Source organism: Theropithecus gelada, chromosome 7b (assembly GCF_003255815.1).
Source record: "Theropithecus gelada isolate Dixy chromosome 7b, Tgel_1.0, whole genome shotgun sequence".
Lineage (NCBI taxonomy): Eukaryota > Metazoa > Chordata > Mammalia > Primates > Cercopithecidae > Theropithecus > Theropithecus gelada.
In genome coordinates this window covers 52558766-52630854 of record NC_037675.1, presented here as the reverse complement: position 1 = coordinate 52630854, position 72089 = coordinate 52558766, and the positions used below count along the sequence as shown (strand labels likewise).

At 38.7% G+C, this 72089-nt stretch overlaps 1 protein-coding gene and 1 non-coding gene across 2 annotated transcripts; both read right to left on the bottom strand.

Annotated features, from left to right (window-relative positions):
- Positions 1-33432: 33432 nt before the first annotated feature.
- On the bottom strand, positions 33433-51511 carry TMX1 (thioredoxin related transmembrane protein 1). The gene is made up of 8 exons (XM_025392401.1): positions 51218-51511; positions 47691-47806; positions 46312-46357; positions 44111-44239; positions 41978-42023; positions 41781-41882; positions 41585-41657; positions 33433-36665 (listed from the first exon to the last, which is right to left on the bottom strand). Exons 1-8 carry the CDS (start codon positions 51367-51369, stop codon positions 36487-36489), a joined length of 843 nt encoding a protein of 280 aa, XP_025248186.1. The 5' UTR covers positions 51370-51511; the 3' UTR covers positions 33433-36486.
- LOC112629539 lies at positions 47438-47572 on the bottom strand. The gene has a single exon (XR_003120641.1). It is a non-coding gene; the product is annotated as a small nucleolar RNA SNORA70 (small nucleolar RNA).
- Positions 51512-72089: the final 20578 nt, after the last annotated feature.

The following is a 72089-nucleotide window of genomic DNA, read 5'->3' as shown; positions in this document are numbered from 1 at the left end:
AGGGTTTTCTGCAGTGACAGCAACCCAAACAAGATTATGGAGTAGACTGGACATAAGCAACACACTTTGGGTGTCACTATCTCCCATCATTCCCAGATGGGACCATCTAGTGGCAGGAAAACAAGCTCAGAGCTCCCACTGATTCTACATTATGGTGAGGCGTATAATTACCTGATCATATATTACAACGTAATAATAATAGAAATAAAGTACACAATAAATGTAATGCACTTGAATCATCCCAAAACCATCCCCAACACTGGTTCATGGAAAGACTGTCTTCTATAAAACTGGTCCCTAGTACCAAAAAGGTTGGGGATTGCTGCTTTAAAGTACCACCATCACAATCTCTATCATAATCACTGCCATCATCACCATCTTCATCATCACTATCATCATCATTACCTCCATCATCATCATCATAAAGATCACCATCAGCACCATGATCATCATCATTATCCTCATCACTAACATTATCTTTTCTCCAGGTCCTAAATTTCCTTGCCCTCATGGCCTTCAAAATTTTATGGAGCAACAAACCCTCTTGGAGGGAAATGAGAGATGGGATTTGGAGTCAGAAGAGTTGTGCTGGAATGCTGGTTTGCCATTGACTAACTGTAGGATCCTTCTGAGTTTTCCAGTTTTCTCATCTGTTAAACAGAAATACCTACCTACCTCTGCTGATTATTTTCCCTTTGCCCCTCCAAATCCATTCTCTGCCCTCCCTTTGCTACCTTATTTTGTATCTTGTAAGGATGACCTTTACAGACCAAATCACCTAGGCTCCCTTGTATGTGTATGTTTGTAGGAATACTGATAGAGGGTTGGAAATATACATACCAAGCTTAAGTTATCTGATTTAAGAAAGCAGTAGTGGTGGCTGGGCACAGTGGCTCATGCCTGTAATACCAGCACTTTGGGAGGCCAAGGCGGGCGGATTACCTGAGGTCAGGAGTTCAAGACTAGCCTGGCCAAAGTGGCAAAACCCCATCTCTACTAAAAATACAAAAAATCAGCTGGGAATGCTGGCATGTGCCTATAATCCAAGCTACTCAGGAGGCTGAGGCAGGAGAATTGCTTGAACCTGGGGAGCGGAGGGTGCAGTGAGCTGAGATCATGTCACTGTACTCCAGCCTAGGTGACAGAGCAAGACTCTGTCTCTAAAAAAAAAAAAAAAGCAGCTGCGATAATAGTAGAAAGATTAGGTATGGAAAAAAGAGATGAGCTAAATGAAAATTATTTATATCTGAAAGTATGCTGAGCAAAAAAATTGAGATACAAAATCATAACTATGTCTGATGTCATTTGTGTGACATACTAGAAAATGCAAACTTATCTGTAGTGACAGAAAGCAGATCAGTGGTTGCCTGGGGCCAAAAATTGAAGGAGAGATTAACCATAGTAGGGTATGAGGGAACTTTCTGAGGTAATAAAAGTATTTGGTATCTTGATTTTGGTTAGTAGTTACAAGATGAATGCATTTGTAAAAACTCAACCACCTGTACAATCATTTGCACTAGTTTATTAATATTATATTTAAATTATACTCAATAAAGTTGATCTGAAAAATACTTGGGCTAGGAGCAGTGGCTCACATCTGTAACCCTAGCACTTTGGGAGGCTGAAGTAAGACGACTGCTTGAGCCCAGCAGTTTAATACCAGCCTGGGCAACACAGTGAGACCCTGTTTCTATAAAAAATTTTAAAAATTAGCTGGGCGTGGTGGTGCACACCTGTACTTCTAGCTTACTTGGGGGCTGGGGTGGGAGGATTGCTTGAGCCTGGGAGGGTCAAGGCTACAGTGAGCCATCATCATCCCACTGCATTCCAGTCTGGGCAACAAAGTAAGACCCTGTCTTCAAAAAAAAACTCATGGCATAATATAAATGGAAGAGATATATAATAGAATTCTAGCAGTAATATTACTGTAAATCTGTACAACCTAAATGTGCATACAAGGACTAAAAATTACATGGACCAATGAATACATCAGCTTGGTGCACAGATGCCTGCTATTTTATGAGCAACAAACAAAAAAGAAATGAGCTGAAGAAGGCTCCTGAAGACAGCAATGGCTACCCGGCAATGCCAAACTCACTGATAAGGTTACCGTTTACAGAAATACAGTATGGGGGTACTGAAAGCAACAAGAGGAAACGAAACTGTCTATAGGATCCTGATGGTGGGGTCTCATTTTACAACAAAAAGAGCTTTATGCAATGGACTCTTGAGTTATAATGAGGCTTAAAGGGAGAAAGACAGTGGTCTTAATGCCACTGTGGCCAAATAAGATTGCTAAATTGCTTTCCAAATCTCCATTTCTTATTTTATAAACAAAAAACAACACTAGCCTTCAAATGCCAACTTTTCAAGACCCCAACTGCTACTGAGAAATACTCCCAAAGACATGGGAAGAAACATCTATTGATTCAAACATAAAAGGTGTTTGGCTCATCAGCCCTGTGCTAATGGTTCAATAAATTTAAAACAACATAATTAGCTCCCTGAATTTATGGAACTAAGCAGAACCCATCCTCTTTATGTCAGACCAGTGGCCCTCATCCCGGCCCCAGAGGCATCGCTAAAACTTTTAAAAGTACAGATTCCTGAAAACAACCCTTGGAGGAGTTTATGACTTAGGGCTAATGTTGAGAACCACTCTGCTAGGCACTCACCTTGGTATTTGTATGCAGTCCAAGCATTCCAACATAGCCCTCGGAGCACCTGCCATTTTCTGGCAAAATAGTTCTGTGGTATTCTTTCTGCACTATCGCCAACTCTAGGGCCTGAAGATTTTAAAGATATGCAAAGCATCTTCCATTCCCAGCTGAGACTGGACACACCTGAAATAGGTAAAAGTGACAGACAGACTGGATGGTATGGAACACTCTTCCATGTTTCCAGAAAAAGGGCTCAATCTGAAACACAATTATTTTATTTCTTCCTTTCTACTTCCTAAGCATTGGTGGTTCAGTTAACAAACAGTACCTGAGAAGCAGTGTTGGCACCTTGAGGCAATGAAAGTACAAGGAAGTGAGACGACCTCCCGACCTGCTTTTGACACCCCCTCATATGCCTGCCTCGAGATCTTGGCTTCTCAAGGGCATGAAAAATCAGCTCCCCATTCATTTCTTTTAAAAAAAAGTTTATTTCCTGCTTCCTATGTACAAGCCCTGTTCTAGGCACTGAGGACACAGCAGTGAGTGAAACACACAAGTTTCCTTCCATTGTTGGCTTACAGTCCAGATAAAAGAGACAAGTAAAAAACAATGGCAAAAAAAGTGTCAAATTATCATGATTTCAACGCAAGAAATTAAAAATATGTTGTTAAAAAGAGTGAAGGGGCCGGGCGCAGTGGCTCATGCCTGTAATCCCAACACTTTGGGAGGCCAAGGCGGGCGGATCATAAGGTCAGGATTTTGAGACCAGCCTGGCCAATATGGTGAAACCTCATCTCTACTAAAAATACAAAAAATATTAGCCAGGCACGGTGGCATGCGCCTGTAGTCCCAGCTACTCAGGAGGCTGAGGAGGGAGAATCACTTGAACCTGGGAGGCGGACGTTGCAGTGAGCCGAGATCACATCACTGCATTCCAGCCTGGGAGACAGAGCAAGACTCCATCTCGAAAAAACAAAAAGAAAAAGAAAAAGAAAAAAAAGGGTGAAGGCCAGAGTCACAGTACAAACATTGCATAATTCCACTATTTATATAAAGTATCCAGAATAGTCAAACACATAGAAGCAGAGAGTAGAATGGTGGTTCCCAGGGGCTGTGGGGAGGGAAGGATGGGATAGGGAGCTGCTATTCAACAGGTATAAAGTTTCAGTCACATGAGATAAGAAAGTTCTGGAGATCTGTGGTACAGTATTGTGCCTATCATAAACAATACTGTGTTGCACAGTTAAAAACTTGTTAAGAGGGTAGGTTTCACATTAAGTATTCCTACCACAATGAAAAGCGTGAAGCCGGACATGGGAGTGGGCAGGGAGATGAGGAGGAGTCGGGGGGGCCCTTTCTTCCCTCCCTTTACTCCTGCCTCAGAAGGTAACATCTGAGCTGAGCTCAAGGAAGAGAAAGAACCAGGATGCAGAGAGCCTACAGAAGGAGCAATGTGACAGCTGAGGCCTAATACGAAGCAGGAGACACTCAAAAGGGACTATGTGCAAATACGCAGGCAGAGCTTAATGAAACTAGCTACCGAGGGCTACCAAACCCAGGGCTACCAAAAGTGGGGGGAACCATGAGCACCCCTGGCCTGCAGGGACAAAGGGAGGAATGGCTACCAAAAGATGGAGAGGACCCCTGATAGGAGCTGTGGCCTTTGGTAAAGGGATGCAATCGTCCTCAGGTGACTAGCCAGCAAGGAAGGAGCAGGCGTGCGGTGGTAAATACCCTGAATAAATATCTCCTCCTCACTGTCTCTCTAATCTCCTGGTAGTGCTTCCCACTGGCCAATTCCAACAGGAAGTCAGGAAGCAAGAGTGTTCATCGATGCAATTCACACCATCAGCCTACTGGCACACAGAACAAGATGAGAAAGACTGAAGACTCGGTATAGAAAGGCAAATGGAAGGCATCAGCATAATCACCAAGTGCAAAAGCTTGCAATGGGAAATAGCATAGCCTGTTCAAGGAGTAGAGGGGCCACTGTGCTGGAGCTTCTTAGACAAGCTATAAGGTGTGACAGACAGAAGATAGGACCCAGATCATGTGGGGCCTACCATGCCATAGTGAGGTGCTGCTATTTAATTCTGTGCCCAACAGGAAGTGTTTTAGAAGGTTGGGATAGGAGACAGAACCAGATCTCACTTTTAAAGACCACTTTGCCTGCTGTGTGAGTGTGTACTATAGCAGTGGTAAGGCTGGAGGCAGGAAGGAACCAGTGCAGCAGGGGTGTGATTAAGCCACCCCAGAACTCACATGTGCAGAGAAATTACACTTCTGCTTTCCCTAGATCTAATCTATTCTTGCTCACTAGCTCCTATGCACTATAGAAAAACAAAAAAGCAGGGGATAACCTTTAGATCAATACAATAGTTTAAATCTTTCTTTTGGTAAAACTCGGCCTCTTTCACTAAACATACTTAGTCTCTAGATTTCAGCAGCATCCCTGGCCCCCAGGATAGTGCTGGGGAGAAAGAAGTGTACATGACCTTGAAGATTTTCGGGGAAAAGTCCTTAAAACCATGCAGGGTCTTTTGGCTCCCCAGCAATGTGCCTTGTTCTCCTTGTGATTAGCCCTCAATGGTGTCATTAGGGGCTATGGCTGAGGCTGCAGCTGGGAGGCACCTTGGTCTATGCTCCCTCTCAGCTCAGTTGGACCCAATGACTCCTTGTATGACAGCCTCATTCATTTCAGCTCTCACGGGCATTACAAACCCCTGAGTCTCTGTAAGTCCCCTATCTCAACAGGCCTTTGTAGGCCTTGTCAGCTCTTAGGTCTGCATTCATGTCTTGGGAGAACAGAGGAAGTATTGGGGATGCAAATTAGACCATCACTCTCCCTGACCACATCTCTGAATTTATTTCATGTGGTCACCCTCCAGGTTTGCCAAGAAGGTCCCTCAAGGAGCTTCCAGGTGATCTCTTCCCAGTGTCCCAGACTGGAAGCAAGGAAGGAACCTCTCTGCCCTGTTTCCCTTTATGAATTTAACAGAATTCCCACTCTACAGGGTTGAGACCAGAAGGAAGATAAGAGTGTTGAACTCACCATGTACCTCTTCTGACCCCCTTCTCTCTGTCTTCCTCCTCCAAAAATCTATTCAGGCTGGAGTGCACGCTTCATTATCACAGCCCTCATCTTCTGAACTGCTGCCTCATTACTGAGCATTAATGGTGAATAAACATTCTATTAATATGTGTTATTGCAGAAATTCACAGTCTAATTTTCCAGGCCTACTCCTTGCTATGAAAATAAAAAAATAAAAACATTTATAAAATCTTTTCTCTCCCTATAAGGACTAGTTTTTAAGCCTACTGTCTTTCTGCAGAACCCCATTTTTGATTGTCAGAAGCCAAATCTTAACTCTTACTTTCAGTTTGCACTCATTTATCTCATCTCAGAGGCAGATATATTCAGGAAAAATAGAAAAGCACATGAAATTGTTCCAAACCATGGCCATCATTATACCTCCTAAGCTATCCTAATGTTCTGGGTGAGAAGTAACCATAGCTTGATACCTGTTGGAAGTGGAGTAGAGAGTAGGAGAGATAAGTAAAAGAAGGCAGGATGAGGAAATATTTTGGAGGTAGAACTAACAAAATTAGCTGATGGATTAGATGGTAGGGGTGAAGAAAGCTGAGGAACCAAAAATGACTCGTAAGTCAGTAATAGCTGGTTGTCCATTTTTACAGAAATGGGGAGTCCTGGGGAAGAAACTGGTGTGCAGTGGGAAAAGTCAGGGATTCTGTTTTGAACCCATTAAATTTGAAATTCCAATGAGATATCCCAGTAATATGAAATAGACCACTCAGATGAGAGGTCAGAGATGAGGATAAAAATTTGGGAATCGGCAGCATACAGATGGTATGTCAAGCCCACTGTACAGTATGAAGGAAGGTTCCGTCTGTGCATGGAAGGCACCGGGGCTGAAAGCCTCCATAGGCCAGCCCACGTCAGGTCAAAGAAGAAAAAACCCAACCACTCCCAAACCTAGCCCAAGCCAAGCTCTCAGATTCAGCATAGCATTTAAGATCCAGAATCAGGCACCACAAACCCATCTTGAATTTAGCAATAACCACAAGAGAGAGAAAATGTACATGTTGAAATTAGGTCATCATTATTGTACAGGCTTTTGTTTCAGAGAAAGTTATAATTATTTATTTGGGACCAGTCATCATGGAGAAAGCTTCCTGTGAAGCAGGAGACCAATGAGAAACAGCATTTTCTAATAGCTTGGACTTTTCTATCAACGAAGGATCTTGTGATATACCAACTTTTCAGCCCAGAAGCCACCTGGAGGCTTGGTTCTCTTTAGTTTTTGGCCATGTTCTCTTAACATTTTTGTTGCTGGTAGGAATTGGGAGAAAAGAACTCACAGGCCTCTCTACCTTAATGGGGGAAAAGGACCAGAGTGGGGAGCTTGAGGAGTGAAATAAATAATACTATTTCCAAGGAAATAGCCCCACCTGCTGAAACAAATTTCCATCTGGGTTGGGGAGGTAAGGGAGGTAAGATTTGAGTTTCTTCAGGAATTATGACTACTTAACAACTATAACCTTCTTGCTCCCTCTACAGGGCGAAGGTATGAATAACATGACTACAAAGAAAAAAATCATAATAGAAGCCATGGCTTCATTTTTATCTGCACCTTTCTTACATCACTTTGAGATAAGTATTTTAAGAGAGAGACAAAATAAAGGCAATGAATTAAAATTCCTCTGGCACTTTCCACATACTCTGACGTTTGAAGCCCAAGAAATGGGGGTGCTTTGCAAGCAAAGCCAGCTCTATGACACTAATCAAATACTTAAGACTGGCCTTATAAGATAGAAAAAGGGTACAATATTGCATTGCTTTTATTAATCTATTTCTCTAAATAACTAATTATTTCTTCTGAAAACAGGAGGATTCTGTAACATGGCGTTCCTTCACATGTAAATTCATTCTAGAAGAATAATGGCTGGACTTTGTTTGAGGTTTTCTGAATTTTAATGAGGACATCATTGTTGCCAGGCAACTTTGTACTCCAGATACAGGTGCACATGAAAGTTAAATTACCTTATTATTCTAATGAATCTACTCTGACAAAAGTCTGGTATAACAATTTGTCTACCTAGATCCAGCAGCTGAATGAAGGAAACAAGTCCAGGAGTCAAAGACAATAAACATGAATAAAGCCAGTTCTCATAAGACGATTCTCCAAGGTTTCAGTACAATGGTTCCAAAGTAGCACTGAGACTAATTTTAAAAAGCTTCATTTGAGCCTAATGATTTTACAATAGAACAGACACTGATAACATTTAGACAGAAGGAATAATATCTCAGAGCTGTGGGTTCAATTTGGGTAACAACGTTTTATAAACGCATAGCCAGACGGTAAATTGCTTTAGCTTTCAAGATTATTGCTGCAATAATTAACTATTCTTTCAGAAGAACAAACATTTGTCGCCACAGGCAATGAATAGATAGCAAAAGACAAATCACACCATGACAAAGTAAAAATATCAAAAAGGGGACTTTACAGGTGATTCTGTCCAATTTAGCATGTGACGAAAGTGGCATCTCAAGCCACTGGGGCAAAGATGTACTTTTTAATAAATGGTGCCAGGACAACTGGGTAGACAGTTGGAAAAAAATAAAATAAAATTAGATCCGCATTTCATGTCATACAAAAGAATAAATTCCAAATGTATCAGAGACCTAAGTACAAAAAATAAAATTATACAATTACTAGAAGAAACCATGAGTAAATTACTCTCTGTTCTCAGTGTAGAGACTAAGACTTAAAATAGAGGCAATAAAAGATAATTTGACCACACAAAAATGAAATATAACACATGGTAAAACAGCAACACCATCATCACCATAAACAAAGTCAAAAGACAACTAGGAGAAAATATTTGCAACAGACATATCCCTAATATGTAAAGAGATTTTGAATAGGGAGAAAGGACCAGAAACCCAATATCAACAGACAACTGAACCAAAAATATATAAAATGAAATATACAAAATGGCCCTTAAATATATGAAAAAAATCTTATAGTTATAAAAATGCATCCAGGCATAGTAGCTAACACTTGTAATCACAGTCTTTTGGAAGGTTGAGGGAAGAGGATTGCATGAGCCCAGGAGTTTGAGACCAGCCTGGGCAACATAGCAAGACCCTATGTTTACAGAAAAAAAATTAAATTAGCAGAGTGTGGTGGTGCACACCTGTAGTCCCAACTATTTGGGAGGCTGAGGTAGGGGATCACGTGAGTCTAGGAGTTCAAAGCTGCATCATGCCACTGCACTCCAGCCTGGGCAACAGAATAAGACTCTGTCACAAAAATTAAAAAAAAAAAAAAGAAAAATGGACATTAAAACAACACTGAGATACCATTTCTTATTTATCAGATTGGCAAAATTAAAAAGTATGACAATACATTCTGTTGTCAAGGCTGTGAGAGAATATTCTTGAACATTGCTGGTGAGAATGAAGATTGGTACAGCCCTCCTGGAAGGAAATTTAACAACTCTTAGTAAAATCATGGATGCATTTAGCTTTTGTCCCGGCAATTCTACTTCTCGGAATCTACTCTGAAGTTCAACCTCCAACAATACAAAATTAATATGCACAAGGTTATCCGTTACAGCACTGTAATTACAAAATGTTGGAAGCGACCTAGATGCTCAATGTTCATACATAGAAGAGTGTTTGAATAAACGATAATGCATCCAACACAGTGGAATACTATACAGCTATAAAGAAGAATGAAGATCTCTATGAACTTATATTGAGTGATTTCCAGGACACATTAAATTTAAAATGTAAAATATGAAATAGTATCTACAGTATGCTACCTTTCATGCAAAACAGAAAGGAATCTAAATATATACGTATTTTTTCTTTCATAGGTATATTCATTTGTACAAAAGAATCAACTGGCCAGGTGCGGTGGCTCACGCCTGTAATCCCAGCACTTTGGGAGGCCGAGGCAGGCAGATCACAAGGTCAGGCATTCGAGACAAGCCTGGTCAACACAGTGAAACCCCATCTCTACCAAAAAGGTTTTGTGTTTTAAAAATACAAAAAATTAGCTGGGCCTGGTGGTAGGTGCCTGTAATTCCATCTACTCAGGAGGCTAAGGCAGGAGAATCACTTGAACCTGGGAGGCAGAGGTTTCAGTGAGCCAAGATCATGCCATTCCACTTCAGCCTTTGCAACAACAGTGAGATTCCACCTCAAAAAAAAAAAAAAAAAAAGGATAAATCATAAATTAATGAGACTGGTTAAGAGTAAGTGGGAACAGGGCAGAGGGAATAGGAAAAAGAAACAGGGCAATAGTCATAAAGGGGGAGTAAAACCCTTCTAAGTGTATCTTTTAAAATAATTCTGACTCCTAAAATCATGTTTTATATACCCCCAAAATAAATAAACGATTAAAATAAACCAGGATGTGAGGGGGACAACCCAAAATGGAATAAACAGCAACCAGTGAACTTAATTGTACTGCAGATGAATAATAAGACAAATGAAGAGGGTGAGATGGAAAGAGCGACTGTAAGTATTTTGACTATCTATTATAAAAAGGAAAACCAAAAGAACTATGTATGTGTGCATACATGGGTTAATACACATACATACATTTCCAAGCTCTGTCTTCCGAGAAGCAGTGAGCACACCTAGCTCTAGGATCTTGGTTTCTAAATACCAGTCTCTAATATAAGGAACCAAAGCTCCTTGGAGAAACAGTTGATTTCAGCTTTAGAACAGCAAATATAGATGAGCCTGGGACAGCTTCTGATGCCAGAAAGGAGGGCTCAAAAAATGACAGGGGTAGCTAAAAAAGGATATAGGAGCTAACTAGAGGGAGCTCCTAATGGCTAAGGTGGAAACACTTTGAGCAATAATATACATAATGATACTAATAGATTATGCTCATAAGTCCAAATTGTTAAAAAATAAATTAGCATTTCAAATTAATAAATGTGGAAGGAATGATGGAAATAATCACTACTAAGCAAATATCATCGCTAATAACTGTTGCAGGGAACCATCAGTGGATGCTAAAATTAACGGTATTAGAAACGGGGTATTTCCATAGTGTCGAAGTATCTCCCTAAAAGGTACTTATTAATTACAAAGGGAAAAATAGTCACTTTATAGTGCAGAAACCTGACAAACACTATCTCAATAAAGTGATCAAAGTAAACATCACCTAGGCCGGGCACAGTGGCTCACGCCTGTAATCCCAGCACTTTGGGAGCCTGAGGTGGGCAGATCACTTGAGATCTGGAGTTCGAGACCAGCCTGACCAACACAGTGAAACCCCGCCTCTACTAAAAATTTTTAAAAATTAGCTGGGTATGTTGGCACACATCTGTAATTCTGGTGGCTGAGGCAAGAGAAATGCTTGAACCCAGGAGGTAGAGGTTGCAGTGAGCCAAGATCCTGCCACTGCACTCCAGCCTGGGTAACAGAGTGAGACTTTGTCTCAAAAAAAAGTAAACATCACCAGTAACAAGACATTTGAAACCATGTACCCCCTGACATCATGCCCTGAGAAGGGCATACCATCATTTCTGTGGCATTATTGCAAAAAATGCATAATCTCACTCTAATCATGATGAAACAACAAACCCCAACAGAGGGATGATCTACAAAATAAGTGGTCATGAAGGACAAAGACTGATTACAGAGACTACAGAGACATGACAACTAAATGTATTGTGGAATTCTGGTTAGATCCCAGACCAGAAGAAGTACATTAGTAGGGAAATTGCTGGAATTTGAATTATTTGCAGATTAGTTTATGATGTCAATGTTAATTTCCTAATTTTTGAAGTATTTTCTATAAGTCTATATATATTTCAAAATAAAAGGTTTTTAAAGCTAAGGAAAAAAAGTGGTTCCAGCTGGGCGCTGTGGCTCACACCTGTAATCCCAGCACTTCGGGAGGGTGAGGCAGGCAGATCACGAAATCAGGAGTTCGAAACCAGCCTGACCAACATGGTGAAACCCTGTCTCTACTAAAAATACAAAAATTAGCCGGGCGTGGTGGTGCACACCTGTAATCCCAGCTACTCAGGAGGCTGAGGCAGGAGAATCACTTGAATCTGGGAGGCAGAGGTTGCAGTGAGCCGAGATCGCGCCACTGCACTCCAGCCTAGGCAACAGAGTGAGACTCCATCTCAAAAGAAAAAAAAAAAACAAAAAACAAGCAAACAAAAAAACTGGTTCCATAAGGTGAAAACATTGCCATGTGGTACATTTCTGAAGGGAGTGGCCATATGGAAGAGCTTACTGTTACTGGATTTAAGTTCTACAGATATTACTGTATAAATTATGTAGGAAGAATGTTGGACGCTAGAAAAGAAATCAGAACAATATTTTGCTTAAAACATCATAAAATATAACCTATTTGTTTAGCAGATTTGGGAAAAATAGAAATAATAATGTGCTACTTGTGCTTTTTCTATTTTCAGAGCCATAACCTTCAAGCCAGTAAAGTAGTCACTGAATGCACACTATGTACTCAGATTTGAGCTTGGTCCTAATAAGTCCACAGAATTTTATTGGACATATCTTTAGTACCACAAATGAGAGGTGCAAATCCTTTTGGTCTCACCCCTTGGAGTTAATGCTTGCCTGGCCAGACTTAAGCAATAGGAGACAGATGTCAATAGATACATGTTTCTTCCTTTTGTTCCACAGGCAAACAGTTCTGAGACACATTTAAAAGAAGATTCCATGAAGATTGAGTACCAGTCATCCAATTTAAGAACTCAATAATACATCACAGTATTCCCCACCCACCACCACCGCCATTCCCTGTTCAATTCTCCTGATCCCTCACTTTAGCACAATGGGATCACTACTAAGTAAACTTCTTGCTCATCAGCCTTTGTTCTAGACCAGGGGATGTCCAATATTTTGGCTTCCCTGGGCCACTTGGAAGAAGAATTGTCTTGGGCCACACATAAAATACACTAACACTACTGATAGTTGATAAGCCAAAAAATAAAAAAATTTTTTTTTAAATCTCATAATGTTTTAAAAAAGTTTACGAATTTGTGTTGGGGCACATTCAAAGTTGCCCTGGGTCTCATGGGGCTGGCAGGCCACAAGTTGTGCAAGCTTGTTCTGCTTTGGAGGATGGTAGGGGGTTGTAGGAAGTGGGAAGAGGGTGATAGAGACTCAAGCCAAGAAAAAGATACAAGCTTGCCCTTAAGAACATGTTTCAGGACAACCTTGTCAAGGACAAATATGGAACAGATACCAATCAGTGGCAGTACATTATTAAGTTCACAAAATACTCATAAAAATGTCTGCAAATGACAATTCTATCCAGTGAACCATCTATACCAGATATAGGCCAATCATTACAGACAGAACAAGCAAAGATGGCATTCTTTGCCCATGAAGATTGCTCAGGAACCAAATCAGGTTGGGTTTACTTCATGCTACATGGAAAAAAAGGCTATCAAAAGACTTCATAAGCACTGCTCAAAAACTTCTTATACATATAAGCTCCTAAGGAAGTCCATCATTAGTCAACAACAAAGATGAAAAATGAAATCATTTTGACCTGGAACAGAAAAAGATGTATTTCAGATTTTTTTATATGAAAGACAAGTCCTACAATTTATTTTTTTAAGTGAGAGATTTCTCTTGTGGAATATCAGAGAGAAAATATTTGGTTCATTTATGTGAGGAACAAAAAAGCAGAAAAACCTAAAAAAAAACACAATCAAAGCAAAAGTCTAATTTGTTAACAAAAATAAACTCAGCCCTATTGTTAACTTTTGACAAAACAGCTGCCTAACAACTTAAACCAACTGCAATCACATTATTTTATAATCTGCACACAAAACTTTTTGTTGCTTTTTTTTCTCCCCAGGTTTCCTTTATGACGTTTGTTCTTTTTTTAAAAAAAAATCTATTAGCCACTTAAGACCAAAAAAAAGGAATTATGAAGTAAGACTACAGATAACCAGTGTCCAAGTTCCTTGCTACTCTGAAAAATCAGCTGGAAACAGTCAACCACTAAGCATAGTGTGTCTCAAATCTGCTTCAAGGAATCAGGCAAGGTTTTGAGGATAATTGTGAGGCAGGAGAATAGGGCCTGGAGGCAGGGAACCTAAGGACTTCCTAGAACTAAATCAAATGGAAACACTTCAGCTATGACAGGAAATATCCTCTTCATTTACACAGGGCATACACAGAGTAAATAACTTTGTAACTTCACTTTAGCCTATTCATTTACATAGGGCATACATCAAGTAACCAATGGAAGCATCTAGAGGGTATTTAAATCCCAGAAAATTCTGTAACTGGGCCCTTGAGCCCTTGCTCAGGCTTGCTCCCAACCTGTGGAGTGTGGTATCATTTTCAGTAAATCTCTGCCTTTGTTTCTTCATTCTTTCCTTGCTTTGTGTATTTTGTCCAATTCTTTGTTCAAAACACCAAGAACCGAGACACCCTCAACCAGTAATAATTGGGCAAAAGGGCTTCTTCTCCTGGGATGAACGGCCCCTCCCAAGTATGGTAAACACACACACAAAGGATTTTAGTGTAAATGAAAAGGATAAAAACACTGTTTGACTCAGATGAGTTCACTTTCTTCACTTCCATATTTAATGCAACTGATAAGGATGACTTGAGTTTCTAAATCCCAAACCCATAAGGCATGTTTCCTCAATATGTCAAATCATGTTGTTTCCATTTATCTTTTACAGAGTTTCTCAAACTATGAGATGCAAGCTTAACATTTTCTAAAATGTTTTCTCAAATAGTAAACCCCACTTCAGTAAGGCCAGGAGCACCATATAATTCAAACAATGCACAAGTGTACCCAGCCAAAGAGGGAGTGAGGGCCAAGGAGGTTGGTCCCAGGAAAAATGCATGAATATAAATGTATTTGCAAACCTTCACAAAATTTCAGGGATCTTAGGTCCTATGAAGCCCAGATCACAGGTTCAGAACTCCCGACTCTATTGTTCAACCCAAATAAATAAGGTTTGTACTTTACTATACTGACTGAGAATTTGTTGCTGAGTCAGTCCTAACTTAGGCATAAAACTTGTTACAAACGTGCCCTTTTCAAGGTAAAAGAAATTTTATTTTTACCAGCTTAATAAACTGTATTGTCCTCTGCTGCATAACTTACATTTTTATCTAAATAAGATCTTCAGAGGATAGCTTCCAAGCATTTTCTCTGCAATTTGTCTTCTGCCCCATGAAAAGGTCACTCTCTTGCCTTTTATGACTAACATTACGGAAAGCATATCCAGAAGTCCCAACATTTATAATTTTGCAATATTTATTTTATAGCATTTTAAATTTTTACTAAAGTGAGTAGAATTTATCAATTGAAGCTATTGGTTATAATAGTTTAAATGAGTGAAATGACATAAGAACACACCCTAACACACACAGACTCAGCTGCCAAACCCAAGTAACTTAATAATCGATAGTAAAAGGGAGGGAAAAAGCATCACACTTCATTTAAGGATGCAGTTATAACCTTAAACTCAATTGTGTTTGTGACATCATCATCTCTGTACGTTAGTATAAAGAGGGCCCCAATATTTGAATGACCTTCAATAATAAAAGCTTTTTGTTAATCTTTAATTTTCTAAAACACCGCTAAAGTCATAGTAAAAGGTTTTTTTAAGTATAAACCAACAATACAAAAAGAACAGAGGAGTAGGCCCGGCATGGTGGCTCATGCTTGTAATCCCAGCACATTGGGAGGCGGAGGCAGGTGGATCACTTGAGCTTGGAGGTTTGAGACTAGCCTGGGAAACATAGTGAGACACCATATCTACTAAAAATACAAAAAAAAATAGCCAGGTGTGATGGTGCGTGCCTGTGATCCCAGCTACTCATATGAGATGGGAGGATTGCTTAAACCCGGGGGACGGAGGTTGCAGTGAGCCAAGACTGCACCGCTGCAGCCTGGGTGACAGAGTGAGAAGCTGTCTCAAAACAAAAACAAAAACAAAAAAAACCAGAGGTGTACTTCTGTTTCAGGCAATTTAGTGGAGTGAATAATTTGAGAAAAACTCCTATGACAGATGCCTAAAAGTTCTAGATAAAAAATTTTTAAATCTCCTTAAATTCACAGCTGGGCATTTGAGAATCTCCTCAAAGCTAAAAATGAAGCAAAAACTTGAATCCAGTGAGGTAGCCAAGTCCAAGAGCTAACAGCTACCACTGGAGCTTCTGCTGTCACTGATGGACTGGGTCTTTAGTTCATTGGTCTTTATGCAAACAGAGGCACTGGAGAAAAAGCCTAGCTCGAGAGAGGTCAGATGACACCCACCAGCAACTCCCTCAGTGGAACCAGGAACTAGCCCCCAGAGACGGAGATAGTAAAAAAAAAAAAAAGTGCCTATTTCACCTTGGCTCTGGAAAAGAAAGAGAAAAAAAATTTCCTCCATGAGTTTCTATCCAGAAACTGGCCCTGTACACCAAGGCAAAATTTGTACAACCTTTAGGTGTGAAAAATCCCAAGGTGAGAATTTAAAACACCTCCAAGTGACTGGTAGAAATAAGTACAAATCCTAGAGGAACATACCTTGAAGCCTGGTCTCCAAAAATTTATACAGATGACATATCAAGTTAAGCTCAAAAACCTGTACACACAAGAGGAGACAAATTAACATGACTGACACTCAGCAGAACACCAACAACCATATCAGACTCACCGTGACTATATATACAGAAAGAGAGAACATAATTTCATTGAATATATTTAAATATAAAAAGATAGTACTTTGAGTATGGAGAGGCAGATTTCATCTATAGAGCATCTAGAAATTTAAAATATATCATTGAATTTAGAAACTCAATAGAGAGATGAAAGCTTAGGTATGGCTGAAGAAATAATAAACTTGAAGTTAGTTCTAAAGAAATTGTTTAAGATAAAGAATAATAAAGAGATGAAAAATATAAAAGAAAAATTAATCAATATTGGGGACAGAGGGAGAACGTTTAACATATCTCTAATAGGAAATTAGTAGAGAATACAGGAATGAGGCAATATTCAAAGACATAATAGTGGAAAAATTTCCAAAACTGTTGAAAGTCAAAAATCTTCAGATTCAAGAATCCTGATGAATCCTAAAAAGACTGAATAAAAAAATTATACCTAGACACTACAGAACAACAAAAGACAGACTGCATATAAAATAGTTTAGGCCAGGCACGGTGGCCCACACCTGTAATCCCAGCACTATGGGAGGCCGAGATAGGCGGATCACAAGGTCAGGAGATCGAGACCATCCTGGCTAACACGGTGAAACCCCACCTCTACTAAAAATACAAAAAAAATTAGCTGGGCGTGGTGATGGGTGCCTGTAGTCCCAGCTACTCGGGAGGCTGAGACAGGAGAATGGCGTGAACCCGGGAGGCAGAGCTTGCAGTGAGCCGAGATCGTGCCACTGCACTCCAGCCTGGGTGACAGAGCGAGACTCTATCTCAAAAAAAAAAAAAAAAAGTTAGTTTAATGACTGGCTTCAAAACTTCAGAGGGTCTGCTCCAGAAAGCAGCAAAATGAGCCCAAAAGGAAGGTCCATGATTGAAGAACCAATGATGAGCATAATAAATGCAAAACATGTAGGAAAATCTAGACTAATATTGACTGCATAAGGCAACAACAATAGTAATACCTAAATTGTGGGGTTAAAATTTAGAGAATTAGGCTCAGCTGTGGTGGCTCACGCCTGTAATCACAGCACTTTGGGAGACTGAAGTCAGGAGGATCACTTGACGTCAGGAGTTTGAGAACCAGCCTGAGCAACATGGTGATACCCTGTCTCTACTAAAAATATATGCCTGTAATCCCTGCACTTTGGGAGGCCGAGACGGCAGGATCACCTGAGGTCAGGAGTTTGATACCAGTCTGGCCAACATGGTGAATCCCCGTCTCTACTAAAAGTACAAAATTTAGCGGGGTGTGATGGCGGGCACCTGCAATTCCAGCTACTCAGGAGGCTGAGGTGGGAGAATCGCTTGAACCCAGGAGGTGGAGTTTGCAGTGAGCCGAGATAGCACCACTGCACTCCAGCCTGGGCAACGAGAGTGAAACTCTGTCTCAAAAAAATATATATATATATACTCAAAAATTAGCCAGGCGTGGTGTTGGGCACCTATAATTCCAGCTACTCGGGAGGCTGAGGCAGGAAGATCACTTGAACCCAGGAGGCAGAGGTTGCAGTGAGCTGAGATCACACCACTGCACCCCACCCTGAGTGACAGAGCAAGACTCAGTCTCAAAACAAAACCGAAACAAATATACATATAATATATAAATTATAATATATAATTTAAAATTCTATATTTTTAAACAAATACATATTTTATATAGAGAATTAAAATAAACAATAGCATGTAAATTAGGAGGTAGGCAAAAATAGTAATTAATATGCTTGTTAGAACTTTAGGAGAACCACAAAAAAATTAAAATGGCATCATTTTCAATAGGAGGGAAAATGGAATTCTAAAAAAAATTTTAATTAAAAAATTGGAAAAAAATTACCCATCAATTCAAAAGAGAAAAAATATGTATATAAAAAATAGGACAATTACAAAGCACAATGTAAGATGGTAGAAATGACTGCAAATGTATCAGTAACAAAATATTAAAGGACTAAATTCTTCAGTAAGAGAAAATTCATTTCATTGTAAGGCCCATGTCTAGCCACCTGTTTTGTAAATAAAGTGTTACTGTAATAAAGCAACACTCATTCATTTACACACTGACATGGTTATTTCTGTGATAAAACAGCCAAGTTGTGCTCTTCACCAACATCGTATTCTGGGTTTTCTCATCATAAATCATTGTGCCTATTTGTACAAGGAAGATCTGAACAAGCTTTTAATGTTCTGACTCAAGCCCATATGAATTGCTAGACACCAACGGCTTACTACAGTCTTTCTCTTTACTACTGGTAAAACCTTCTGCCCGTAGAAAGCCTGCAGGTTGTATAGTATGAGGCATCATCAAGTTTAGCAGTGTCCCTCAAACTAAGTCTATAGTTCTGATGGTAGTCTTGAAGGTGTCCCATGCTATATACAACCTTTGTTGCTTGCTGGAAATACACATTTCTCACAAGTGGGCTTACCTCCTATGAAATCCTTTTGCTTAGCTTGTTGGTTATTTAGCAATAAAGGAGCTTAACTTATAGAGGATATGCTTTTACAGGTAGTCCATGATTTTAGAATGCTTTGGCTACAATACAGGCTTTTGACCTCAGCAGGAAATCCAATTAAGACTGGCAGATTAAAAGAACTTTTAAGTGCTCTAATACTTCCTAAGGTGGTAGTTATTATCAAGGTTGAAACTCATCCCAAAAAGGGATAACACAAATGCTAAACAAGGTGTTCTGGCTGGTCACTATGGAAGACAGGCATCTTTTGCTAAGACCCTAGCACTCATGAAACCCCAAAACCACAAAGGGCCTCTTTGTGTACCTCCAAATGGATTCATATAAGTACATCCTGCAATGAGTTTTTAATATGTCCTGTCCATTGTTTGTTTATTCTCAGGATAGACTGAAGCCTTTCCTTGCTAGGGAGCTATGGCTCTACAGTAGAAAAAATATCTGATGTCATATTGCCAACCTGTGGAATTCAAACATCTCTCTAGTGGCAGGGGCCTCAATTTTTCTAGGACTGTTATTAAAGAGCTTTGCAAAGCCCCTCCACTTAATCAGAAAGTTCCCTATCTATATTGCCCCAATATCCAAGAAAAGTAAAGAATAAATAAAACTCTGAATCTCAATTTTGCAAAGTTCCCAGAGACTCTCAAAGTTATATGGTCTAAGATATTCCCATAAGCTTCAATGAGTCCACTGGGGTCTATCAACTCTTGCTTTATAAGTTAATACAGGCCTGCCCAGGCATCTAGGAAAATTACATCTGATTCTAAACTCCACACACTACTGGCAAGCAGACAGGACCAAATGTTGCAAGGAACTCATGCTAAACATCCAGTCTTATCAATAGATAGGAGCAGCCTTTCCCCCAAATCTTCCCAAACAAGTTTCATACCACCTGAAACCCAAAGACTTAGTCTTCTGAAAGAAATAACTTACTCATGAACTGGCTAAATAAAGCATACAATTAAACTGAGAGTTGGGATTATACACATTTTCCTTTTGGAGGAGCCACCCAGCTTCCATTGGTTCCATTTCCTTGTAATGAGATCAAATGATTTTCTGGGTAAAATACAAGGATAAATAGCCTATCAAAAAAAAAAAAAAAAAAAAAAAAAAAAAGCTCCTGTCTCCACCAAAACTATGCTTGGGATCTTTGAGACCTTTTGTGGGAGCTAGCTTTTGTATACAAACTTTCACAGAAAGCTTGAAAGAGAACTAGGGAACAGATTATGCATATTTGGAGACTATCTCACATCACTCAATTTGACAAGTAAAACACACTACTTCTCTTTCACTTTACAACAACCTAATGAATAGTCTTGACACCATAAATTTCATTGCCTGGAGCCAGACCACTCTTCATAAATGGCCCCAAATCATAGCAAAAGGATTTGACAATACCCATAGGAGTATTTTGACAAAAACCAGACGACTAAGTGGCCACCAGTGAGTGGATTTGTAACACAAAAACCTACTGGCTACTACCTGCAAATTGGACAGAGGCTTGTTATTTTGGTAAACTCCTAACTGACCTCAGGATAGTCCCTGTTATCACCCAAGATCTGTTTTGATTCATCAATTTACCCTCTTGGAAAAAGAGATAGCTTCATGAAAGGAGAGAAAATGGGTCTTGGTTTAAGAATAGAAACCCTAATCACTCAAATTTTGGATTGCTTTCTACTGTCTTCAAGCCTCTTCACTTTATAAGAGGCCTAGAGGTAGAGAAGCTCCTGCATGCTATGGTTCAGAATGAGAAAAGCAGGAAAGCTATAATAAATAATGCAACCACAACTATAGAACTCTTTGCCCAAGAAGTTCAGAAAATGGAACTCAAAAGAAGCCCATTAGTTATATTGGTGTCTTGAGAGAAAATGTGCTCTTTTAGGGGGAAATGGTGTGCTTAAAGCCCTGCATATGTCTCTGCCATCTTTAACAATACTAAAGAGATCTGGTAAGCTAACCAAAAAATCATAAAATTAATTAACTTTATGATTTGACTAATAATCCCATACCTGGTACTGCATCTCATTATATAGGAGATAAAATCTGTTCTTCTAGCTTAATTTGGACACTCTTGACTCACGGCTTACAGGAAGACAACAAACTGATCATAATCCTTCTCTTGGTATATTTTAGTTACAGGGGCTCAGATGGTGTGTTCTCAAGTTTTAAATGCTGCCGTCCAACTGTTGTCTTACCACATGATTAAACAAATGATCATCCAACAAAAAGAACAGAAAAACCTAACACTTGAATGTTGAAACAACCATCTGGGAAATGATACATGATCATGAGACTATAAATAGCAGTGAATATCTAGACTGATCACATCCCCAGTAGTGAATCCATCAGCTCAGGCCAAAGAATGGCAATAAGGGGGTGAAAAAGAAAAACTGTTTCCTCTATATTCACATCACTTCTGACACCAAATGTATGGGAGCTTTCCACACCAAGCAATTCTCCATTTCTCTGTGGATACCAGCAGGGTGTCCTACAATTTAATTCTGACACTGACTATACAGAGACAGTGCAGACCCCACAGGTTAAGGGCTCATTCCCACAAGACTGCCCCTCTTTCCCCACTTCAAATGCCAATCAAAAGCCCAAGCCTCCCATATTTCTGACATCTATAAATCAGGGGTTCCTATGAACCCCTCCTAAGGTTCAGTAACTTACTAGAATGGTTCACTGAACCCAGGAAATGCTTATTACTTCTGGCTTATTATAAAGGATACAACTCAGGAACAGCCAGAAAAGAGATGCATAGGGTAGCAAAGAATGTGGGAAGGGATATAAGTTTCCATGTGCTAAGCATACCACCCTCCCTGTACCTTCACGTGTTCACCAACCCAGAAACTCCTAGAACCCCTTTATTAAGGGTTTTTATGGAGGTTCCATTACATAGGTATGATTAACTCAATCATTGGTCAGGGGGTAAGGTTTAAAGTTTCAGTCTTCTCATCACAAGGTTGATTCCCCTGGTAACCAGTCCCTATCCTGAAGCTATAATATTTAGGGGCTTTCAGCACCACTCTTTTCATTAAAATATAAAAAGACACTCACTATTCACTCTGGAGATCTCAAGTTTCTGAGAAGCTCTTGTGTCGAGAACAAGGAGTAAGATTTAAAAAGATACTCCTATCACTCCATCACTAATGAAATTGCAAGAGTTTTAGGAACTCTGTGTCAGGAACTGGGGGGCTAAGACCAAATATATATTTCATATTATGTTATATGGGGATACACTAAGAACTGAAACCATCTGCACCCACACAGCTTACTGTCAATATCAACAACTGCCTTCATTCACATAGCATTAATATTCTAGGAAATTTACCCGGAAGGTAAATTTGCAAATAATTTTATTTGTTCATTTCAAGACATAGTCATAATCATTTATCTGAATACCAAACTACTGAACATATCATAATCATTTATCTGAACACTAAACTACTGATCTCACCTTCATCAAAGTATATACTCCTTTCTCAGAATATAGCATTGAATGTCTACTTCTCAAGATTCACTTCATTTTATTTTATTTTACTTTTGAGACCGAGTTTCACTCTTGTTGCCCAGGCTGGAGTGCAGTGGTGCGATTTCAGCTCACTGTATAACTTCCACCTTCTGGGTTCAAGGGATTCTCCAGCCTCAGCCTCCCAAGTAGGTAGGACTATAGGCGTATGCCACCACGTCTGGCTAATTTTTGTATTTTTAGTAGAGACCGGGTTTCACCATGTTGGCCAGGCTGGTCTTGAACTCCTGACCTCAGGTGATGTGCCCACCTTGGCTTCCCAAAGTATTGGGATTACAGGTGTGAGCTACTGTGCCCAGCCAAGATTCACTTTAAAATCCTATCCACAAATTTGTCCAATCATAAGCTCCCAAATGAAAAGACCCAACATAAGCCAGACCCTCAAGGAACCGAAAATATCCTGTCTTTGCTCTCCCTCTAAGATATTATCAAGATGCTGTCAATGTAGTGATCAATAGGATTATGTTGGTGTATTTCAGGAAGAGAGGATTTTACAATAGAGTAGGAAGTTTAAATTACAAGGTGCCATACAGAAAAGTCCCATGTAAGATTAGTGCAGCATAGCATAGAAGTTACTACACTAACGTTCTCCCAAAGTGTACTTTAAGAAATACTGATCTCTTAGGATATTTAAAGTTGTTGCTTTCAAAAGGGATTCTACATTCAAACAAACTTGATTAATACCAGGTTGAACAAAGGTAAACTGGTCTTATTGGTAACAGGTACTGTAAACATCCAACCGGAACATACTGTATTGACATATATGTGAAACTCATTTGACCATGAGCATCGTCCTCATAAATATCTTGTGGGATTAGTGTTCTACAGAAAATAATTTGAGAAACATTGAACTCTACTAAAGGCAATGATCCTAGGTTCAAGTCTTCATTCCAACACTTACTTGTGGTGTAACCTCACCCAAGTGTTTTAGTCTCTCAGTTTCCTTATCTGTAAAATAATAAAAATATTCATAATAAAAAATATGTGCTCTTCCCACCCACTAATTAAAGGTTGTTGTTAGAGTCACATGAGATAAAGAACAGGAAAACTCTTTGTAAACTCTAAAGCAACAAACACATGAATAAAACGGCTTTATTTGTTTTGTTTTGTTTTAGAGATGGAGTCTCGCTCTGTTGCCGAGGCTGGAGTACAGTGGTCTGGTCTTGGCTCACTTTAACCTCCACCTCCTGGCTTCAAGCGATTCTCCTGCCTCAACTTCCTCAGTAGCTGGGACCACAGGTACACACCACCATGCCCGGCTCATTTTTGTATTTTTAATAGAGATGGGGTTTCATCATGTTGCCTGGCTGGTCTGAAACTCCTGACCTCAAGTGATCCACCTGCCTCATCCTCCCAAAGTGCTGGGATTACAGGTGTATGCACTGAACAAAAGGTTTTTACAATATCTCACATTAGAGATAAGGGAAATCCATGGGTATCATGAGACAGTATTATTAGTGAAATAAAATAGAAAATATTCTATTAAAAGTTATTTTTTGCGGCCAGGCGCGGTGGCTCATGCCTGTAATCCCAGTGCTTTGGGAGGCCAAGGTGGGCAGATCACGAGGTCAGGAGATCGAGACCATTCTGGCTAACATGGTGAAATCCCATCTCTACTAAAAATATAAAAACTTAGCCGGGCATGGTGGCCGGAGCCTGTAGTCCCAGCTACTCAGGAGGCTGAGGCAGGAGAATGGCGTGAACCCAGGAGGCGGAGCTTGCAGTGAGCTGAGATCTTGCCACTGCACTCCAGCCTGGGTGACAGAGTGAGACTGTCTCAAAAAAAAAAAAAGTTGTTTTTTGCAAAGTTGGATAACTAGCATAATTGGGGCCTTCTTTGGTGGCTTAACTCAAGATCAGTGGTAAACAACAGAATGAAAAAATACATTCAGCGAAAAAGAATTTATTAAGATGACAGTGCCAAGACACTAGTATGATTCCTTTTGAATTTGGACACTTCTCCTTGCCATGATAAATGTTATATTGATGCTTCTGAAACAAAACAAAACAAAAACCCTCAGTAACCCAACTGACCTTCTTATTCCTTAGTGAGTGTCAAGCATCAGATTAAATCTGATCTCCCCATATGTACAGAAAGAAGTGTCACTGATGTAACCAAAATGCCAAGATAATCATCCACCTTGTGAGTCTATCTTTTCTTAACACAAAGAGTAATGAAATTACTACAGGCATGGGTGTCACAATAATACAAACTGTCACCTGATAGATCTCTTAAGTCAATAGCCCTTTTTGATCAAAAATGAGTTCTATTTAACAATGTGACTACAGCATTTAACTTTACAGTTATATCATATAACATGGCTTCCAGTAACTCCACTCAAACAAAACTTTGTGGAGGAAGAAGAAATCTATTGATTGAGAGGAGACTCTAATACTTGCTTTCTATCTATCTGCCTTTACATGAGCTGTCTAATGAAGAAACTTCAGTTTACTCACCTCCCACTAGACGTAATGTTCTCAGACTTCAAAAGGTTATTAGATACAAGAAACTGTCAACTTCTAACTTTACTAAGGTCATTTTTAAAAATTACTATCATTTTTCATTTTAGAAACACTAAGTAGTAGAAAGATGTAATCTCAGAATAAAGGGCTGCTCTAAAGATTAATACAAATATACCACAATGTCCTATTTTTGTGGACTATAATTTCTTTGGAAACTCATATCCAAGATGAGAATAAGTAACAGATCATTTTATGCAGTTTGTATGTACTCAGCTAAAAATCAGCCTGAAAACTGGGATCATTTAACAACCGGAATTTACATATTAACACTGAATGTAACTAAAACTGTTTATATGCAATATATTACTAAAAGTTACCAAGCAATTTGGCTTCTCCAGCAATAAGGTGTCAAAGCATGCACTGACAAGAAGCTTGAAAATCACACCAAATAAATAAATAAATAAATAAATAAATAAATAAATGGAATCACATTCTTGACAGGTTTGCAAAATAATACTTTAAAAAATGGTTCCAGTTATAGTGCAAGTTACAGACTATTAAGCAGTAGGGTTATTCAACCGGAATCCACCTTTATGAACATTAGACTAAGAAACATTTGCAACAACATAAACATATCTCATCCTTTCCTTCCTCCTCCTCAAAGGAAACAAAATGGCAAAATAATTCCTCTTTACCACCTTCAAACTTAAATTGTCCCCATTCTCAGTAGACAACTAAAGTAACTGTCTAAAACGATTTATAAGAATTTGCTCACTAAACATAAAATCCAAATATAAAAGTTACATTAAACAAGCCAAACAAGGCTCTTTTAGACTCAGCCTGCTTTCACATGAAACAGCTATATTTGAACCCAATACATACTATTTTTAAGTTCCAGGATTTCAACTCTGATGCTTACAGAGCATAACATTGGTGTAATGAATTATGAGCTATAATAAAAAATAGATCCCTGAAAGGAAAACTATACTCATTTCACCTTTCATTACCCAGTGTGTTTGTTGTGTCTGATTTGGCCCAGGAATTACTTTCGGCCACATACATGTACTCTTTGTTCCCTCTGACCTTGGAATGTCACAGTGAGAGAAGTAAACCATAGGCTTGAAATGAGCATTCTCAGATAATGAAATACACATGGAATGAGCTGGGTGAAGTTAAATCAAGACACCATTGTTCACAAAGTCCAGAGAGGTAACAGCCACACTCATAATTTCAACGAAAAGTCTTACTCAAAATGGTTAGACAGTAAGAAAAATTATCTCAAGTAAGACGTCCAGAGGTAAGGGGTGTTACAGGAGGACTTTCCCTTTGCTTTTCTGAGAGTCTCTTGGCTATGCCATCCTGTTTATTGGCTTCATCCTCAGGCTTTGAGATGACCTCAAAATTCTGTACATCACTTTAAGATAATGTCAAACTCCAGAAGAGAGAGAACTATCTATTTTCTGAGTCTCATTTTTAAGAGGCCTTGCCAGAAGACCACAACATCTCAATGGCTCCTTTTGGAGCACATGTCCATTGACCATGTTAATTGCTGGATCGGACGAGCATGTGTGTCCATAATCTAAACTCAATCCTAGCAGGCAAGGATGGAGTCAACTGCCCCTGAAGCATATGAATCCAGGGGAGACACGGATGGATGACTTAAAATCTGGCTTTTGCAGTGAAGGCTGGGATGATGCTAGTACAGTGACACAACACAACAGTGTTGACTATGAGAGTAAAGGGCAGGGCAGCCTTTTTCTTTTCTGGCTCCCCCATCTCAGCACTCAGGGTATGAATTATTTCCTAGTGACCTGTTTCGTTTTACAAATGTGAACATCAGTGCTCTGGAGTGTCCCACTACATCACTACAGTTTGTTTCAAACTAACAAGTTTCAGGCCGCAAGGAGCTGACAATCAGGTTTTGGAGACAAGTATGAATCTAATAATTGTCTTCTTAAAGGTGGAGAAGAAATTTCAGTAATCATTTTACACATAAATTGAGGACAAGAGATGGATGGTCTTTGCTCAATGTCACTTAGCTAACTGGTATAATAAATGCAAGAGAAGAAACATTACAAGACAAACTGTGACTTAACTGCCAGAGGATGACAAAACCTCCATTTGTGGGCCAGAAAGGACTTTAAACAGATTTGAGCTGACTTATGAACCAAGAGACAATGTGAGGAACATTCACTGAACAACTGATTTGTTAAAAGTGGTCTCAAGAATATTAATTGAGGTAGATGGTTGGCAGATAGTTAACAACATTTAAAATTTCCAACCAAGAAATGTATATTTGAATCTGTGGAAGATGGGAGATATCTAAAGTTTAGAGAATGTTTCTTAAGAATGCCCTGCTATCTCAAAAAAAAAAAAAATTAGCCAGGTGTGGTGATGCATGCCTGTAGTCCCAGCTACACAGGAGGCGGAGGCAGGAGAATCACTTGAACCCAAGAAGCAGAGGTTGCGGTGAGGTGAGATTGCACCACTGCACTCCAGCCTGGACTACAGAGTAAGACTGTCTCAATAAATAAATAAATAAATAAAAGCCCAGGTAGCAATATGCCGAATCACCCTAAGGACCTGAACTGATATACTCTAATCCACTAGGTAACCTTATTTCTGACATGCTTTATTAAAAACACTGAAAATAGGAAGGCTTGAAAAAAATACATTGCTTAAGTTACTCTTAAAAATTAAGTATGTTTCCACTGAATTTAAAACGGTGACTCTCTTAATTATATTTACATTTAAAAGAAGTTTCAGATAAGTCAAACCTCTATTTGGTCAATTTACTTCCAGTGTTTTCATTTCTCATGTTTTCATGTTTTAGACACAACCAGTCTGAGTTATAATATCACTAGGAAAATAGGCTTAAAAGTAATGTCACACACACCCAAGTGGGTAGAAGATACAAGCTGATTTCATTACCAGGCAAAATACTGATATTATCACCATTTGTAATTAACGAATCCAAACAAACAATTACTTTAAAAGACAGGGATAGGAATGATGTCAGCAACAGGGCAGAATAGAACCCTCCTGACTGTCCTTCCTCCCACAGACACACTGAGTAAAAACACCTACACATAGATCAGCTCTCTCAAGAGAAAGCCAGAATCCAGCTGAAAAACACCTACACACCATATGACTGAGAAAATATCCACATCAAAACAGGTAGGAAAAGTGGAGATACACCAGCACACTAACCCTACCTTGAGCATGGCACCTTAAAAATGGAAAGGAAACTCCAACTCCTAGCTTCTTCCTGATGGGTGAGGGACTTATACCACATGTGCTCAACATTTACAGTCCCTGCCTTAGAGTTTGACACTTAAAATTACTTTGCTTGGGAAAGAGGAGGGCACAGCATCGGATTTCCCTCAAGCACAAAGAATAAAGGGGGCTTTTGAACCAACCATACACTCCCAGTCGCTGCAGTCCCCAGGATCAGCTCAGCTCCCAACTTGTTCCTGAAAGGGTTTGAACACACACTTTTCCAGCAGCTCCCTGAGATTCTGGCTTCTGACAAACCTGTACCTGGTAACCTACATAGCAAAATAAAGAATAAACCTCACTTCGGGAGGCTGAGGCAGGAGGCTGAAACCAGGAGTTCAAGACCAGCCTGGGCAACATAGCAAGATGCAGTTTCTACTTAAAATTCAAAAATTAGCTGGGCGTGGTGGTGTGTGCCTGTAATCTTAGCTACTTGGGAGGCTGAGGCAGAAGGATCACTCGAGCCCAGGAGTTTGAGGTTGTGGTAAGTTATGATGCTGCCACTGCATTAAAGCCTGGGTGACAGAGCAGGACCCTGTCTCTTAAAAAAAAAAAAAAAAATATATATATATATATATATATATATATATATATATGGCTAGGTGTGGTGGCTCACACTTATAATCTCAGTACTTTGGGAGGCCAAGGCAGTAGGATTGCTTGAGCCAAGGAGTTCAAGACCAGCCTAGGCAACATAGTTCAGACCTTATCTCTAAAAAAAGAAAAACCCAAAATTTAGCTGGGCATGGTGGCGTGCACCTGTAGTCCCAGCTACTCGGGAGGCTGAGGTGGAGGATCACCTGAGCCCGAGGATGTTGAGGCTGAAGTGAGCCATGATCATGTCACTACACTTCAGCCTGGGCAATAGTAAGGCCCTATCTCAAAAAATATATACATACATAAATAAATACACCTCTTCAAGTCTAAATAGGAAGCATGGCACTCCCTGTGTCACCTTCCTTAACTTGCTATAGCTCTCCAGGGAAAGAGGTGGGAGACCTCTACCAGCAAGAATGGGAGCAATAGCATCCCCTGCACCTTCTTGACCAGCAAGGGGTACCTCTCTATGTCTAAAAGGGAAAGCAGACACTCCCTGCCTTCATCCTTGGCTTACTTCAATGACAACTCCAGAAGAGTCTCCCCCCGCTAGGAGGTTGTGAAACTTCTGTTTGCTCTAACAGGAGAGTGAGCACTCCCACATCATCTTCTCTGGCTTGTTCCATCAACAAATCCAACCTGCAAACTCTGTGGAAAGTTTCCACATGCATCTAGCACCCCAACTTGTAAAGCCTTCACTCAAGCCTTTACTGGCACCTACATTACCTAGTTCTGGAAACTGACAGAGCTCTGTACTCCTGAGTCTTCTGGACCATAGAGAACAAACAGATGACTTCTAAACTTGTACATGTTCAGCAGGTAGCTCCCCAGGTTCAAAGTGTGCAGCCTGAACAAGACTTTAAGGATCTGCTACTGACCTGTCCTTGATGTAAGACGGAAAGAGTCAGAGAGAAACTGTGGCTCTCAGCTTCTCTGCAAGGAAATAAGTGAATCATATCTCACACTCCAACCTCTGCAGTTGCATTCCAAAGGACTGCCTTCTATCCTGCCTCTTACAAGGCAATAGTATGACTTGATGCTCTCTAATTTGTTGTGGCCCACTAAGAATAAAGATTCTTTGGACAAGCACAAAGAGTTTAGAGGCACTTAGAATCTCTGGTGGGGCTGAATGAGGAAGAACAGCTACATGTGACCAGTCTACCAAGACTTGGAGGGGGATTCTTTTATCTAATGAGCAGAAACTAACACAAAAAGTCAAGGACAATGAAGAAAAAGGGAAATGTACTCCAAGTAAAAAAAAAAAAAAACAAAAAAAAAAAACAAGATAAATCTCTAGAAGCCAACCCTAATGAAATGGAGATATGTCATTTGCGTGACAGAAAATTCAAAAGGACAGTCATAAAGATGCTCACTGAGGTAAGGAGAGCCATTTATAAAGAGAGAAATTCAATAAAAAGATAGAAAATATTAACAAGTACCAAACAGAAATCATCAAGCTGAAAAATACAATAACTAAACTAAAAAACTCAACAGAATGGTTCAACAACAAATTAGATCAAGCAGAAGGATTAGCAAATTTGAAGACAGGTCATTGAAATCATTCCATCTGAAGAGAGGAAAAAAAAAGGATAAGAAAGCATGAAGACAGCCTAAGGGACATACAGGGCATCATCAAGCAGAATTTATGCATTATCAGTGTACCAGGAAAAGAGAGAGAAAAAGGGACAAAATATTCAAACAAATAATGCCAGAAAATTTCCGAAGTCTGGAGAAGGAAATAGAAAGCCAGGTCCAGGAAGTTCAACGATGTAGCAGGATGAATCCAGAGACCAACATCAAAACATATTATAATCAAACTGTCAGAAGTTAAAGACAAAGAGAAGATACTGAAAGCTGCAAGGAAAAAGTGACTTGCTGCATTCAAAGGGGCTGCCCCATAAGACTACCACTGGGTTTTTCAACAGAAACCCTGCCAACCAGAAGGAAATAGGATGATGTATTTAAAAAGCTGAAAGGAAAAAACCTTACCAACCAAGATACTATCTCTACCCAGCAATCCTGTCTTTCAAAAACTTTACCTGAAAAACAAAAGCTAATGATTTATCACCGCTAGACCTGCCTTACAAGAAATGCCAAAAGGACTCTTCAAAAAATACCACTAAGTAGCAACATGAAAATACATCAAGAGAGAAAACTCACTGGTAAAAGCATACAGTCAAATTTAGGACACTCATACTCTGATGGTGGTATAAAAAACAATTATATATCTAGTACAAAGGCTAAAAGACAAAACTATTAAAAACAACTGTAGCTATAATAATTTGTTAAGGAACACAAAGTATAAAATATACAAAACCGGCCAGCAAAAACACTAGTAGGGAGTAAAAATGTAATTTGTGCAAGTAATCAAAATTAAGGTGTTATCAGCTTAAAATACTCTGTTATTAGTATAAGATGTTTTATGCACAAAGCAAAGATCCTTAGTAGATATACAAAAAATCAGAAGTAAATATTAAAGCATACCACTATAAAAAGTCAAGGAACCACAAAGGAAGACAGCAACAGAGGAAGAGAGGAACAACTGATCCACAATATTGACCAGAAAACAATTAACAAAATGGCAATATTAAGTTCTTACCTATCAAAAGTTACTTTAAATATAAATGGATTAAACACTCCAATCAAAAACCAGAGCAGATGAATGGATTTAAAAAAAAAAAAAAAAAGACCCAACTTCATACTGCCTAAAAGAGACTCACTTCACTTCTAAGGACATATATAGACTGAAAGTGAAGGTATGAAAAAAGATATTCCATGAAAATGGAAAGCAAAAAGTCAAAACAGTATGGTAATGGCATAAAAACAGTCACATCAACCAATGGAACAGGATAGATGGCACAGAAATAAACCCAAGTATTTATACTCAATTGATTTCCAAAGAGGATGCCAAGAACACACAATGGGAAAGAGTTTCTTCAACAAATGGTGTTTGGAATAACTTTTTACCAACATGCAGAGGAATGAAATGGAATTCTTATCTCACACCATAATCAAAATGGATGAAAGACTTAAACCTAAGACCTATAACTATAAAGTTACTGGAAGCTCTACAACATTCATCTGGGCAATGATTTTTTTAACAGAACTCCAGAAGCACAGGCAACAAAAGCAAAACCAGACAAATGGGGTTGCATCAAACTGAAGAGCTCCTGCACAGGAAAAGACATAATCCATATATTGGGAGAAAATTATTTGCAAACCATATAACTGGTAAAGAGCCAATATCTAAAACATATAAGGAACTCAACTCTATTTAGAAATAGTTTCATATTAATTTCTAATAATTTCTAAAGATTTAGTAATAAATCAATTCTATTTATTAAGAAAAATAACTTTTTTAAATGGGCAAAAGATAAACAGATATTTCTCAAAACACACAAATGGCTAACAAATACAAGAAATGCTCAACATCTCTAATTATCAAGGAAACACATATTAAAATCCAAGGATCACCTGTTAACAATGGTTATAAGATCAAAAAGACAAATAAGTATTAGTGAGAATTTTGAGAAAAGGGAACCCTTGTACACTCTTGGTGGGAATGTAAATTAGTATAGCCATTTTGGAAAATAGTATGAAGTTTCCTCAAAAAACTAAAAAAAACAGAATTACCCTGTATCGCAGCAATCCCAATTCTGGATATGTATCCAAGGAATTGAAATCAGTAGGTTGCAGAGATATTTGCACTCCCATGTTCATTTCAGCATTATTCACAGTAGCCAAGATGGGCAAGTAACCTAAGTTTCTGTCAATGAATGAATGCGTAAAGAAAATGTAGTATACATGCTGGAATACCACACAGCCTTAAAAAAAGGAAAGAAATTCTGTCACTTGCAGTAACATAGACAGAACTGAAGGACATTATGCTAAGTGAAATAAGCCAGGAAGAGAAAGAAATACTGTATGTAGAACCTAAAAAAGTTAATCTCATAGAAACAATAGAAAGATGGTTACAAGAGGCTGGGAAGTAAGGGAGGAATGGGGAAAGGGAAGATGTTGATCAAACAGTACTGAGTTTCAGTTAGACCACAGGAATACGTTTTAGCGATCTATTGCATGGCATGGTGACCACAGTTAATAATAATGTATATTTCAAAATAGCTAACTCAGATTTTTAACATTTTCTCCATAAAAAAATGATAAACTGGTGAAGTGATGGATATATTAGCTTTGTCGAATCTTTCTACATATACACAGATGAAAATATCACATTGTATCCCATAAATATACACAATTATTTCCTGTCAATTAAAAATAAATAAGAAAGGCTGGGACGGTGGCTCACGCCTGTAATCCCAGCACTTTGGGAGGCTGAGGTGGGCGGATCACGAGGTCAGGAGATCGAGACCATCCTGGCTAACACGGTGAAACTCCGTCTCCATTAAAAATACAAAAAATTAGCCGGGCATGGTGGCAGGCGCCTGTAGTCCCAGCTACTCGGGAGGCTGAGGCAGGAGAATGGCACGAAGCCGGGAAGCGGAGATTGCAGTGAGCCCAGATCATGCCACTGTACTCCAGCCTGGGCGACAGAGTGAGACTCCGTCTCAAAAAAATAAATAAATAGAGAAAAAAGGGGATATGTTATACCTGTTCAAGTATATAATCTAACCTTGCTACTTACATATTACCAAAATTCCAACTTAAATTTATTGTTACTCTAGCTTTAATGGTTTCACAAATACGAAAGTTGCTAGATAAGCAGTACCAACCTATCTAAATCTCCAATGATATTCAATTAAAATTTTATTTATAGCATCATGCAATCACTCAGTAAAACCACTCATTTAAAGTCCAACCGAAATAAATTGTTATTAACAAAATACCTATATTGAAAGTAATATATTGTAAGAACTCTACCTTAAACTGACCATGGGGATGAACTACAATGTCATAAAATATGAGCCAAAATGTTCACTCAATAATTTTAATTACATCACAATTAAGTCCAGAACTATGCCTTTTTTTGTGTGTAAGGCTGAATAAGGACACAACTGACGAGAGAAAATTGCTTCCTAACGCATCATTTACTGCAATAGCTTACTTTATGCAATAACCAATATCACGAGACTGCAAATACTGAATAATTATGGTTATTTATGAATAGCACTTATTCACTCCTATACTCTGATAGGAGTGAAATTTTAAGACCAAAATAATAGCCGGGCACGGTGGCACATGCCTGTAATCCCAGCTATTTGGGAGGCTGAGGCAGGAGAATCGCTTGAACCCAGGAGGCGGAGGTTGCAGTGAGCCAAGATCATGCCATTGCACTCCAGCCTGGGCAAGAGTGAAACTCTGTCAAAAAAAAAAAAAAAAAAAAAAAAAAAGACCAAAATAAGAGATTGTTGAATTTCATGTACCCATACTGAAGAAAAACCAAACAAAACAAAAACAAAAGCAAACAGAAAAAGATTTGGAGCAAGAATTAGATTAAAATTTTACCTATTTGTACCACACCTCTGAGCTGACTCACCTGAAAGATGTGCAATGCTTACCTGTCTTGCAGTCGTCATTAGGACTAAATGAATAAATACAGGAAAACAACAAAGCTGCAGTAGGTACTCGGTAAATGGCAGCTGTTAGATGTAGCCAGAATTCTTCATTAAAACTTTTTTCAGTTTTTCTGATAATCATTAAGAATTTACACAACGTAGGGTAGAATACTGTATTTTCCTCTAGAGATCAGATTTTACAATACTTCAGTAGTAGAGCTGAACTGATTATAGTGGGTAGGTGGCCCAGAATTCTCCAGGATATTACTTTTACTTTACCTTATTCCTTCCTGAACCATTTGAAAATAATCCCAAAGAGTTTCTATAAGCCTGCTACCAACTGAAAATTAATTACTCAGAGGTCTACAGTGACAATCTTTAAGACCTGTGACATTACATGTTGCCTGAAATTTCAAGACCCTATCTGTTCAGCCAACTTTAAATTTTCTGTAGTACAGGGGTCTTTTTGTGGTTTTTGGTTTGCTTTGATTTTTTACTCTGTAGAATCTTTCTGGTCACATATTTTCTAATAAAAAAATTGGCAATGTCACATATACTAGAACACTAAAAAAAAATGCTTGATTAATGAGCATTACTGTCCTTAGACATCTCAATAGCAAAAGAAGCAGTCGTTTGATTACACATATCAAGTACATATATAGTAACACACAACTACTCATCTGAACATCGTTAAATACAAAGTAAAAAAGCATACCTTCAAAAAGCAACTAGAAATCATACTGGTCTTCAGCTTTAATGAAGTGGTTAGAAAAGTTTATTTTGTGCTTAGGACATTTTTCTAAGGCATCACAAGTTACACATCCAAACTCTTCAATGGTACAATATTTTATATTCTAAAGGAGAGGCCTTTAAAGAACACTTGTATATTATGATACTGTAAATCTAATGGATTCACATAGCAACAGAGCCTAGAAAGAAGGGGACATTACAGAAATTGTCTACTACATAATGGTCAGTTGATTCATTGTATTTATGGTTTTCCCCCTTCTTTTAAGGTGAAAACTATGTATTCTAGCTCTTTAAGGAGTAAAAATACACAAAAATGTTCCATCCTACTGACTTTTACCTGTGAAATCCCACAGAATATTACCAGTCAGGAAAGAACACAGAATAATATGAAGTTTGTCTTTTAAAAAATATAAAAATGTTATTATTTTAAAACATCAAGCATTACAGACTGTAAAATCAATTAAGAACTTTCTGTATATGAGGACAAAAATACATTTAAGACATATACAAGAAGATGCTTTTTCCTGAGTAGAATGCAAACTTTGTTTTATATTAAGCTTCTGTGAATTTTCAAAATGTAAAATACTGCGGCTTTTCCACATCAGACAAAAATCAGGAATGTTCACCTTCACATTCAAAAACAAACAAACAAAAAAACAATTTCAAGTTGAAGTTCAGCAAGAATGATGTAAAATCTGAAAAGAGTGGCCAAAATTTTAAATTACAACAGATTGTTCAACTTGATGGCTCTCCCAGTAAACTTCAGTTTGAAATAACAGAAAAGTACTGTTTACTAAAACATAAAAAATGTTTCCAGGAAATTATCATCCAATTTGAAAAATAAAAAATGTAACCCATAGTAAATAAGAAAAATACAAGAGAAAATCAAACTTTGTTGGAATCAAGAGAATACCATGAACTTAAAAACTTCCTAAATCAGTAGCATATCCTGTATTACCATGTGTAGAAAACTGTAATTAATGTAACTGTAATTAATAAAAATTAATTTTTATTAGTTGCATAACCTAAAAATACAAGGAAATTTTGGATTATACCTCTAAAAAGACCACGAAATTGTCACTGAAATACACATTTCTTGAGACAATGGGCAAAGTTCCCATTTATGGGAAATATCTTCTTTTTTTCACACAGTGAAACCAAGAAAAATTATATCAAATGAGAAATATTTTTCTCTAAAATAATATTCTTAAATACCTCAATAATGCAATACTTGGGAAATGTAAATTTTCAAAACTCAGACTTGAAACAGGTTATTATTAAACAAATATACATAAATCTTATTGCTTGGCATGATTTTTCAAAAATTAGAGAACTATTTAAACCACCATACTGTGCTTAAATCATATTTCAAACTTGTATACCTAGTGCTTTTATGTTCTGAATGTAGACTCTTCAATTTAATGACAATCTAGACTGAACTCTGCAATATACAAGAAAGTCACAGTTCACTTCAAACCAAACAAAATGATCAATCTTATATTTTTATCAAAATCATAATATTAACTATAAAATTTAACTAGGATTTATCTGTGGCCAATGATGGACCCAGAGAGCGTTGTCTTATGGCATTCTGTGGAAAGTCTTTGTTTGTTCCTTCTTTACGTTCAGTTTCTTCTTCTGAAACATCTTCTTCATCCGCCTCTTGTTCCTCCTCCACTTTTTTCAAAGGTTGTGCGGATTCTGATAATAATTTTTCTTAAAGACAAAGACCAAAAATGTATTTTTGTAGATGTATTAGATTTGCTCTAGAGTAAAATCAAGATACAATGTCTCATATGCCCAAAAACCGCTTTGGCATAAATTTATCATGTTTGGATTTCCAAAAGGAAAAAGTTATTCAAGATTAGATCCAAAAAACTATGAATATTATAAAAATATAAATGGTATGAGCCATTTTAGTTATCAAAGTCATTCTAATTACCCACCTATTTATAAACTGAACTGAAATTAATGAATCAGCATTAATGTTGTCAATATGGAAGTTGCATGAAAATATACAGCATTAAAAAGAACTTGTTGGTCCAATGGTAGTAGGTTATCAGAACTTACTAATATTACTGTCACTAACGGTGATAACCCCCACTGCTAAATTTGACTGGCTTTTTAAAAAAAAACTATCGGCCGGGCGCGGTGGCTCAAGCCTGTAATCCCAGCACTTTGGGAGGCCGAGACGGGCGGATCACGAGGTCAGGAGATCGAGACCATCCTGGCTAACACGGTGAAACCCCGTCTCTATTAAGAAATACAAAAAACTAGCCAGGCGAGGTGGCGGGCGCCTGTAGTCCCAGCTACTCGGGAGGCTGAGGCCGGAGAATGGCGTGAACCCGGGAGGCGGAGCTTGCAGTGAGCTGAGATCCGGCCACTGCAGTCCAGCCTGGGTGACAGAGCGAGACTCCGTCTCAAAAAAAAAAAAATAAAAAAAATAAAAAAAAAAATAAAAATAAAAATAAAAATAAAAAAAAACTATCTCATACTTATTTGCTATTAATCTTCTGGTCAAAAAGTCAGTATCCTTGTTTCAGTTCCCAAGGGAACAGAAATCACACATTTACAGTTGAAGGTTGTATTTCTGTCCATATCTTCTTCTGGTCTTATAAATGTGCTTCCCCTTACTCATCCCCCATATATAGTATTTTATTACAATATAGTTACAACAGTAAAATGTAAAAATCTTAAGTGTACATCTCAATGAATACATACATACACACATACACACCCTTTCGATGTTTTTTATGGCCAGCTGCTAGTTAACTTAAACTTAGAGAACACCATGGTGAGATACAGGAGACAGAATTGGGTCAAAGAGCTTTACTCTGTTCAATGATCTCAGACTGCCCCCAATCCTAGGCAATCGAGAATGGTGGGGCCAGGGCGGGGGGACCCGCAAGGAAGGAGTGGGTTAATAAAGCAGAACAAACCATGGGGAAAAATTACCAGTAATGAACAATCTGTTGTTTAGTCCGCCTGGCATCCACCTTCATTTTGGGCTAACAGCCCCTTCCCTATGCCACACCCCAAGTGGTCCTGGTGAATACTAGTTTACAGCAGTGGTTCTCTACCAAGGGAGTTTCCCCCTCCACAAGGAACACTTCACAATGTCTAGAGATATTTTTGCTTTTCACACCTGAGAAGGGCAGTGCTATTGGTAAGTAGAATGCTATTAAATATTCAACAGTGTATAAAAGGCAGTCCGTCACAACTAAGAATCATCTGGCCAAAAACGTCAATAGTGTCAAGGTTGCGGAACCCTTGTTTCCAAAAAGTGAGACCTCTACACCAGCGGAGTGCACCAGAATTTCTCCAAAAAAGAGATGGGTGTAGAAAAAAAAATGAATGTCCTTCTTATTCTTAGATTGTGACTAGTTTTCTCTAACCACCTTACGCTAGTGACTGGAAAGGGCCAAGTTGATCCAGATGCCCTTGTGAGCAGAGAAAAAATAGAAAAATAAAAAAAAATTCTAAAAAGCACTCAACTGAGAATTGAACAAGTCAAGGTGTGGAGAACTGAGTAACTCAGAAACAGCATCTTAACAACATCATTTGAGCCTTAAGGATCTAGTCAATCCTGACCTCAGACTCCATCGCTACATAAACCAATAAATTCCAATTTTGCTTAACAGTAGATTGAGTTGGGTTTCTTTAGCACCCCTAGCAACTCAAAATCAAGACAAGCACACATATTGGAAAACAACTCAAATCATGTGTTCCATCATGGAAGGGGCATGGCAATATCACTTTAAAGTCTGAATTAATATCAGTTGTATTACTAAAGAAAAATAAATTACACAATCATATGTATAGTGATTACTTACTGAATGCTTATTATATGTTAGTAACTAGGATAATGTGAGCATTACATACCTATCTCCTAAGTGTCATAATGATCCAGTGGGGCAAGTATAATTACTTTCATTTCACAAAGGAGGTTACATGCTCAGAGGGTAGAAAATGTCTGTCATACTGCTTTGCTATTAAGTGGTAGAGCTGGGATACCCAATCAGATCTCTCTGGCTCAGAGACCATGCTTGCCTTCTTTTTGAATGATTTGGAAAGGCATTCAAAAAACCCTTTACTTTATGCCTTTCAATCCCTCCAAATTAACAGATATTTAAAGGTAAAGATTTCTTTAGTGACTTTTACAGTGGATTATAATAGAGGACAGAAAAACTTAAGTAGCTTGACATTAATTAACCAAGTCATTTTAAAAATTTCATTTCCAAGAAATGAATTCCCTTGTAACTTCCTAAAAGAGGTAGAGTATTATCTCTGTCATTTCCTTAGGTTCAACTCTTTTAAAGTTGCTAAAATTGGGCCTATTCACTGACTTGCCCTTCTTGTCTGCGAACACTTACTTCTTTGTGTACACCAGTTATGTATTCCACAGTATTGCACAGAAAGGATTCTATCAGAGTCAGTATTCTTTTGAAAAGTTTGTACGGTCAACACCAAAAGACAAGTAAGTTCATGTGCTGGGGCCTGTAGATTTTCCTATTGGTAACCACTTTCTCTAAGACAAGGGTTCTCAAATAGTGGTCCTCAGACCAGCAACATCAACTTCACCTGGGAATTGTAAGAAATGGAAATTCCTGGCCCCAATACAGAACTTCTGAGTCCAAAACCCAGTGAGGGGAATCAGCAATCTGTTTCAACAAGTTCTCCAGGTAAGTCTCAGACACTCTCAAGTTTGCTCTAAGTGGTAAGATGACTTAGACTCCAACACCTACATCCTCAGAGAAATCAATCTATGCAGACTACCAAAGTAAACTCTTGGGAGACGAGAGGACGATCTGGCAACAGTGGCAATAACAGCCTGCACATCACATGACTTAGTACATACTTTGGTACCTTTATGGGATCCAATACTAGTTGCACACTGATCACCCTACAGACTTTCTGAAGGCTATATGATTTATGTGAGGGTGAAGACAGAATATAAGAAAACCAAACATAATACAGATGCTCCTTGACTTATGATGGGGTTACACCCTGATAAATCATAAGTTGAAAATATCATAAGTCAAAAAGGCATTAATACAACTAACCTATCCTTACATAAGTTGAAATACATTAATATACCTAACCTAACCTAATCTGCCCAGCATCACAAAAGTACTCCATACCAGTAGCCCAGAATAGGTCAAAATTCAAAATTTAAAGTACAGTTTTTACTGAACGCATATTCGTTTTGCACTATCGTAAAGTCAATTTTAAGTTGAATGACTGTAGGTCAGGGACCATCTGTATAACTACTTTTATATATGTATCTTTTGTATCTACTAAATTAAATCTTACGGTTTATTCACAATTTAAAAGTTGGTGAGTAAACATTTTATATTCATTTCGCTTCAAAAACCTTAAACCTAATAATACATTTGTCTTTTAAGTAATCTGTGCTTACGCTTTTTTCCTAGACATCAGTGGCCCTTTTTGGATAAGATGATTCCTTCCCCTATGCATGTCCTTTTTAGTATCAATGCAACTATCTAAGAAATGAAAAGATGAACTACCAGTATAAAAGGACAAGGTACACTATAAATCTAATCTCCATAGACTTCATTTCGGAAATTTTGATCTCAATAAGCCCTAAGTTAAGAAAGACATCATGGCCAGGTGCAGTGGCTCACACCTGTAATCCCAGCACTTTGGGAGGTCGAGGCGGGCGGATCACAAGTTCAGGAGATTGAGACTATCCTAACACAGTGAAACCCCATCTCTACTAAAAACACAAAAAATTAGCTGGGCGTAGTGGCACGCACCTGTAGTCCCAGCTACTAAGGAGGTTGAGGCAGGAGAATAGTTTGAACCTGGGAGGTGGAGGTTGCAGTGAGCCGAGATCGCATCACTGCACTCCAGCCTGGGCAACAGAGCGAGGCTCCGTCTCGAAAACAAACAAACAAACAAAAGATATCATAAATGAAGGAGTATCAGGCCACAAGTCTGATTTAGTTAAACCCTAAGCTTTGTCACTTCTGTGTGACTGTGAACCTTAGTTTCCTCAAGTACAAAATGAGAGCAGTATCACCTATGCACTCTACTACAGAATGGCTAAAAGGCAAATGAGGTAACAGATAAGTAAAAGTTCTTTAAGAACTGCAAATATAAACACTTCCATTAACAGTACAATTACAAGACTGGTAAATGCTTGTAATTATTTAAATTGATCTGTAGTACAGTTCAGTGTCAGTGACACCCTAAATCAACCATAGGGATTGCTTTTCCTAATATCCTACCAGAAAAAACCTACAATTGACTGGCATTCAAAGAATACTCTTCAACTGTGGCGGCCACTATACTAATGAAAGACTTCAAGAGTAGAATATATTCCACTTATAAATTGACACCAAATAAATATTATTAAATAGCTACATGCTATATGCCATGTTAAAATTCCCCATAATATACGAGTCAAGAAAATAAGTGTTCAAAATCCACTGGGCTACATTCTTACACGAAATATACATTTCTTCTACCTTCCCTTATGCCACAGCTGATAAAGACCAACAATCCACAGTTAGAATTCTAAGCTCGAAGAGCAACCTGTGAAATGTGATTGTGATTACAGAAATGAATAGGACTATAGTGAATAAAAGATAAACATTTTAAAATATACTTACTTGAAGGGTATGGGTATGGCTGTGGTCTGCGCCTTTTTGAAGGACAAAGGCAATCTGCCACAAATATCATACACTGTAAAAATAAAAATTGTAAGAAATCTGAATGTAGAATATATGCCACAGCTAATGTAACTATTTTAAATTATCATGTTTTTAAATATCTTTCTTCCTAGCACTCCAAAAATGAAATACTTACGAGTCCTAGTAACAGTCCGGAAAACAGAGTTGCTAAAGCAAAAACAGTATATGATCCCCATACTGGCAATCCAAGGTCTTCAATAAAGTAGTTATGGCAAGCCTAAAATGAAAAGAAAAAAAAAACTAAAAATCTGTTCATTTTTGTTAAAGTGATAGTGGTATAAATGCTTAAGATAAAAATATTTTAGTCCATACCCTGATCCACATAGATAGCTGAAAGAGTGCTGACATACTACTCATCCTAAAAATAAAAGAGATGATTAAAAAACTGAATAACATACACAGCTTTGTCTATATATACTATTTTCTACTCCATAATTTCCCCAATATGACAGATTTTATTGCTGTTAATCAAGACTAGAGATACATCACTGATTTCATGCCTATAATAAGGCTTGTTCATGAAAACTGTTTCTAAATTGATACTACCATGTGACAGCCTCGTAAATAAACATACTTGACAGTAACTTTTTCCTTTTCTCCCACTGTTTTGATGTTAATATTTTGTCTTTCATCTGATCATTTCTCCAATACACTGAGTAAAGGGTTACAAGTTCCATGAAACCAGTTGGAAAAGGCAACTCTTACTTACCCTTAAAAGCCTTTAAAGCATGACCAAAGGGACGCTCAAGGAAGGACTAGAAACAATTGTCAAGCCAATTCTTCCTACTTAAGAACTATTCCTCTTTTATATTGAAATTAATTAAAATTTCTAAGAGCATTAGTTTGACATCTTTTAATGATATACAAATTACATAGGTAAATAAATGCTAAGTCATCATATAAGCAAAAATTAGTATTTTACATAATTAAATGGCCAGTTTTAAAAAGGCATGCTTCAGAAATAAGAAAGGTCTGTGAGTTCCCAATTGTAGCAGCTTGAAAATACACTTACAAGAAACTACTTTCTTCTACTGGAAAAGGACAAGATTCATTTATGAGATGAGATTTCAGAGAACAAAAATCAGTTATACTTTTAAGTCGACATAGAAAGGTACTTTAATCATGTTGCTTCTGTTGTTTAAAAGCCAAGTGAGAAGAGAAACAAGGAACTGAAATATAAAGCACTGTATAGCCTCACTGTAGTCTGCAGTAATTTATTTCAGGAACAGTAGGATCCAAAATTGAGTTGGGCATGGTAGTTCAATGGGCGAGTGTTGACAGGCTGATCTTTCTCCCATTCCCAGAATCTAGAGCATTTTTCTCTTATGGGATTACTGTGTCAACTCCCTATCCTCCAAAGGTAAGTGTGGTAAGACGATAGGAAGATACAGATGGCCACACGGGATCAGTCCATGGTACCTCAGCAAAACTCACTATTACCAGAGGTCTCTCACATTACCAGTGAGGCCTTGTACCCCAACAGCAAAGCAGAAAGCATGCTTGCTACTTCCAATCCTTATCACTCCATTGCCAGTTGCTATGAAGAAATTCATCTACCCTCTAGATATCTATAAAGCTCAGTGCCTAGGCACGCTATTATGGTCAACGCTTATACACACTATTCATATAAGAAGTTATCAGATAGGTGGAATAACCAACCAAACATAATTCAATCGCTTTACATCAAGAGTCGAAGTTTATGTAATTTAGTTGGTATCAGCAATTTTTGACAGTCTCTATGGAGACAGAACATTACAAAACAAACTGAAGTCTGGAGATAGCATGAGTACAAGTTTGAGCCTACTCATTCAAATTGTTACACTCGAGTGATAGCTTTACCCATTATGCTGTGAACAACCTTAGGGGCATTTAGTTTTTGATACAACATTGTAGCAAGCTACAATATTCCTGAAAAGGTGTACAACTTACTTCTATAAAATGTCTTCTCTAACTCAAGAAGCATGAAACTGTTTGACTTAGAAGGTCAAACTAAAAAGATCAAACATGTAGGCCGTGCACGGTGGCTCATGCCTGTAATCCCAGTACTTTGGGAGGCCAAGGCGGGTGGATCACAAGGTCAGGAGATTGAGACCATCCTGGCTAACACGGTGAAACCCTGTTTCTACTAAAATACAAAAAAATTAGCCGGGCGTGGCGGTGGGCGCCTGTAGTCCCAGCTATTTGGGAGGCTGAGGCAGGAGAATGGCGTGAACCATGGAGGCAGAGCTTGCAGTGAGCCAAGATCACGCCACTGCACCCCAGCCTGGGCGACAGAGTGAGACTCCATCTCAGGAAAAAAAAAAAAAAAAAAAAAGAACATGTAATAAATGTGGATACACCTTAACAGCTCAAGAAAGAAAAAGAGTATGAAATGCTTTACATAAAATATAATTATCTGTTCCAATTAATTATAAAATGGGTAAGAGAAAAAGCCCTCATACTTACAGAACAGAACCTGGACCAAACCATGATGAAACGGGCTCAATACTCTTCCACTCTTTATCACTTATAAAGTTTATGAAGTCCTTCTTAGTCCTTGGACCCTGATAGCGCCTAAATTCACCATCTTTACAACTAAAGAGAATCAGAATTAAATATCATCCAGCATTGAGAAATAATTTAATATTCATTTTGCTATTTTTTCACCTCACTTTATAGTCACTTCTAACATTCAAAAGCATTAGCAATGTACAAGTATTAATAGCAAATTATACTATTTACCTACTCATGACATTTTAGCCCCCAATTTAACAATGAGATTACATTTTTTTAAATAAGTCTTAAAAAATTACTGTTATTCTACCAAATAATAAAACTATGAAATATAGTAAGTAGATAAATCTCAGAAAAGTACTTTTAAACCTTATGTGTAATACACATATTAAAAGAATTATATAAAAAGTATTAGAATAGTGCTTGGCACATAGTAATTATTAGCTGTTAATCTATAACTTAAAATTTCAGCCGGGCGCGGTGGCTCAAGCCTGTAATCCCAGCACTTTGGGAGGCCGAGACGGGCGGATCACGAGGTCAGGAGATCGAGACCATCCTGGCTAACACGGTGAAACCCCGTCTCTACTAAAAAATACAAAAAACTAGCCGGGCGCGGTGGCGGGCGCCTGTAGTCCCAACTACTCGGGAGGCTGAGGCAGGAGAATGGCGTGAACCCGGGAGGCGGAGCTTGCAGTGAGCTGAGATCCGGCCACTGCACTCCAGCCTGGGCGGCAGAGCGAGACTCCGTCTCAAAAAAAAAAAAAAAAAAAAAAAAAAAATTTTAAGGCATTTTTCTAGTACTTTTGGCTATAATAGCATCACCTCAGCCACCCTGCTTTAAATCACTGGAGGCATTTGGTACAGTGTTTCCTTTCCTCTCATTTCAGTGACTATTTACAGTCAGTTTTGCAGCCTTCCTTAGATCCACCTCCTCCTTCCCATTTCCAATGTAGAAAGTTCTGTCAGAGTCATAAATGTTCTCTTGGCTCCAACATCTTTAAGTGCAAAAACTCATCTAACTCAAAAACTCATCGGCTCCCTACTAGGGACCTGTTAAGAAGGGTTAAGAGACCCTTTATTCACCCAGAGGTAAAGACCACGAGGAAGCCCCCCACCCCAAAACACAAAGTTTTTGTGAAGTGTCATCTGAGCTATTCTTTGAAGCATAGGTAGGATTTCGACAGGCAGGAAACAGGAGAAAGGACATGGTAAACAATTTTGACTAAAAGAAAAAGGGCAGGAAATTCCAAATAAGGTCAGGAGGCACTAAGAAGTGAAAAGGAAAGGGGAGAGACTGAAGGGGCATGTGGGAAAAAGGACTGAATGAGAAGGGCAGGACAGAAGCTCTTATGGAGACAGAGAACAGAAATTTACATAAATGTAAAGGGAGTGGGGTGAATTTTAAAAACATGAAAAAAAAAGAAAAAAGGGCAAAGAAAAGCAAGCTATAAACACAAAGAAGTGTCAACTTGTTTTCAGTACCTCCTGATATTTAACCTACCAGCTACATGATGTTAGGGTACACAGCAGGTACACAGACTTGAGATTTCATACCCCCAAATTAGAAGATAAAGCCAAACTAATAGACCTGACACTGAAGACTACATAATCTTCCTCATTCTGATTTATCACCCAACTGTCACCTACTACTGTACCCAAGGCTGTACAACAGCACTTTCATAGCTACTTTTTGGACATATCATGTTCCTGTTAATGACTGTTTATGAGATTGTCCTCAGAATAAAATGCTTACCCTGCACTCTTAAAATCCTACTTCCAAGGTTTCATTTAAACCCCATATTCTCTGGGAATCAATCCAGGTAACTGTGATTTCTCCTTTACCCAATTTCCTACAGGACTCACCACTACTTTGGACTCATAATGACTCAACACGCTGAAGAGGATCACAACATTTCACAAGAACATCACTTTCAAAACAACTGTAAATCTTTGAGAACAGAGACTGTTTCATACATCACTCAACTTCCTAAAGGCACTTAGGATAACACTAAGCAAAACAAGCCCTCTAAAACACCTGCTGAATATAATGAGATTACCTCAGCTCTTCCAACATGATCCAAGCTAGAGGCCTACTACTTCTGATTACACTATAATGCATCTTTCTCCATAATTGAGAATCTTCAAATACTTACTGATAAATAGTAGGAAGAGCAGTTATGATAAACCGTCCACTCAGTCCTACAAATAAAGAACACACAGCAGGTTTTACATGGGCCAATCACTGACTACTTAAAAGGTGACTTTGAATTATTTAAATACATACTAATAGGAAAGAATATGAAATTATACATAATAGTTGAGCTTTGTAATACATAATTTAAAAGTGAATTACGTACTTAAAGCAACTTTAAAAAACACAATACTGCACATTATCTCAGTTAAAAAGTATGTAGAACTAGAGTACTGAATACGTTTTTAAATAAATAAAAACACTTCATTATTTATACCACTGTCAAAATTAAGACTAGTAGTAATAAGTCTTGGGACAGCACAAGGTGGTAGGTTCTTAGATCTAAAATCAAATGGAATTGCACTTGACATTCAACAAACAAAGGCAGTTTATGGTGCTGCTAAAAATGGAAAATAATGTGAATCTTTCATAAGACAGGCAAAAATAAAAGCAGCTAACATTTATTATTAGCCAGGTGTCCAGCACTGATATTATAGGGAATTGACCTGTGCCTCAGTTTTCTTATCTGTGAAATGGGGACATTACATATTTCATGGGGTTGTATAAGGATTAAATAATAAACACAAGATACTTGGAAGAGTGCTATAATAGGCAAGCGTTCAATAAATATTACTTATTATTACCATTTGAAATGGGGTAGCCAAGAACCCAAGGGTAGTGTGACTACTGAGAACGGTAAGATGAGGTTGGTCTGTGGAAGGAACCTCCTTAAGGGCAGGACCTGCCACTTGTCCAGGGACCAAGTCAGGAATGCACTTGACCTCACAACCACGAGGGCTTTATATTCAGAAGCCCACATCCTCAAATCATAGGTACTAAATTCAAAACTCAGTTTCAGAGATTCAGATCTTCTTTTGTCAGGGAACGTGACCTTGACTCTAGAAAAACACTCAACCGCATGCTCCTTATTCTGAAGCCTGGTATGGATGCAAACGTGGCTTGGCCAATGTTCACCTGAACCACAGTGTTCTAGGACTCCTCAAAGACATCTTACATACTAGTCTGGGGCCTGGGATGCAAAGAAAAACAAATCAGAGGCAGTTATATGGGGAGGGATAAAAAGAGGGTAATGTCTTCAAGAACCCTTAAAGCAATGCTTTCAAGGAATGAGGTGTTTACACAACTAGGGAATCTCCATTTTGCAACCATTGCACACTAAGCCCCCATGAGGGAGGTGCACAAGTCAGGTTAACTAGCTGCAGACTGTTAGGTTTTGAAAACCTAATGAAAGGTAGAATTAAGACTATGTAATGTAGAAAGTAGGATAAACATATCAACCCAAACAGCAAAGAAACAAAACTAACCAAAGACTTACAGTACCTGGCTGCTCTGTGACATCTACTTTTGCAACATTAACCTCAAGATCTTCTCCCCATTCAGCAAAACTTTCCCATTCCGGTTGAAGATTTTGACAAGCAGGGCACCACGGGGCGTAACTAAGAAATACAGATTTTTTTTTTTTAAAAAAAGTTAAGCACATTAGTATGACTATTTATCTTGGGATAAAAAATTTAAATGTATAATTTATGAAGAATATTTTACATAAAAACACTGAAGACGACAAGGTGGTTAATTTCATGCAGATAGAAAACTTTTAAGGGTAGATCTAACAATCCGGAAATCAAGAATGATGAACTGATGATGCTAATCAAATGAAATTATGAGAATAAGACACACGATTTTTTCACATGCAAAACAGCTCTTCAAAAAACCTTTGCATTTCTCTATCAATGTGTGGCTACCAGAAAGTTCAGGACCAAAGTTAGAGCTTACCAATTTTAATAATTTACACTGCAGAGTCACAAATGCAAAGTGTTGGAAAAACAGAAGTGTTCTGGGCTGTGGCGAATAAGAAAGCACATATTCCATCTTAAGGTGGCAACCATTACTAAGTAGGATTGCCACAAAGGATGCTGGCACACTAAGGCTGGCTATTCATATTCAAAAGAAGATGGAGATCTGCATTTTTATATGAGACTGTTACCTCAAAAAATAACCCACATAAAAATACTAAGCAGGCCAAACAAAACTCTTGGCCAGTTAGGTCATCCTGTTTCCAAGTCCTTGGATTTACAAATGCAAGCATATTAGCATTTAAATTACTCCTCTGGTATTCATTATCTCCCAAGGATCTTATTTTTACACTTTATTGTATTTTATCTTATAAAACAACACAGGGTTGTTTCTTTTTTTTTTTTTTTTTTAACAGAACCAGGAAGAATAAAACCTAAACCAGTTAAACACAAAACTATAGTTTCTGTACTTCACATTTTCTTCACTTGTTTTATGAAAACCAAACTCCTAAAATAGACATTGTAGAACAAGACAAACTGGTACTATAAAAGCCAAGCTCCTAACAATAAACTGTATTACAATGAAAATATCTCCATGACAAAACTTCTGAGCAGAAATGGATTTACTGTAGATAATTCACTTGTAATTAGGAGCAGACTATTACTAAAACTTCTAGATTCCTTCTTTTTCAGGTTTGTTTTGTTGCTCAGTTGCTTTTTTATTTTTTGAAACAGGGTCTCGCTTTGGCACCCAGACTGGTGGGCAGTGGGGCGATTTAGGCTCACTGCAGCCTCAACCTCCCAGACTCAAGACATCCTCCCACCTCAGCCCAAGTAGCTGGGACTAGAGATGCCTGCCCACACTCCCAGCTAATTTTTCGTATTTTTTTGTAGAGACTGGTTTTTGCCATGTTGCCCAGGCTGTCAGTTGCTTTCTAAAGACTTACTTTAGAATCTCTACTTAAGGAAAAAGAAAAACTACTACCCTATAGATAGATGCTCCAATGTGGATTTACCTCATACTCTTTTTTGTTAGTCTTGTTCTCTTTAATACTACTTCTGACTGCTGTATTTATGTAGTTGGACCATAATGAATTAAAAAATATCCTTGAGTAATACTTGACTGTATTTTGCATATACATACATGATAACTATTGTTTAATATATTGCTTATAACACTATTTTACAGGCACTATCTAAAGTTACTCATGACGATGACTGAAAAACAAAGTGTCACTTGTCATAGTTCCTCTCCCCTGAAGCCTTCGATGGTGCCTGAATGAAAATTCATTTCAGAGTTGCAGATTATATGCATACTATGAATATTCCCCTTTATTTTACCCTCCATATAAATGTTCTACTTTTTTTTTTTTTTTTTTTTTGAGGTCGAGTCGCACTCTGTCGCCCAGGCTGGAGTGCAGTGGCATGATCTCGGCTCACTGCAACCTCTGCCTCCCGGATTCAAGCGATTCTCCTGCCTCAGCCTCCCGAGTAGCTGGGACTACAAGCGCGTGCCACCACGCCCAGCTAATTTTTTGTATTTTTAGTACAAACGGCGTTTCACCGTGTTAGCCAGGATGGTCTCAATCTCCTGAACTCGTGATCTGCCCGCCTTGGCCTCCCAAAGTGCTGGGATTACAGGCGTGAGCCACTGCGCCCGGCCAGTTTTGTTTGTTTTAAATAACACAGGACTTACTGATTTAGCCTTCTGGGTTCTCCCTTGGGGATGTCACTTTCGCTGGTCTCCTTGACAACCCTTGTTGCATTCTTGACACAAGAAAACACTCACCTGAACCCTGTTGTCTTTTCATTTTTATTTATCTACTTATTTATTTCGCTACATTGCCCACGATCTCTTGAACCCCTGGGCTCAAGCTATCCTCATACCTCAATCTCCTGAGTAGCCTACGCCACTTCCAGCTGAACCTTTTTAAAGAAGGTGTTCTAACAACAATTATTGCATGCCTACTCTGAAGACCCAAAGAAAGCCGCAGCAATAGCTGGATGGTTAACTATTTAGGTACCTTGTTACTCACTTGTAAAATGTGAAAAACACCTGTCACAGAGAATTTGTAGGGAATTAAATATAGTATGTGTGTAAAGGTGCTTAGTGGTGTCCACTACAGTTAATACTCAGTAATCATGCTTTTACCATTATCAGTAATACCGCTAATATGTATAATACCACCATCAACAACAACTCAGCATCTAAAGCAAAGGCAGATACTTTATTTCCCATCGCTGCAGAACAGACATTATTAAATTGAAATCACCACACGAGACACATGATTTCGTTCGAGCAATAAATGATGACCTGGCGCTCTTGAGAGTGTATACATTAATGCATTATCTTTTAATGTAATGCCATTTACAACGACCTAGACGTCACAACCCAAGGTATTCTCTACACTGCAAACACACCCAAAGGAAAAAGGAGATGAGTGAAAAAGCGAAAGCAAAAAAGAAGGGAAAAAGAGAAAACGAAAACTTAAAAATAACCCGACTTGAATTGACTCAGCATTTACAATAAAAAAGTACCTAATCCATTTTTAAAAAGCTTAAAAGCCCCAAATTCCAACACCATAAATAGACTATATTTTAAGGACAGACAAAAGGAGAGGAGAGATTTTGCTCAATATTCTTTTCTGTAAAATGTGGTGAAAATAAGTGTAGAAGTGTGTGAAGAATCACTCTAACTACTTAGACACTAGTCAGACACCTCCTTCTCCGCGCCCCAATCGCAGCCTCAAAATCATGAAAAACGTCAGAATTCGCACTGGCGAATTCGCACTGTGCGCCTCGGGGCGCACCACAGCCACAGAAACGAAACGAGGGTGCACCCCAGAAGAAACTTAACATTTACGGGTAAGAGACGAGGAGGTGGGACCAAGCCGGCGGCAGATCCCAGGAGTTTGGGGAGCTGCAGAAGTCGGGGACGCTAGCTCCGCAACTCGGAGGCGCAGCCCTGGGGAGTCTGGGACCTGCATGAGGAACGTGCGGGGTGAAGTCGTCTGTCCAGGCACTGACGTAGGACCCCGGCCGCACCGCACTCACAATTCTATCATCCAGTCTCCTTCCAGCAGCTCTCTCCAGTTCTCGTCCGTGATGACGCGAACGTTGCTCCGCCGCCCGTGCGTCCAGGGAGCACCCCAAAGCAACAGCACCAGCACTGCCAGGTGAAGTGCAGGACTCCCGGAGGGCGCCATTTCCGCCGCTTGCCCACCTCACAGCGAGCGCGGCGGCCCCTCCTCCCGGTCGCAGCTCCCACTTCCGCCCTTGCGGGCTGCTCAGCGCAAGCGCACGACGGCGCTGCGAGGCGCGCCTGTCTAGAGGACTCTCAATGCGCATGACACGGGTCTGATCCCAGTGAGTGGTGAAGTCGGGAAAGTGGGAAGAACGCCTCTCCACAATGCGCATGACAGAAAAGCCGCCTCTTCTACCGCCTAGGGTGCCCCAATAATGTGGGGGAAGGAACAGAGCAAAAGGAGGCGTGGTGTAAAAAGTGGGGCGGTGCTTTGAGGAAGAACCGCGTAAAATTAGCTCCCAGGATTTTGGCGCCAAATGGTTAGCGTTTGCAAGCAAACTGGTAAGTCTATAATATGCTAAAGCAGTTTTCCAATTAAATGTCCTTCAGAGTTCTCATTTGTTTTCTTTGAAACATGTAGTAAAGCTAATGGATCTTTATAGGAGTCGGAATATTGGTTTACTTCTGAGAGATTATAGACAGGGAAGGTGCAGAGGAACCTTATGGTTATGTTGGATGTGTTGAATGTGTTCAACATGTAGATATGAACAGTAGTTACACAGGCGTACGTATATGATTTTTTTTAAAAAAAGGATCAAGCTGTACATTTTCAGACGGTGCACTTTATGCACCTTCAGGTGTGTGTTATCACTCAAAAAAAATTCAGTAGGTACCGAGATCCTAGGTCAGTACTTCAAAATGGAACCAGACACATAGGCTTGTAACATATATTTGAGTTTTTTTCTCTCAAACACTCGTAAATACAAATGCAAACCAAAATGTGCACTGCCCCATCAGTCAAATGAAAATGGTTGCAGGCGCGGTGGCTCACGCCTGTAATCCTAGCAAAAATAAGGTAGGCCAAGGCGGGCGGATCACTTGAGGTCAGGAGTTTGTGACCAGCCTGACCAATATAGTGAAACCCCGTCTCTGCTAAAAATACAAAAATTAGCCGGGCGTGGTGGCAGGTGCCTGTAGTCCCAGCTATTCGGGAGGCTGAGGCAGGAGAGTGGCTTGAACCTGGGAGGCAGAGGTTGCAGTGAACCGAAATCATTCGACTGCACTCCAGCCTGGTCTATAGAGACAGACTAAGTCTCAAAAAAAAACAAAAAAGGGAAATAGTTGCCACTCCACTATCTTACCTCACCTTTTCAACTTAACTCACCCCAATTAGTCCCCTTCCTCACCCTTCCACTGAATAGCCCTCTCAAGGACACTAGCAACCAGCAAGATAAAACCCAGTCATTTCTTCTCGATGCGTCTAGCGTGACTCCTAGCCCCATTCTACCACACACCTTGAAACACTTTACTATCTTGCTTTCTGGGCAGCTCCCTGTTTTTTTCTCTTTCCTACACTAGCTGATTCTTCTCAAACTTCTTGGCTGGTCCTTCTTTACTTAACTTGTGGACATTGGCGTCCCCAGGATGCTTTACTACCCCCCAACCCTCACCCTCGCCACCTTTCTCTTCGTATCATCAGGCTCTGATCTTTCTGGGAACTACAGGCATATGTATTCAACTCCTTGCTGAACATCTCTTGGATATGTAATGGCTGGTGAAAGCAAAAGAAATCTTGGGGCCCCGAAATCATTAAGCTAAAGGGAAAAGTCAAGCTGGGAGCTGCTTAGGGCAAACCTGCTTCTCATCCCTCTGCTCACTGAGATAAATGCATATCTGATTGCCTCCTTTGGAAAGGCTAATCAGAAACTCAGAAGAATGACACCATTTGTCTCTTATCTACCTATGACCTGGAAGCCCCTTCCCAGCTTCGAGTTTGTCCCACCTTTGCTTTGAGTTGTCCCACCTTTCCAGGCCAATACAATGTTCATCTTACATATGTTGATTGATGTCTCATGTCTCCCTAAAATATATAATATAAAATCAAGCTGTGCTCCAACCACCTTAGGCACATGTCCTCAGCACCTACTCAGGCTATGTCATGGGCACGCATTCTTAACTTTGGCAAAATAAACTTCCTAAATTGACTGAGACCTGTCTCAGATTTTGGGGGTTCACAAGCTGAAACATCAAATGGCCAAAAAAGATAAGTCTTGATTCTCCCTCTGCTGGTCTTCCATCCACTAAAGAGCCCCGAGGTTCACCAGGTTGCTCTAGCCAAACATGTACATGTTAATTCTTTATTGTTCTCTCTCTTCACCTTCTCCTCTTGGACCCTATGAGCAAATCTAGTAAACTTTACCTTCAAAACATATCCTGAATCTGACCACCAATTTCCATATCAACAGCCAACACCCTAGGCCAGGGTTTTCTTGCCCTGAGTACAATGAGAACTTCCTAAATTTGTGAGAAAATAAATTTGTATTGTTTAAGCCACCAGTCTATGATATTTTATTATGGCCGCCCAAGCTAAGACCCTAGACCTTCATTACAATGTTGAATAGAAATGGCAAGAGTGGCCAAACATACTTGTCTTGTTCTTAGGAGAAAAGCATCATCTCTTACCACTAAGTATGATGTTAATGTGAATTCTAAATGGATGCCTTTTATACAGGTGAGGAAGTTTCCTTCTATTCCTAGAAGGTTGTCTGTTTTTATCTTGAAGAAGTGTTGAATTTTGACAAATCCTTTTTCTGCGTTTATTGAAATGACCATATGTTTTTGTCCTTTATTCTATTGATATGGTGTATTTTTTTTTTTTTTTTTTTTTGAGACGGAGTCTTGCTCTGTCATTAGGCTGGAGTGCAGTGGCACGATCTCAGCTCACTGCAACCTCCGCCTCCTGGGTTCAAGCAATTCTCTTGCCTCAGCCTCCCAAGTAGCTGGGATTATAGGCGCGTGCCACCACGCCCAGTTAATTTTATATTTTTAGTCGAGACAGGATTTCACCATGTTGGCCAGGATGGTCTCTATCTCTTGACCTCATGATCCGCCTGCCTCGGCATCCCAAAGATATGGTGTATTACATTGATTGATTTTGGGACATGAAATCAACCCTGCATTCTTGGTATAAATCCCACTTAGCCATGGTGTATAATTCTTTTTATATATTGCCACATTCAGTTTGCTAGTATTTTGTTGCATATTTTTACATCTATATTCCTAAGAGATATTGGTCTGTAGTTTTCTTGTAATGTCTTTGGTTTTGCTATCAGGATATAACTGGCCTCGTAAAATAAGTTGGGAAATGTTCCCTCCTTTTCTATTTTTTGGAAGTGTTTGTGAAGAATTTGTATTAACTCTTCTTTAAATGTCTGATAGAATCTAGCAGTGAAGTCACCTAGGCCTGGGCTTTTCTTTTTAGGTAGCTTTTAAATTACTAATTCAACCTCTTATAAGTCTACTGTGATTTTCTGTTTCTTCTTGAGTTGGTTGTGGTAGTTTAGTTTGCATCTTTCTAGGAATACGTCCATGTCATGTAAGTTGTCTTAATTTGTTGGCCTAATGTTCATAGTATTATAATCCTTTTTATATCTGTAAGGTTGATATTAATGTCCTCTCTTTCATTGCTGGTTTTAGTAATTTGAGTCTTCTTTCTTTTATTTATTGGTCAGTGTTATGGTTTGGATATGGTTTGAGCTTGTCTCCACCAAAACTCATGTTGAAATTTGATCCGCCATGTGATGGTGTTGGGAGGTGGGGCCTATTGGGAGGAATTTGAATAAAGGGGGTGGATCTCATGAATGGCTTAGTGCTATTCTTCTTTAAAAAAATATATAGGGTCTCTCTCTGTCACCCAGGCTGGAGAGTGGTAGTGCAATCATGACTCACTACAACCTCAAACTCCTGGTCTCGAGTGCTCTTCCAGTTCAGCCTCCCAAGTAAAGGTGATAGCCTCAATGCTGTCCCTGGTGGTGTTCTCGTAGTGAGAGAGTTCTCACTCTGATGAGACTGGATTAATTCTCTTGGGAATGGATTAGTTCCCTTGAGAGTGGGTTGTTATAAAGCCAGAATACCCCTTAGGTTTTCTCTCTTTGTACTTGTCTGCTTCCCTTTTGACCTTCTGGGCCATATTATGACCCAGCACAGTAGACCTCACCAGAAGCCACAGCCATGCCCTTGAACTTCCCCGCCGACTTCCCCGCCGACTTCCCCGCCGTTTGTACCATGAGCTAATACTCATGACCTATTTTATTTATAAATACCCAGCCTCGGGTATTCTGTTATAGCAACACAAAACAAAGTCAGTATAGCTAAAGGTTTCTCAATTTTGTTGACCTTTCCAAAGCACCAACTTTTAGTTTTATTGGTTTTCTCTACCATTTTTCTATTCTCTCCTTGATTATTTCCTTTCTTCTTTATGCTTTGGGTTTATGCCCCCTTTTACCCTCATTGTTTTAAGATGAAAGTTATGATTATTGATTTGAGATCTTTCTTTTTTTTTAATATATGTGTTTAAGCTCTAAATTTCCCAACCCTGCTTTAGCTATATCCCATAACTTTTGTTATGTTGTATTGTCATTTCATTCATCTCAAAGCATGTACTAATTTTCTCTTTTGATACCCCTTTTTGTCAATTGGCTATTTAGGAGTGTGTTTTTCATTTTCACATGTTTGTGAATTCCCAAATTTATTTTTGTTGTTAATTTCTAATTTCATTCTATTGTGGTACGAGAACATACCTTGTATGATTTCAATCTTTTTAAAATTTATTGAGATTTGTTTTATGGCCGGATATATGGTCTATCCCAGAGAATATTCCATCACTTGAGAAGAATTTGCATTCTTCCATCACTGGGTGTTCTAAAGTTAAATGTCTATTAGGTCTGATTGGTGTATAGTTTTGTTCAAGTCTTCTAGTTTCTTGTTGATATTCTGCTTGCTTGTTCTGTCCATTATTGGAAGTGGAATATTAAAGTTCTCCAAATATTGTTGAATTGTCTATTTTGCTCTTCATTCTGAAAGTTTGTGTTTCATGTATTTTGGGGCTCTGACATATATCTTTATAATTGTTATATATTCCTGATGGATTAACCCTTCTCCTCATAAAATTTCCTTCTTTATACCTAGAATTTTCTATTTGCTTTATAGTCATTTTGCCGGATATTAGCATAACCACTTCAGCTTTTGTATTGCCGCTATTTGTATGATATATCTTTTTCCATCCTTTTACTTTCAACCATTTGTATTTTTTAATCTGAAAAGTGTGTCTCCTGTAGACAGAATATAACTAGACCTTGAGGGTTTTTGTTTTTATTTCTTTCTATCTAGTCTAACAATGTTTGCCCTTTGATTGATTACATATTTAATCCATTTGCTTTTTTTTTGAGACAGGGTCTCATTCTGTTATCCAGGCTGGAGTGCCTGGACACTCCACTTACTGGTAATGTTATTGTTTGTTTGTTTGTTTGTTTAGCTTTTTGAGAAAGAGTCTTGCTCTGTCGCCCAGGCTGGAGTGCAGTGGTGCAATCTCAGCTCACTGTAACCTCTGCCTCACGGGTTCAAGCAGTTCTCCCGTTTCAGCCTCCCGAGTAGCTGGGACTACAAGCATGTGCCACTATGCCCAACTAATTTTTGTATTTTTAGTAGAGATGGGGTTTCACCATGTTGGCCAGGCTGGTCTTGAACTCCTGACCTCAAGTGATCCGCCTGCCTCAGCCTCCCAAAGTGCTGGGATTACAGGCATTAGCTACCACAACCAGCATGTTATTGTTAATATGGTTGGATTTCTGTCATTTTACTTTATGTTTTCTATATGTTTTATGACTACTTCATTCCTCTATTCCTCCTTTACTGCTGTCGTCTACAATACATACTTTGTAGTATGACATTTAATCCTATAAGAATTTCTTATAGTATATATTTCGAAAGTTTTTTTAGCATTTTCTTTAAAGTTTACTATATATATTAATTTATCAAAATCTACTTCAGATTTATACTAACTTAATTCTAGTGGGATACAGAAACATTACTCCTATGTAACTGTTTACTCTTTCTACTTTTAGCATTATTATTGTTATATATATTGTATCTATGTTATAAATTCAATAATATATTGTTATAATTATTAATTTATGTACTTTTATGTTTAATAAAGAAGCTGAGGAAAGAAAGAAGAGCAAGTATATATTTAGTGTTTATTGTATTAATATTCATATTATCATTTTTGGTTATCTTCATTTGTTCCTTTCGATTTAAATTATCATCTGGTATGATTTCCTTCCTCCAATACAACGTTGCTCCCATCCACCACCTTTGTGCTGTTGTTGTTAATTATATTACATTTCTATATGTTATAGGCCTAACAATACAATTATAAAAAATTGTTTTATACAATTGCTTTTTAAATCAGCTAAGAGACAAAAGGAAAATAAATATACATTTATACTGCCTTTTATAATTACATAATTACCTTTGCCCATTCTCTTTGTTTTTCTTGTGGCTTTAAATTACCATCTAGGCACATTTGCTTTTAATTTGAGAAACTTCCTTTAGTATTTCTTATAAGGAAGATCTGTTTGCAACAACTTTTCTCAGTTTATGTTTATCTGGGTAACCTTCATTTTTGAAAGATGATTTTGTTCTATTTAAGATATTTGGTGTATAGTTTTTTCTTTCAGTGCTTTGAATATGTCATCCACTGCCTTCTGATCTCCATTATTTCTGATGAGAGGTATCTAGTAATTTTATCGAGGTTTGCTTGTACATGACAAGTTGTTTTTCTGTGGCTGCATTCAAGATTTTTTTTGTCTTTGTTGGCATTTTTACTCTGATGTATCTGGGTGGGGAGCTCTTTGCATTTGTCATACTTTGCATTTGTTGAACTTCTTGTACATTTATATTAATGTTTTCTGGAAAACATGAAGGTTTCAGTCATTATTTCTTCAAATACATGTATTTTTCGCTACTTTCTTCCTCCTTTCTTTCTGGAAATCTCATTAAGCATACGTTGGTAAACTAAATGATGTCCCATATTTATTGCTCATTTTTCTTTATTCTTTTTTCTTCCATTCTTCTGATTGCATAATCTCTGTGAATCTATCTCAAGTTTACAGATTCTTTCTTCTGCCTCCAAATTACTGGTGAGTGCCTGTAGTGATTTTTTTTTATTACAGTTATTGTACTTTTTAACTCTAGACATTCCATTTGGTGCTTCTTAAAAATAATTTGTATTTATTGATATGCTCTATTTGATGCAACTTTGTCATCATACCTTCCTTTAAGTTCTTTAATCATGATTTATTTAAGTTTGTTGAATATGTTTATAATGAATGCTTTGATATCTTTGTTAAGTCTGACATTTTGGCTCTATCACAGATAGTTTCTGTTGCCTACGTTTTTCTCCAATCTATGGGTCATACTTTGCTGTTTCACTGCATGACTCATAATTTTTTTGTTGAAAACTGGACATTTTAGGTAATATATTGTAGCGATTCTGAGTACTGATTCCCTCTGTATGGTTTGAACTTGTTTTTTGTTGTTATTTGATTGTGGTTTGTTTAGTGACTTGGCTAGGCTATTTAAGTGAAATCTATTTCTCCAATAGTGGAAGGCCTCTGCTCCCATTTCTCAGAGAATGCAGCCTTGGACATGTGCACAGTCACCAGGGGATATCAGTGGTTCTAGCAGGGCTCTCTTTTACTGTCTCTTTCCTTGATCTCTCTGTTAAACTTTCTGCCTCATTTGGTATTACCTCTAGCTGTTGTGCTACACTAAGTGTAGGATGATTTCTCTATTTAAGAAGATATCCCCTGGGGCATATATTGCTCCACAGTCTAATCCAGTAAAATTCAGGCATTGGTAGTTTTTGAGGCCAGTCTTGGAGGTTTCCTCTAACCTCAAGGGGGCTCTTCTTAGCTGTCTCCTTCCCTGGTTCTCTCTGGTAAACTAGCTAGCTTATGGTTTAGCTTGTTGCGTTTTATTACAGGAAACTATTGTTTTTTTTAGAGCAACCCAAGGCTTGACCATCACCCACACTCTGTTTCAAATAAAGGTAAGTCCTTTGGGGAGAGCTTCAGGGCTCTCTGTTTATATGGACTGCCTCTCCTCATGGGCAGTAACATTTTGCCCATGTTATTATTATTATTAGTGATTATTCTGGGCACTGGGTAGAAAAAGTGGCCCTGATCTTCTGGACTTGCTTCTGTAGTGGAACCTCTGCCATATGAGCAAGCTGGGTTAAGGGTGATTGGAGTCCCCAGTGTTCTCACTCTGCTGTGCCTGCCTTAGAACTTCTGTACCCTGTGTGGGGCCAAACTCACCAGGACTTTAGCCTCTGCAACTCAGAGTTGGAAGGGATGAAAAATGCTGGTGGCCTTTTCCTCCTGGTGAGATATTGTCTCTCTTGATTGAGAGCTGAGGAGATCGGGAGCCCCATGTTCTTGGTCACGCTAACCCAGAGTACAGTTTTGACCAAGATGAGCTCAGGGGGTGGGGAAGATGGGTAGGAATCAAGTATATGGCTCAGATGCCATAGACTCTTACTGTTCTTACTCAGTTTTAGTAGATTTTCTTGGAAAAAAAAAAAGCTTCTTCATTTGCTATATGCCCTTAGGACAATTTCCACAGACTTTAGATAGTGTTTTTGTTTTTATAGTTTTCAACAGTATTATGGGATGAATTATGTGCCCCCTCCAAATTCATGTGTTGAAGTCCTAACCCCTAGTAACTCATAATGTAACAGTATTTTGAGATAGGGTCTATAAAGAGTTAAGTAAGTTAAAATGAGGTCATTAGGATGAGCCCTAATCCAGAATGACTGGTATCCTTCTAAGAAGAGGAAATTAGAAAGCAGACATGTACAGTACAGCGGGAAGACCATGTGAAGACACAAAGAGAAGATTACCATCTACAAGCCAAAAAGAAACACCACAGAAGAAACCAGCCCTGTCAAAATCTTGATTTCAAACTTCTAGCCTTCAGAACTATGAGAAAATACATTTCTGTTGTTTAAGCCACCCAGTTTTTGGTACTTTGTTATGGCAGTCCCAGCAAACTCATACAACCAATTATGCTTGTTTTGCTGGGGTGGGTCCACACTGCCATCTGGAAGCCCAACCCAAGCCATCATCTTGTCTCATATGGATTATTATAATGTGCAAAGTTCTTAACTAGTCTCAATGCTTTTATACTTGCATCCTCCCAGCTCACCAAGTATATTTTCCTGTCTAAAACCAAAGTGATATTCCTGAAACACAAGGCTGACCATGTCATTCCCTACTTAAAACTGTTTAATGGCTGGGTAACATGCTTTCTATTATCCTTAGCATAAAGTTCAACTTTCTTAATATAGTCTCCAAAGTCATACTGTATCTGGCCTTTTCTAATGACCAAGTCTTAGTTTTTGACCTCTTTTATACTGTCTGATAAAGTCGTACTAGGTTTCTTACAGTACCTTGACCAAGCTATATTTTCTCTTCTAGGTTTTTGTGGAAGGTATACTGCTCCCTTCATTCCCCAACTGTCCTGCTTCATTGCCACATAACTATTCAATCTTCAGATTTTACCTCTATATCCCTTTCTTCAGAAAGTCTTTCCTAAGCCAATTAGTTTGGGTATGATGTCTTCCCGGGTACACCTTCTGAACCCTGAACTTCTAACTTCACATTTAGTATGCTGTATTGTATTTGCCTATTTACTTGTGTCTCCCCCATGGGATTGTGACTTCCAATTATGAACTGTGTCTATCATGTTTATAATTTTTTCTTCAGTACCTATGGGTCATTGGTATTACCAGATTCTGCGGGCTAATTAAATCTATAGCCCAAAGTGTTAGAGATACCAAGATTACATAAAAACATAGAAGTTCTATGTGCTTAACTCAACAGACATCAATGTCTCTGTATGTATACACACACAGACACATATATACATATATTAAGTCATAGATACATATACATATAAAGTCAATGTAGTGAAATTTTTCTATATATTTATAACATAAACATAAATGGAAAGTATGAATTTCTTTTACCTTTTAAGTTTTTAAAATTTAGAAGGTAACCAATACTTTGAACACTAGTGATCAAACATGACTGTTAGCCTGATAAATCAGAACAGCACTTTTGGAAATAATTTGGCAATATATTTTAAGAATTAGAAATATATTCATACAGGCCAGGTGCGGTGGCTTATGCCTGCAATCCCCAGCACTTTGGGAGGCTGAGGTGGGTGAATCATTTGAAGTCAAGAGTTCGAGACCAGCCTTGCCAACATAGTGAAACCCCGTCTCTACTAAAAATGCAAAAATTAGCTGGGTGGTAGTGGTGTGCACCTGTAATCCCAGCTACTTGGGAGGCCCAGGCAGGAGAATCACTTGAGCCTGGGAGGCAGAGGTTGCAGTGAGCCGAGATTGTGCCACTGCATTCCAATCTGGATGACAGAGTGAGATCCTGTCTCAAAAAAAAAAAAAAAAGTTCATACACTCTGGAACCCTACTCTAGGTACTTTATCACATGGAATGAACTGAAAAGTGGGACCTTTTTCCAACATATGTGTGAAAAGGTCTTCATGTATGTTTACAATTACAGGTGAATAAGAGAAAAGATATTATTTCACAGATATCGTAGTTAACAGTATCACTGATATCCTGAAAGGGGAAAACCTTTTGTATATCAGCTTGGAAAAGAAATTATTTCTATTATATAGTTAGTGGCAGCAAAAGACTGTCACTAAAACTAGAAACAAAATACAACTGGAGAAGTATGATGCCATATGTCATCACAAAAGGACATAGCTCTTCAGACAATCTCACAGCTCCATAGGCCAAGATTAGGATTATTGACTAGTCTCCTCTCCCATCTAAATGCAGAAAGGCAAAAGTAAGGGTCATTCTGAATTTATGAGATCGGCTTTAAAATTTAACTTTAAAGAAGCTTTAAATATTTTTTAATGTTCTTGTTCATGCATAAAATTTTTAAACATAACTAGAGAAAAATCTAGATGTTGAAAGGGATCTTATCATTTAAAACCCTGAATTAAAGTATACAAACAACATTTGGCCATCCGAAAGGTTACCAAATCGCTGCTGTAATTATGTGGCAAGTTACAGGAATTTGGAGCTCAAGATTAGTTTAATATGTATTATTGTAATTGTCAAAAAAGCATGAAGAAAACTAAAGCTATAGACATCAGAATTAAATTATGAAGTCTGGTCAGTTTCAGGAGAATGAGAAGTGTGTGCACATAGCATTAAAATCTCTGGCACGAGTAGCAGCTCTTCCCATGCAGATGGCCTGAGGCATAGAAGTGGATGATAAATGATGCAGAGCCAAGACATGAAATGCTTGAACTGGACCAGGACAGGGATGGTAATCTGGATAGCATTGCTTCCCTGCCCATGAGTATTAGCAGTTAATAAAGAACAACATTGCATATTAATTTATAGTTACATATACTCATTATAGTAGATGCCTTGGAAATTCAATAATTATAAAAAATGACCACTTAATCATTTAAAAAAATTAAAGGCAACAAGTCAATACACGTTAGATTTTTAGTATTCCCATTGTATATAATGTTTGGACCCAATAGTAAAAGGGCCATCTGTTTTTACAAAAGCTTAATATATTAGTTATCTATTGCTGCCTCAAATTCTCTTAAGATTTAGTAACTTAAAGCAATTATCTCTCACACTTTCTGTGTGTCAGTAAGTCAGGGATGGCTTAATTCCTGGTGGTTCTGGCTCGAAGTGTTCCATGAGGTGGTTGTCAAGATGTCAGTCAGGATGCAGTTATGTGAAGGCTTTACTGAGGCTAGAGGATCCACTTCCAAAGTGGATCTCATACTACTGGCAAGTCAGTGAGAACTGTTGGTGGGAGGCTTCAGCACCTTTCCTTATAGGCCTCTCTCTCAGGGTTGCTTGAGGTCTTCATGATTGGCTTCCTCCAGAGCAAGCCATCTGAGAGAGCAATGAAGAAGTAGCAATGTCTTTTATGGCCTAGTGTTAGAAGCCACTCGCCATCAGTCCTACTGGTCTGAACAATTACACCTTTTGATTGTGGGAGATGACCACACAAGCATATGACGCAAGCAGACAAAAATCACTGGAGGCCATCACGGAAACTGGCTACCACACCTAACAGCTCCATTTTGAGGGCCATGCTAACTTAAGTCTGGTAGTCAAGCATCTGGTTCTAGAGTCAGATGGAACAGCTTTCCAATCTTGATTTCACCACCTACTTACGCTTTCTAATCCTCAGTTTCCTTACCTGTTATATGGAAATGAAGGATCCACCTCGTAAGTTTGCTTAAAGAAGTAAATAAGTTAGCGCACAAAGAATGATCCTTTCTGTCAGATCATGTTATTTCACAGCTCAAAATTCTCCAGTGACTTCCCATCAGACTTAGAAATTTAAGGTCTAGCAGAACCTGATCTAGCAAGTAACTGCTATGCTGATCTTGTTTATTTTCAATGTCTCCCTTCCTCACTCTGCTCCGTCCAGTGGCCTCTTGTTCTTCAAACTTTCTAAAGCCACTCCCAGTTCAGCCTTTCCACCTGCTCTTCTCTCTGCCTGGAATGTTTTTCCCTATATGTTTTCATGGGTCATTTGCCCACTTCGTTCAGGTCTCTACCTAAATTTTACCTCTTCAGAGTTCTTCTCTGACTACTCCTTTCATTAGTTTATCCATTTTTTAAAATTCATAACACTTATTACTACCCAGTATTTTGACCCTTGAACAACACAGGTTTGAACTGCATGGGTCCACATATATATGGATTTTTTTCAATCAAATACATTATTTACAAGGTGCAAAATCTGCATACACGGAGGGCCAACTTCTACAGGGTTGACTGTGGGACCTGAGTATGCGAGGATTTTGGTATTGAGGGAGTCCTGGAACAAATCCCCTGCATATCCTGAGGGATAACTGTAATCGTTTACTAATTTTGATTATTGTTGCCCTCCTTCACTAGTATGTCAGTTCCATGTGGACCTTGTCTCATTCATCACTTCTAGTGCCTAGAAGTGTTGCCAGTCTTACAGTCGGTGCTCCATACATATTTGTTTAAAAGTTAAATAATGCATATAAATTAGCCCATTGCTTGATCCACACCATCACAAGAGTTCAATAAATGCTCTCTATCAACATCATCCTTATCATCTCCTTACTAACCTAATATCTCACATGTCTATGATACTTTTGTCATTTACAAGGAGTAAGTAGTAATGCTTTTAAAAGAAGAGCTGTAAGGATATAGCTATAGTTGGGCATGCTCTGATAAGAAATGAAACTAAGAAGTGCAAGGGAAGGATTTATCTCCTATAAGTGACTTCTTTTTTTCAGAGGGCCCTCTCTAAAAATTGGTCTTTTTCAACCAAATAACCATGCTTTCCTCAGGACAAATGAGTGATACTTTCTGAAGAGTTGTCCATTGAGTTAGAACACAGTAACCTCTGAGAGACTATAATGTAAATCAGATGCAAACAACACATGGGGAGAAGGGAGATTTAAAAAGTATCAACTACCATGCATGTGTATGTTTGTGTTAGTCAAATTAAAACTTTAATAAACTTTAAGTTCTCATTGCATAGTGAGAGTTTGATAATTTTCAATTAGTCATTTCACTTTATTCATAAAATACATAGTGAAAGAACCCTTTAAAGATAGATTCTGCAATAGTGCCTGCCTCAAATGAAAATCATAGTCAGGAATCTGGCATCTGAGAGATAGGACAGGGGTTGGGGTAGAAGAATCCCTTGAATAACCTTGTCCTAGCTAGAAACAGTTCTGGGTAAGTTACATGTTCCCATCTGTTTATTTGATTATGCAATTTTCATTATTCTGTTATTTGAATTTCAGCCTTTTCTTGAAGTGAACATCATAACCACAAACTGTTCACATATTTGACTCTTATTACATTAAAGTTTGTTATCTAACAGATGCACACCTCTAATGACCGATGTTCAAGGAATGTACCAAGGCAGAAAATTTGCAACAGTTAAATAATGATGGTGGTCTTAATAAATAATTGTGGTTTGCTACAGTTTTATGTTTGTTTGTTTTCAAATTTAGGCAATGCAGGATTATGAGAATCTCCTAAATTAACTCCTACCTGTATTCTAGTTATGATTATTTCTGTTTTCAGACAAACTGAATATTAATATAACCTTTCCAACTTTTTTCAATTTGGATAACACTTATTAGACAAGCAGTTTTCAGGGAAAACCATATATTATAAACTGGTCATTTTTAATTATTTAAGGCTTGACTCTTGAGTCTTTAGTGGTTGAGCAGTGTGCTGGATCATTCTAGGTCAACCTCCGAAACCAAGGATCATGTTTTATGAACTCTCCAACTTTTGGGGTTCTCCTATAAGGTTATTAATTTCTCACTGTCCCCTCCATTTTCCCCTTACTGCCCCTGTCAAATAAGATCCCCATGCAGGGCTGCTATGCCTGTATGGTACCTTCATATATATTAGGAAAGGGCATTCTTTCCTCATGGCAGAGGCAGCCCTGCAGGGCACCTGATTTGGTAAGAACAGTGGCCAGAGCACAGCACTTTGCTAGCAGAGCACAGACTGAATTTGAGCCCCCACTCACCCAATGGCTGGAGGCCCCAGAGCACAGTAGCATGTATCAAAAGTCTCTCTTCTCTCTGTGTTGCCCATAGGCTGCTGGTGTCTCCAATATTGTCCTAGGAGATGACAGCCCTGCTAAATCATATAGGATATAACAAATATTCACTGAGAGGCAGTCTAGTGCAGTGGAACTGCATAGTAAAGTGCTTAGGAGTGGGAATTCTAAAGTCAAATGTCTTGGCTTTGAATCTTGCCTCTACCAACTAATAGACTGAGATCTTAGACTAGTTATGCAATCTTTCTGTGCTTCAGTCTTGGGTTGTGAGGCTAACATGAGTTAATATCTATAATGCATACTCAATACACATTATTTATTAATGTATGATAGCACACAAAATCTGTTCAAATATTGCTTCCTCATGCAGTTATGAGCAACTAGATGAAAGTGTAATTCCATCTGAGAAGGCTTACTACTTTCCACCCACCCTTCCTGGAAGCTGGCAGAGAGCACTGAATCATTCAGCAAGCATTTGAACACTTACTGTGCACAATGGTAGACAAAAGTATTTTAAGAGACAATGTTCACCCTTCAAAATATGTTCCCCAATTCTCAAAACAATCAAAATAAGAGAACATTATTTATTGTCCTAAAATGTGATCATATCAGGAAGCATGGCATAGGCCTTCTGGTTTTCTAGAATGAACATGTGCTTTAGCAATAGATCATCTTTGAATCCAGCCTCCCTCTCTTATTGGCTAAGACACCTCAAATAAGTTACTTAACTTCTCTGAGCCTCAGTTTCCTAAATGGTAAAATAAAGTAAAACAAAAGTTTCAAGCATTATTGTAAGGATTGAGATAATATTTGGAAACAAAAATATTTGTGGCACATAGGAGATACTTAATCAATGGTAGCTTTTGTCCTTATCAATATTTTCTATTATCACCATCTAATTTCCTTTGTAGACAACTATGGTGACTCCCAATAGTCCACAGCTTAAAGTCCAGATGCATAACATTCAATACCTTTGAGAATCTGGCCCCCACCTTCCCTTCTGATACGGCAGTGTCCCCACCGAAATCTCATCGTGAATTCCCATGTGTCATGGGAGGGACCCGGTAGGAGGTAATTTAATCATGGGGGTGGGTCTTTCCCATGCTGCTCTCATGTTAGTGAATAATTCTCACAAGATCTGATGGTTTTAAAAACAGGAGTTCCCCTGCATGAGCTCTCTTATCTGCCATCCATGTAAGACATGACTTGCTTCTCCTTGCCTTCCACCATGATTGTGAGGCCTCTGCAGAGGCCTGTAACTCCACTAATCCTCTCTTTCTTCCGTAAATTGCCCAGTCTTGGTATGTCTTTATGAGCAGTGTGAAAACGGACTAGTATAGTAAATTGGTACAAGTAGAGTGAGGCACTGCTAAAAGACACCCAAAAATGTGAAAGCGACTTTGGAACTGGGTAACAGGCAGAAGTTGGAACAGTTTGGAGGGCTCAGAAGAAGACAGAAAAATGTGGGAAAGTTTGGAACTTCCTAGAGACTTGTTGAATGGCTTTGTCAAAAATGCTGATAATGATATGGACAATAATGTCCAGACGGAAGTGGACTCAAATGGGAATGAGGAACTTGTGGGGAACTGGAGCAAAGGTGACTCTTGTTATGTTTTAGCAAAGAGACTGGCAGCATTTTGCCCCTGCCCTAGAGATTTGTGGAACTTTGAACTTGAGAGAAATGATTTAGGGTATTTGGCAAAAGGAATTTTAAGCAGCAAGGCATTCAAGAGGTGACTTGGGTGCTGCTAAAGGAATTCAGTTTTATAAGGGAAGCAGAGCATGAAAGTTCATAAAATTTGCAGCTTGACAATGCAATAGAAAAAAAAATCCTATTTTCTGAGGAGAAATTCAAGGCCACTGCAGAAATTTGCATAAGTAATGAGGGGCCAAATGTTAATCCCCAAGACAGTGGGGAAAATGTCTCCAGAGCATGTCAGAGGTCTTTGCAGCAGCCCCTCCCATCACAGGCCCAGAGGCCTAGAAGGAAAAAGTGGTCCTCGTGCTGTGTGCAGCCTAAGGACTTGGTGCCCTACATCCCAGCCACTCCAGCCATGGCTGAAATGGGCCAACATGGAGCTTGGGCCGTGATTTCAGAGTGTGCAAGCCTCAGGACTTGGCAGCATCCGTGTGATGTTGAGCTTGCGAGTGCACAGAAGTCAAGAATTGGGGTTTGGGAACCTCCTCCTGGATTTCAGAGGATGTATGGAAATGCTTGGATGTCCAGGCAGAAGTTTGCTGCAGGGGCAGGGCCCTCATGGAGAACCTCTGCTAGGGCAGTACAGAAGGGAAATGTAGAGTCGGAGGCCCCACACACAGTCCCTACTGGGGCACTGTCTAGTGCAGCTGTGACAAAAGGCCACTGTCCTCCAGACCCCAGAATGGTAGATCCATTGACAATTTGCATCATGCACCTGGAAAAGCCACAGACACGCAATGCCAGCCCATGAAAGCAGCCAGGAGGGAGGCTGTACCTGGCAAAGCCACAGGGGTAGAGCTGCCCAAGACCATGGGAATTCACCTCTTCCATCAACATGACCTGGATATGAGACATGGAGTCAAAGGAGATCATTTGGAACTTTAAGATTTGACTGCCCTGACTGGGTGCGGTGGCTCATGCTTATAATCCCAGCACTTTGGGGGACCGAAGAGGGCCGATCATCTGGGGTGGGAGTTTGAGACCAGGCTGACCAACATGGAGAAACCCTGTCTCTACTAAAAATACAAACAATTAGCCAGGCGTGGTGGCACATCCCTCTAATCCTAACTAGGATTTTGGACTTGCATGGGGCCTGTAGCCCCCTTTTTTTTGGCCAATTTCTCCTATTTGGAATGGCTGTATTTACCCAATGCCTGCATCCACATTGTTTCTAGGAAGTAACTAACTTTCTTTTGATTTTACAGGCTCATAGGCAGAAGGGACTTGCCTTGTCTCAGATGAGACTTTGGACTGTGGACTTTTGAGTTAATGCTGAAATGAGTTGAGACTTTGGGGGATTGTTGGGAAGGCATGATTAGTTTTGAAATGTGAGGACATGAGATTTGGGAAGGGCCAGGGCAGAATGATATGGTTTGGCTGTGTCCCCACCCAGATCTCATCTTGAATTCCCACATGTTGTAGGAGATACCTGGTAGGAGGTAATTGAATCATGGGGGCAGGTCTTTCCCATGCTATTCTCGTGATAGTGAATAAGTCTCATGGATCTGATGGTTTTAAAAATGGGAGTTTCCCTGCACGAACTCTCTTTTCTTGTCTGCCATCCATTAAGACGTGAGTTTCTTCTCCTTGCCTTCCACCATGATTATGAGGTCTCCCCAGCCACATGGAACTGTGAGAGCATTAAACCTCTCTCTCTTCTGTAATTTGCCTAGTCTTGGGTATGTCTTCATCAGCAGTGTGGAAGCAGACTAATACATCTTCTATCCACTCCCCTAACCCCGTAACCTTAGAGCCCAAACACATGGCGCATCTTGCAAGTTCCAGAACCTGCCATTACAGATCCTTTGCTGTGATGATTAATTTTGTGTATCAATTTGGGCCATGGAATGCCCAGATATATTTGTTCAAACATGATTCTGGGTGCTTCTGTGGGTATTTTAGGGTGAAATTAAGATTTAAATCAGTAGATCGAGTAAAGCAGATTGTCCTTTCTAATGTGAATAAGCTTCAGCCAATAAGTTGAAGGCCTGAATAGAACAAAAAGACTAACCCTCCCCTGAGGAGGAAACAATTCTTTCTGCCTGATGGACTTCCAAGTAGAAAATAGGATTTTTTTCTGCCTTCAGACTTGAACTGAAACATCAACTCTTCTAGAGTTTCAAGCCTGCAGGCCTTTTGACTAAAGCTGCAGCACCAATTCTGCTGGTTATCAGGCCTTAGAACTCAAACTGAGACTATCAATTATCCTGGGTTCCAGCTTGCTGACTCACTCTGCAGATCTTCGGATCTGCCAGACTCTATAACCACCTGAGCCAATTTCTTGTAAGATTTATCTTTATATACATGTATATGTATATGAATGTACATATATATGTGTGCATCCTATAGGTTCTGTTTTTCTAGAGAAACCTGACTGATACATCTGTCTTTACATCCAATGTTCCCTCTCTCTGGAAAACCCTTCTTGCTGCCTTTGTCCAGCAAATTTCATTCAATCTTATGTAAACATATGTATTTAGTTTAAAGAATAACAATAAAATAAACATGTACTGACCTTCCAATTTAAGAAACAAATAGAAGGCCCTTGACCACTCTCTCTATTTTTTTTTAAATCAGTATTTTTTGTTTGTATTTTAAAAGCATAGAGGATAAAATCATTGTATCACCTCTGACTCGAAGAGACGAAGGAACTTAACTGTAACCTAAAAGCTATAAAGGTTCCTAGTCACTCTGCAGGGGTGCTCTTAAGAATTAGTCAAATGCAATTTGAACAGTATAATACTATGGAGAAAATAATAGGATTTCATTATTTTAAATGTATATTTTTTCTTCCATGTATTGCTCCTTTTTATCTACAGCATGGGTTCTTTTTTTAAAGTAAATATGGATTTTGTTTTTTGTGTTTCATTCTCATGTCTTTTTATGTTTTTCTTGACTGGTCTTAAGGAGCCACTAGGTGGCAGAGGTTGCTTCTTTTGATTACAATGAGAAAATAACTTTAAAATAATTCAGTGGGAAACAGGTTTTAAAAAAATTTAAAAATCACATTATAGACTTCATAAATACATTTGCACTAGTATCTTATGGCTCTGATATCAGCAGATTTGATCTATTGGCTGTATTGTAGTAATAATGATGGCAAAAACAACAACAATAATAGATGAACCACGAACACTTACTGAGTGCTTCTTATGTACCAGACACCAGACTAAGAGGTGTTCATAGATTATGCTATTTAATCCTCACTGCAGCCCAATGAGGCAAACACTGTTAATCTTCATTATGCAGAGGAGTGAGCCTAGTCTTGAAGAGGTCAAGTGGTGCCTAGGTCATTGATAAGTAGCAGAGGCTGGATTCAGAACAGGTCTGATGGACATCAGAGCCTGAGTGATTAACAACCTCACTTCACAAACTCAGAACTGGGAACATTTTTTTTTTTAATTTTTTCTTTTTGGAAGGCTGAACCACGTTATGATGGAATTAATTTTAGACATGTATTGGTTTCAGGCATATTGTCATATTTTCAATGTCATGTAATATCAATGAGCTTAATCCTTAAAGTCCTTATGAAACATTAGAGTTTGTTAAGGTCTTTACAGTTATATAGGCCAACTTCTAATCTTTTATCTAATCATCATGTTTATTCCCTCAGAACCTCTTTCCCTTATGTTTGTATGCCTGTAAGAGATAATTCATCAGTGAAAGCCAGTTTTTCCCATTGATCTTTCTCTAGCCAAAAACTTTAAGATCCCTGCAACAGTGTAATTGGCAAGAACAATATCATGAAGGTGTCAATGTACATGTATAAAAATAAAATAAAATACAATGACAGAGCTGTTAAAAAAATTAGTTTTAACAAGTCCAATGTGCTCATCTTCAGAAAAGTATATCATATTCTAAAGCTTCAAGCTGACAGAGGCATCCACGATAACAAAAAGACATTTTTCTTTATTTCCTAAATAATACTTAATAACTATCTTAATATAATGGAAAAAGTGAGAGATTATGGAGACAATATTGGTTAATGTTAGCTGGGCGTGGTGGCGCTTGCCTGTAGTCCCAGCTAATGGGGAGGCTGGGGTGGGAGAACTGCTTGAGCCCAGGAGGTGGAGGCTGCAGTGAGCTGAGATCGCATCACTGCACTCCAGCCTGGGTGACAGAGCGAGACTCATTACATACACACACACACACACACACACACACACACACACACACAATTGGTTAATGTTAAGAAGTTTTGTGCCAATATGTGACTGTTTTATACATGTGAAACAGGGCAGCGAACATGTAGAAGTTTCACAGGACTATGTGACTCTTAGGAAATCTCACAGGGCTAATTCTCATTTTGTTAGTTAGTAAAGATTTACTTAGTATCTTTATCCTTGTGGTTCCTTTCTATTTCTCTTTTTTGGGGAAAAAGAAAAAGTGAGAAGGAGTGAGTAGGTGATATGCCATACCTACACAGATGTTATTTGAATAAACGAAACAGCATCTCCAAATCTTCATGTTCCCAGATGTGAAGATAGGACTGTGGGGTAAAAGTAG

Coding starts and splice junctions, on each gene's coding strand:
- TMX1 (XM_025392401.1), bottom strand. CDS start 51,369: ATGGCGCCCTCCGGGAGTCCTGCACTTCACCTGGCAGTGCTGGTGCTG. Junction 41,658..41,780: donor CCGGACTGTTACTAGGACTC/GTAAGTATTTCA, acceptor TTATTTTTACAG/TGTATGATATTTGTGGCAGA. Junction 36,666..41,584: donor GCCATACCCATACCCTTCAA/GTAAGTATATTT, acceptor TTTGTCTTTAAG/AAAAATTATTATCAGAATCC.